General features: G+C 41.1%; 1 protein-coding gene across 1 annotated transcript; it reads right to left on the bottom strand.

Annotated features, from left to right (window-relative positions):
• Positions 1 to 24,676: 24,676 nt before the first annotated feature.
• On the bottom strand, positions 24,677 to 50,515 carry LOC311048903 (uncharacterized protein). Its single transcript, XM_084062250.1, has 8 exons — positions 50,274 to 50,515; positions 36,351 to 36,470; positions 35,430 to 35,692; positions 34,886 to 34,978; positions 30,829 to 30,949; positions 30,583 to 30,635; positions 28,974 to 29,123; positions 24,677 to 26,949 (listed from the first exon to the last, which is right to left on the bottom strand). The coding sequence occupies exons 1-8, from the start codon at positions 50,356 to 50,358 to the stop codon at positions 26,758 to 26,760; spliced, it is 1,077 nt and encodes a 358-aa protein (XP_083918376.1). The 5' UTR covers positions 50,359 to 50,515; the 3' UTR covers positions 24,677 to 26,757.
• Between the last annotated feature and the right edge of the window lie 21,574 nt (positions 50,516 to 72,089).

Here is a 72,089-nt window from a genome sequence, read left to right as displayed (position 1 = left end):
TGAAAATGTCAAATGGTGTAACCACATAAAAATTGAAATATTGAATATTATATCCATTGAAGTGAATGGAACTGGAATGTACTTGTTTAAAATATCAAATGAAAATGATTGTATTAGCATTATGTCTAGCTATATTGATTTTGGCAGTTTTTGTTACAACAAATTGTGTAATCATTGTTGACAGATATGCTCTAAAAGTGTGAAAAACACATTTTTCATTTCACCACGTCTTTAAAGTCTTGGTGAAATGGCTTTTTTTGGGGTCATTTTATGTTGAAGTAGTCTGAAACGGTAGCCTGTATGTTTCTGAACCAATCAGAAGGTCCGACCCCCCTTGGGCTAAAGGAAGGCATTAGCCGGAGAATGCTATGTTTGTAGGCTGCATCTCACGCAGCCCAGGAGAAAGAGGGGCAGTGTGAAGCATGTTTGTTTCTAGTTGCTTATTTCTAACCTAAAATGTTTTCAGATATCTCTGAAGTACTTTTGACATAATACACAAAAAAAGTATTTTAAAAAAAATCTTTATTGGCATCTAATGATAGATATGTCCTCATTATGACCGTGGTTATGCTCTAAATGTGTGAAAATCATTTTTTATTCAACCATGTCTTAAAAAACACATGAGACTTCTATCAAACATTCTACAAGAGCAACATATTGGCTGGCAGTCTTGCTGGAAGTGGAGAGAAGAGAGCCTAGCTGAGCTGGAGAAAACCGGCCTTTTAAAAATTCCCCTCCAAAGTCTGGAACCAATAAGCTCCCTGCAACAACCTGCAAAATTACTCACTCACACACTCTTTCAGACCCACACACCAACCACAGACTACACAGAAGATTAAAACACATGGCATAAAATGAACTTACGACCTCTGGGTCGTAAGTTACCATGATACTGACCATGATACTGACATTAGTAGTAGTAGTAGTAGTAGATTTTATTTGGTCTGTAAGGCAGTTATGTACATACACTGTTCTTTTTCACACTCTTTTTTTTTTCCCATCAATAATAATTGTAATAATAGTAGTACTAAATAATAAATAAAACATGATACTGACCATGATGCTGACATGATACTGACCATGATGCTGACATGATACTGACCATGATGCTGACATGATACTGACCATGATGCTGACATGATACTGACCATTATACAGACATGATACTGACCATTATACAGACATGATACTGACCATGATGCTGACATGATACTGACCATTATACAGACATGATACTGACATGTACTGACCATTATACAGACATGATACTGACATGTACTGACCATTATACAGACATGATACTAACCATGTTACTGACCATGATGCTGACATGATAATAATGATGTCAGCATCAGTATCATGGTCAGTATCATGTCACAGGGCTGTGACAAGACCTGACAGTCCCAGGGGCATGGCTCGACATCCCTGTCACAGGGATATCAGACCCACCGGTCACATCAGGCCCCTCTCACAGCACTGTGTGACTGGGATGGTTACCATGGTAACATGGTACCATGCCCAGTTTAATGTTAAACAAAATACAGTTTAATGTCAAATCTGATCGATGTTTTCTAAATTATATAAACAACACAAAATACACAATAAAGTTTTAATCTTACATTTTAATTGGGGTGTGGGGTCTGGTAATGGACGTGGATATTGGATAGGGGGAACTGGCCCAAAAAAAGGTTGAGAAACACTGAAGATATAATAATGATCACAATACATTCGCACACCACCAAAAAAATGTTGTAATTACTATATAGTGCACTCCCTACTAGGGAATGATTTTCGACATAGCCTAAACTTACTTTGTTTGTATGATCCTTCTGTCTTTTACTTGACCATCAACAACACCGCAGTAGTTTGAAAGCAGCAAGCCACTGCCATCTAGTGGTGTTATCAAGTAGCACAGTAGGCAGCTGGATGCTAGGGGGAAAAACATAACCTTCATGTTTTCCATCCTCTGAGTCCGTGATGATAGTCCCTCTACATTGTAACCGATTTCAAATGGTGCTAGACATGGTGGAAACTCTGAACACCAGAGGAAAACGGTCAGCCTTGGTGAGAGGGCAGTTTGTAGATACTCAACAATGGGTGATGCTCGTAGGACACCCATCTGACAATATTTTTTTGCCAGGGGGACCCCATACAAGATGTGCGTTGTTAAAATGTTCTCCCTTTGGAAATAGCAGATCTACAAGCTCACAATGCGTCAGGACCCCTGGGGGTCCCTGGACCCCACTTTGAGGACCAATGTCGTAGGTGATCTGAGAAGATTCAGAAAATGTCTACTCAAAAATAGCTCTATCTTATAATTGCATATAATTTCTTTAAAAAAAAAACATTTTAAAGGAGTCTAAATATGATATCAGATGTACACCACTTCATGTCAACGTTAATCAAACTGAGGTGCTCACGGTTGGTAACAATCTGCTGTTTTTTCTGATTACTGGATGACAGGTCCTCTGAAGCGTTGATGCACATTTACTGTAGGTGGCATGGTTTAAAGCAGTGATATGTTTGATTACATTGTGAATGTGTGTCTCTGCCGTGACTGATAATAACTGATCAAAATGTTTGATTTAAGATCATGCACTGCATACATTGCATGTCATTCAATCATGTTATATTTCCATCACTGGGGGCTGAAATTATATTGGTCTCACATCATTTATTATGACAAAATATATTATTACGAATAATGTCTACATTTGTCAGACTACGTTGTCAAGGTACCACCACTGTAAAATGCAACCTCAGCCTGTTCAATTTGAATGCCTTCATCCATGAAGTCTGTTCCAGCTCAAGAACACTGATTTCAAATGGTGCTAGATGCCTTGATCATACTCTAAAACACCATCTAAAACCAGTTCCCTGGGGAGGAGACCAAAGGCGTCTAAGTGATCAAAATCATCATTCGAAAACCATATCCAAGTAGATAAAAAACTAAACAAGAAATAAATAAAGCAATTACTGTCAAAAGCTTGGAAACAATATCATGGCCATTAATTTGTGTTACTTTGTGTCAGTAATTTGCTATGTGGATTATATCCAATTTTGTGACACGCTGGTGAGGAAGCGCTATACTGTAGTACAGAAATCTCAGGAAACGGCTATAATCACTGTTTCTTCAGCATGTAATTAGGATAATGATATAGCCTACTGTAGTGTCTACACAGTAAAAGCCTGTTAATGCAAATTGAGCTGTACGTTTGGACCCTCACGGCTCCATTTGTGTCCAGTTTTAGGCCTATACTCTGTTCATTTAAGTCTGTCAAAACAAACAAAATCAGTTTTACACTCAAAGAGTTAAATGAGTTAAGACGAAAAACTTAAGACGATACTGTGTACACCAACAGAAATGTCTGTCAACACGTTTAAGAGTCATATATACCAACTAATTTATCTGCCTAGACCATAATATGTCTATGTTTATTCTTTACCAGTATAAATGTTCTCCCCTGATGATCCAATGGGAATAACTGTATTTGAATTAAAGTGTTTGTGTTTTGTAGATATGGCTCTTGAAAAACAAGCTTTGTTGTATTGGCTTTGTAGTCTTTAAAAGTCTGCCATCAGTTACAGGCTTTGTGTTGTACTTGTGTGTGAGGACATTTGAATGTCTTTTGTTATTACCGCTATTATCTCTGTTTATTAGAGAGGTCCCAAGTGTTTTTTTTCCAAACATACAGTCTCAGGGGATGTGTTGTTCTCTGCAAAGAGATAAGTTGAGGAACAATTTGAGATAACGTACGTTTAGGAAACAGTTACATTTGTAAATAAAAGATAAATCAAGAAGAGTTGACATTACCAAGGCCCTTATTTAGGATTACACAGCTGTACTGAAGAAGTGTTAAGTGGTGAGATGGGTGGGCCGCGTGCATGTTTATCAATCGGTTGTGTTCCGGCTCGGACACATAGTATATTTTTTGTTCCTATTTATTTATAGTACTGTTATATACTATATATAATCATTAGAATCTTACTGATTATTTGGGGGCCCACTTGCAATATCCTCACGGACCACCAGTGGGCCCCGGCCCACAGGTTGGGAATCGCTGCTGTACTCAGTGAGATAATTGCAAAGGAACTGGTGAAAGAGGGACAGAGGGGAGAGAAAAGAGAGAAGGGCGTTAGTGATAAAAAACAGACAGAAGAGAGTCTCAGCCGCAGACATTCAGAAACATTTGCAGACACCTGGAGAATGATGAGAGAAATGAAAAGGTCCACTGCGTCATCATGGCCCATGTCTCCCTGGGTGACACAGCAACTCATTCCCTGGCATCAGAAGTGCACCGCTCAACCAAGAATCACTGCAGCAGAGAGAGAGAGAGAGAGAGAGAGAGAGAGAGAGAGAGAGAGAGAGAGAGAGAGAGAGAGAGAGAGAGAGAGAGAGAGAGAGAGAGAGAGAGAGAGAGAGAGAGAGAGAGAGAGAGAGAGAGAGAGAGAGAGGGGCACAGCTGGCCCACACTCCAAATGAACCCATTAAAAAAAACTATACTTACTTCAGAGAAATTACAGCCATTACAGCCTTACACGCTCATCTTCTGTGTTAATTAAACTCTGAAGGACTTTACACACAGCCTGAAAAAACAATACGAAATTATTTCACATCAAAGTATTCATAACACTGTTAATGCCACATTCATACAGGTTGATGCATGATGAATGATTAATTTGTGGTGATTTTTTCTTTTGTCGCTTTAGTCACGTTTTGTGTGGATTTACTCGTGACACAAACAACATTTAAAAATATATGTATTTAAAATAAAACTAGAAAAATGTGCTCTTCAGAGCACATTTGCTGGAGATTAGCTGTACACGGACGGACGGACGGACGGACGGACAGGGGGCAAAACATAATCTCGGCCACACCTTCAGCCTGGCGGAGACAATAAAAAATGTGGATTAAATTTGTACACTCTCTGAGTTACAAATAGATAAATTAACACTTTTCACACTGTACAGACTTCCTGGTGATATGTATGTACTGTACCACAGGGTTGCTGGTGTCCTCTCCTGGACCAACAATGGAAATTCAGTTCCTCCGAAATCGCAGGTCACTTTACTGTATGTTTGAAAGGGGAAGAAGAATCATGAGTACATTAGAGTACAGTAGTTGTGCAATAATGCATCTTGATCTTTGCTAAGATTAATAGCATTAGACTTTACTATGCAGTATGCATGCACTGACATTGGTTAAAAGAAAAAGAAAAATAAATAGTACCATGCATTCATACTTTCATTTAGTAATGTTGTGCATCAAGACTCTGGGGTTGAAATAGGTGAGAAGAAGTAATTAGTGTTCTATCGCTGTTGTGTTGTCCCTCTCTCTGTGTAGCACTTTCAGGTCTACAGGGAGAGCACTCCTCATTAAAGTGTGAAGACACTATTTCTGTCAATACCTTGAACATACGCCCCTCTTAATGAGCCCAAGCATCCCACAATGCACCATCACCATTCCCTCTATCCATTCAGCATTCCCTGCTCAAACGCCATACTAGAGGGAAGCCCATCAAAACTAATTGGAAAGTAAATGACATTTACACATTCTGGTTTGTACACAGAAAAATCATCCGTGTTAATTTCACAAATTAGAGTGTACAAATGTACACCCTCTGAGTGAAACGAACACTGATTATGTTTTCTATTGAAAAGATGGTAGTACCCTGCCTTGTCAATCCTGTCCAGTCGATGCAATCAAAAAATCTCACTGATTTATGGGGACAATTTCCCTGTCTCTCACTCACTCACTCATCCTCACCATTCTCGTGCCTTGACTGCTGTCATACTAGCAGTTCATTTAGCAGCTGTATTTCTACTATTTATGCCACCATTGCTGGACAAGTTTCGTCAGACAAACATGCCCACGCATTTACAAACAATGAACCATCATCCTTGTTTGCACTATCGTCATCTCATACCTACCCTCTCCTTTAAACATTGCTATTCATAAACTCTCTACCCCCTTTTCTCTCTCGTTATTTGTCCTGTTTGCTCTCGCTCTCTCCTTCCTGCTACCGCTTGCTGTTGCTGTTTTGCTGCTTCAGAGCGGAGTTTGTTGCTGCTCACAGCGTCACCTGACCATTAGTGCGTTTTAAAGGCACATCGGTTCCTTTAAAGCCAAAACAAAAGCTCTGCAGTGTGCTGTGTAGCTCTTGTCAGTTTGAAACCACTTACATGACTATAAATAAATGCTTCTTTCCCTTTAGCAGCAAATTCCACTGGCACAAAAGCAATTGGATTGGTGAAGATTATAACAATCAATTCCAACACCGGACAAGTTGTTCTGATTGTAGAAGGTTAGGGATTGTAAAGGGTGACATAAGGGTGACATAATCTATCCAATGATTCATAAGGACAAGAGATCAACCTATTACCATTGTGCACTAGGAAGCAACACAGCATGTTAGCAGCCAAGATATGTTACACTGGACTGAGACTAGGTCATTTGCATTGGCTCATGACGTAAAATGCACGTGTGTGTGTGTGTGTGTGTGTGTGTGTGTGTGTGTGTGTGTGTGTGTGTGTGTGTGTGTGTGTGTGTGTGTGTGTGTGTGTGTGTGTGTGTGTGTGTGTGTGTGTAAAGGTCAGGGGTGTGTAAAAGAGGTAGGTGGCTAATCCTCTTACAGATTAGAGCTCCTAATTTATCAGGAGTGAGAGGAGTATGCTCATTGATATAATGTGTTTTTACCTCCCACTTGTGCAACCAACAAACTTTATTTAGATATTAGCAATAATCATTGCACAGCATACATTTTATTCATTAACCGCATGAATGCTAGTGTCCCTATTCTGGGGTGAACGTGTGCAACAATAGCCAATCTACAAGCTCACAATGTCTCGATAGGTTGTGAGCTTGTTAGATCACATAATTTCAGCGGATGCAGATTTGGTGTTGACTAGGGAAAAAAGGAGCCGACCAAGTATAGAGCCCTGGGGGATGCCGGCCAACTATCTACATAGGGGGTCTAGCATACATAAAATTGTAATATTTTGTTGATAAAAATGAAAACGTTTTTTTTTTTATGTTTTACAGTCAAAACATTGAAATTCAAAGGTTGCTATGACTCAATCTACAACAATGCAAGGCTGAAGGTGGCACAGCAGAGCGCTCCTTAATCTCTTCCCCGTTTACTCAATAGCTCAAAGTAAAAAAGTTTTCAGGCAAAAAATTGCCTGAAAACCGGTAAGACAACACAGAGAGATGATACTGTAGCCTTGACAAGCTCATTTGTTTTGTCTGAAGGATGTGCAGTAATGGAGCTCACCGATCTTCTCATAAATGTATTTTATGTTATCTTCATTTATCCATTTGTAACTCTGAGACTGAGAGTAATTGAGAATAAACACTCAGGATTTTACTGGTTACGTGCTCCGATATTTCCTGTCTCCTCCTGCCATGGACCTTTTCTTGAAGAAGTGTTGTTTGGTCTATGTGCCAGAGGGCTGGGTTGGTATGGAGGAGGAGGCTGGGTGGGGATGAACGAGGAAGCTACAGACAGAGGGTTATGTAGGGATGGATGAGGAGGCTACAGAGTTGCTCTCTTACATTCTCACCACCCTGTTCTGTCTCGTCACGCTTGGCCGTTGGCAATTATCCACACTCTGAGCGATCAAAACAGCAGATTTATGTGTGAGAGAGGGTTGGATGATAATTATGCTAATAGATGAAAAGCTATGCTATACTTTAGGAATAGAGGGAAAGATCCCTCAATTCCCCCATTTTCAAAATGCACTCTGTACAACAAAAAACTTCTGGATAGCTTTAAATGGTTTTGGGGTTATGACATTTACTCACACAAAAGAACCACATAAACTTTATGTTCCAGTAAAAGCAAAGAACACTAACAGTTCTTAAGAGGTTTCAAGTTTTCATCCAACAGCAGTTTAAAGCTGAAGCTCTTTTCCCCTTTCTCTCATGCACTCTCCCTCTCCATGAATCACTATGTAAAATAGACACTTACACAGTAAGGAACTGAATTCTACGCACGGAAAAACTAAAAGTATTAAAAAGGGCTTATAAAAAGTGGTACATTTACAGCGGTGGTAAATCATATTAGTACCGGATTTAGTTTTGTGTACTCTCTGCTGTCCGTTACACATCCTGCCAGGCAGTACCTGTAAATGAGTGCTGCTTCCCACTTGTCGATTAATACATAATCATCCTCATCATGAGACAGAGCCCTGGGTTTAATTTTAGCACCGTCATGTCTCGGCACCATGTCTCGGCACCATGCCACCGCCTCCTCTGTGATCTCCATGTGGTCTGTTTTTTTGTTGTTAGAAAGAGCAGTGGGTCTAACTAGGCTACAGTACCAGTGATGCTGGCTCCCTGTCACATCCATCGATATAGTCACTTCTGGCTTCTGATCCTTGGGAGCCTTCTTTTTGGGGGGCATGGCATATCCCCCCCCCCCCCCCCCCACACACACACACACACACACACACACACACACACACACACACACACACACACACACACACACACACACACACACACACACACACACACCCTGTTTGCTGCACCAAGGTTTGGGCTTGAAAGCATCTACTGAATTGAATTATTAGAGTGCAGCTGAAAGAGCAACTTTTTTTTAACCTCCTCAATAGCTGCGTCATTGAAACATTCCCCCAGCAAGTCTAACTAAAAAACACGCTCAGCTCATTCAGCCTGCTTGTATTTTGTTTGTTTGACTAGAGAGGCAACATCCCTCACAGAAGAATGGCAAACCATAAATTTAGAAGAGAAGAGAAGAGAAGAAACAAGCTATTGAGGTCATGTTTCCTTGTCTGTGAAAGTGGGTCAGTTGTTTCACTTGGTCAGCTGAGAGGAGAAGTGCTAAGTATTAGGACCTCTGAGGATATGATACCTTCTCTCAAGGTCCATTACGCTGTCAAATATAAATGATCTGATGCAGACTAACTGCTCTGATTGTTTATTATTTCCTTATTGCATATAATGGCATAATAGAGCCTGGGGTTATTATATCTTAAGAAGACTTGGAAAAAGTAGGTAACAGGTGCTTAGTCTCAAAGCCAATCCTAACAAGGCTTTCCCATAATTGACCAGTCCAGCACACATCCATCCGTGACCTTTACCTGATTGTTTCAAAACTATCATTATCACATTCCCTCAAGTATCAAGTTTCTATTTAGAACACATAATTGAAGGTCTAAAAAGCCTTGCCCCTCTCTCTCTCTCTCTCTCTCCCTCCCTCCCTCCCTCCCTCCCTCCTTCCTTCCTTCACTCTCTCTCTCCGTCTCCCTCTCTCCAGTTCCTTGCCAGTGGGTTATCTACTCACGATGCCCCTCTGCTGATTCACCCATGGACAGAACAAATTCACTTGGCAGGACGGAAAGACAATCCTGCTGCGTGCGCCTTTTTTCACCCCACAAGCTTTCAGGGTTTCATCTCCCATCTCCCTCAGAGGTAAACATCAAGGCTCACACCTTCCTCTGCCCTGCTGGCACTTAGGGAAGGTATACTGGCGGATGGCCGACAGCCCTCTGTGTCAACAACAACAACGCTGACATCACAACAGGCGTGTCAGGCTGCCATTGTGCACTGACAGGTGTAGATTACATGCTCCACCAAAGAGTAAAGAGGGACAAGCCTCCTAAATGACTCTTTCACAGGCATGACAGCTTTGAGGAAGGACTTTGTTAGTGGTACTGCGGCTCAGCGGTTTAATGTGACAGCATGGTGCCATTTAGTCTTAACTTATTTAATTGTCATTGTGTGTTGTCTGCGGTGTTTATTTTTAAGTTTAAAACGTTGGGAGAGATAAATAGTGCCTCTAGTATGTAAACACTGCACTGGATATTGCTCAAGTAATGTACAAGGCTTACCAGGCTACGCAACAGCACCACCTAGGTCTGGAAAGTAGGGTTTGTTTACATCATATCAAGTGCGCACTAAAATCTCGATTTACAAACTAGAGCTCCGTTGGCTTTATGGCTCTGCTGCAGAGGGTATTTGATACTTAAATGTGATATAACCGAAGCATCATGTTAATAAACACCCATCCACACAGATTTGTCAGAGAATAAAATAACAAAAACAACTTGGTTGTAGCCTACATGTTAGGGTTAGGGTCAGTTTGTAAATAAATGTGTCAATTTATCTATTCGTAACTCCAAGAATGCACAGAATAGGATGTAACCAATTGGACCCTTGTTGTGGGCCAATTTGGTTTTCTCATTTGTACATTCCCAGGAATAAATATAGGCTACAAATAACATTCAGACGTGACAAGAAGAAAGGGAACCGTGCTGTTCTATGTATAACGTGTTAACTGTGTTTGATAACCCGGTTAAAAAGACGGGCCACGAGGTATTAAGTGTTCGTGCCAACAATATGAAGTGCGTAACAGCAGGATTACGCAGCAGCGTTCATCTCTCTCTTGCGCAGCATCCTATTCAGTGTTGCCATGTCCGCTTATTACAAGCGACTTTGGGCTTGTTTTTCTGATAAGTCGCTTGTACATGTTGGTGGTTGCGTTTTTTTGGGCTTGTTTCTAAACTAAAGTGTAGTTGCTTATTTTGGGCTTGTTTCCTAATGTTGTTTAAACCAGTGGTTCTTAAACATATTCATGTCAAGGACCCCCAAATGAATATGTATTTGAAAATAATATGTTGTGCCAGAGGTGCCCCCCATACAAGATTTGTGTTGTTAAAATGTTTTAAAAATATATTCCACATTTTTCAACAAAAATAAATAATAATACAAAATAATAATTAAATAGCAGATCAGTGAGCTTGTAGATCGGCTATTTTCAAAAAGTCAATGTACTATGATTAAAGGGAAAAAGGCTCGCTTCTTTTAGACCTGGTTGCTTGTTTCTCTCGCGAAACCTGGCAACACTGGTCCTATACCAACCTCTCCCTTCACACGCCATCTCCGCCTTTACACTCCCTCCGTCCACGCGTTGTTTATTTACATAGGCTTTTCCTCTCGACTGTCAAATCAAAATCAAAGTTTTGCAAATAATGCTTTATTTTATAGTAGCGTGTTTAATAGCCTACCTAAAGGCAGTGGAAATTCCCACGGGGTTTCTTTCCTTCGTGCGTGTTGCGCGTCTTTCTTTGGCCGCTTCTTCTCTCTGACGCAGTTTACTTTACCTGTTGTCATGTCGGTGATGAAATAGTCGCGCTGTAATAAAGTTGTTTTATATATATCAAATATTTAAGTTTGTCTTTCTCTTTTGACGCTGTAAACAACCCATTTTCTGGGGACAAAAATAATTGAAAAAAAGAAAGGAATAAAGTTGTTTTCTTTTGCTTTTTTTAAACCACAACAAGCCCTCCGTTTGAGTCCAAATAAATAACAAACACAAACCGAACGCAGGGACTTTCCCCACTTCTATGACACACCTCGATCTCCAGCCTTTATTCTATCCTTATTATGAATTACATTATAGTGGTATTCCCTACGCAAACTACGTAGGCCAGTGTTGCCATGTTTTGTGAGAGAAACAAGCAACCAGGTCTATGAAAACAAGACCAAAAGAAGCAACTAGGCCACATTAACACTCTAAACCTATATATGCATCGGCTATTTGAAAATAGCCGATCAACAAGCTCACAACGCGACGCGCTGTGAGCTTGTAGATCTGCTATTTTCAAAACCTCTCCCAATAAAATGTGGAATATTTGGTACATGTTTTTGAAACATTCTAACAAGACAAATGCTCCCTGGGCACAAAACATTTTCGTGAAAATATTTGAGAATCACTGGTTTAAATAATAATTTTAAAAACAAATGTGAAACAAGCCTAAATAAGCAAAGTTACACTTTAGAAACAAGCCCCAAAAAACGGCAACCCGCATCTAACCAATATTCACAAGCAACTTTACAGAAAAAGAAGCCCAAAGTCGCTTATAATAAGGCGACATGGCAACAATGTACGTAGGTAAGGTAGCCCTTATAATAAAAGATAAATGACTTACGTGTTTATCTCCCAGAGCTGTTTTCCTCTCATTTCCCAGGCATCCAACCCATCCATGTTGTGAGCCAGATGGGGGTCTTCGGTCTACGATCAGTGGTCAGTCACCTGTTCCCTTTTGAAAGCTATTGCAATAATTTCTCAACGTTGAAGAAGCGCCCAGCAGCACATTATTATTATTACAGTACAAGACCATCGATTTTTCCATAGCGCAACACGCGAGAGCCCCGCCCCTGACACTCCCCCGCGCGCTGATTGGCTGTCCCCCGCGCGCTGATTGGCTGCACGGCTTGTAAATTCTTTCCCCTCGTCACGATCACATGTGGACTGACGCATGTTTACAAACATCGCCGAAATCACATGGTAATGATCGGTAGCCTTTTTACCGTAAGTGGTTCTCGAACTTTGTTGTTTTTATTCCAAGGGACAGACTCCCACAACTCTGACGGGTCCATTTGGTTCTAGCCTTGGATCAAGACTATCGTAGATGTATTTTATCGAGTCTTGACTTTTACTTTCGTATCTACGTTAGTCTTGGCTAGCACCCCCACTGCGTCCTGCTTTTTCACCAGTAAAGCCCGTACTTCTCCGTTCATGAAAAAAATAAAATAATAAGGTGCTTACCCGGTTGTTCCAAATGTTAACTCACCCTTCGGAGTCTTTGTGCAATGTATTAATCCGTATTTCCCAATAAAGAAGTGTTTTAATCCCGTCTGTGTTGGATTCTGTTGGAAGTTCCCCGTATTCCTCAATGGGCGATAGTGATTGGGCACATCCGGTGAAAACCGGAATTACACTCAATGTAAACAGGAAGTAAACAGAGAGAAAAACTGGCGTTCGGCCACAGACGGGAAACATTTTTCTAATACATTGCACAAAAACTCCGAAGGGTGAGTTAACATTTGGGGCAACCGGATAAGCACCTTATATTTTGCATTTGTACATGTTCGGAGAAATACGGGCTTTACTGGTGAAAGTGCACGACGCACTGGGGGTGCAAGCCAAGACTAACACTAACATCTATTATAGTCTTGATCGGATCCAAGGCTAATTTGGTTCCATTTGTAGGCTCTCATAGTTACAGACCTGCAAGAGTCCATTTGGAATGCCTCAATGGATCCTTGAGGGTCCCCGTGGACCCCACTTTTGAGAACCACTGCCGTAAACTGTCCCTTTGACGCAGCTTGCAGCTGTCCCAACTGCACTGGTACTTGAGGCTGTGTGCATACCGACAAAATATCCCAGATTAAACATGTCGCTATAATAATAGCGATCTATCTATTTGTTGTTGTGGATTATAGGTAAATGACCAGATCTCGCCAAATAGACCCACCAAAAATGGTACAAAATGTGTCTTCGTTCTTTCTTCTCTGATCATGAGGAACAGAATGTTGTGTGCGGTATGAAGGCAAATAAACCCTTTAAACTGCACTGACCCAGTGCTAACAGCAGATGGCGATGTAACACCAATGAGGACAGTGTCTACTCAACAATATGTGTCGTTTATACTTATAGTTTGGGCCAGTGGTCCCCAACCATGCGCCATCAAGGCCCGGAAGAAGATGGTCACAATCAAACGGACAGAACACAGGAGAAAAGCTAGAACACTGGTTCACAACACAGCTTGAAATGTGTATTTTCTTTAGTTATGATACGTCATTTCACTACTTGATGAATTTTTGAACTGTGTGCAACACTGTGTGCATCACTGACGCAAAGTAGGCCTAAGTCACCTGAATTTGTGTCATTTCTGTTTTGCTTAATGTAAATGCATACCAATGATCAGCTTGGTTGGGTTTGATTTCCTCTAACATAAAAACCATGTGTTATACTTCACTATGCTATTTCATTGTAGCTTGGTGCTGATACAGAATATGGTGACATTATGTTTCCTTATGTTGTATTTGATAGTGATGCATTTCCTAATGCATATCAAATGGTGGCGATATCCTCTTACTTAGACCAATAACATTTACAAAAGTGATGGGTCACACTCAGAATGACAAGAGTGAGTTAACTTTTTATTTCTTCTCCATGTCTTTACAATGAAGGACACTTTCGGCTATCCAGCCTTCATCAGTGTGCAGCATTAGGGGTATCTGCTTCCTTTTGAGGAGGAGGTGACAAACATCAATTACTGATCACTTCACGTGAAGATGACACCCCACACCTGGAAGATGTTTGCAGGTAATGAAGGCTAATATACATAAACATACACAATAGACATAATCCATTCCATTTGACTATATATATATATATATATATACATCATCTAACGACTAACAATTGTCGCTGGGGACATCAGGCATAAATGACGTTCATAAGTCAACTTGGACTGTTAGTAATAAAGCATCTTAATTTATACTGAATGATATATCCTATAGTTGGATGGCATGAGGAAATGGTTGAGAATCACTGAGCTAGAAACCTCAACTACTTGACAAAATGCTTGCTTTGCTCTTTCTGCTGCCACTAGGGGACAGACAAGTACTTAAAAGAGCAGTCACATTGAAGTCCACCTTGACCAAGTGACATGATCTCCTTCCATGTCTGAAGAAGAACCACACAGTTAAAAACATCACATCTAGGTGAATAATCAATCGCACCGAAGGGAGTTTGTCATTGTGCAGACATGTATATTTTCCAATGATTATTAGTTTGAAAACAGAGCCTGGTTTGATGAGCCTGACTTCTCTTTTGTATTTGACATGATCTCCATTGGAAATGATTAACTTGCTTGCTTTGACAAAGGCAATGTTCTGGACATGCTGAACATGTAGGAAACATATTAAGCAAATACATGTATTTGCTTAATATGTATTTGCTTAATTCAAATCAGATTATCTGCAAGTGACTGTGTGTCTAGGCTGCTTTTACTAACAAATGAATAATTTATTTACATCTTTAATCTAGAGACTACTGTACCAGTGGTGGAAAGTAACTAAGGCTGCCTTGAAAAGACACTTATTCTCTCAGGCTTATGGCAAATAGTTGTTGTTTTGTTTGGTTGTTTGTCTGTTGGTGGTTCATTGGTTTTGATGTAGCGTCCTTGGGTTCATGAAAGGCGCTATATACATTCAAGCTATTATTATTATTATTAAGTAAATACACTCAAGTACTGTAGCTGTTTTATACATTGGCTATTTGAAAATAGCTGATCTACAAGCTCACGATGCGTCATTATGCAATGCATTGTGAGCTTATAGATTGGCTAGATTAGAGCGATTATGCAAATTTTGAAAATAGTACTTTTACTTTAGTATTTGAAGTATATTTTGATGGCAATACTTTTGTACTTTTACTCAAGTAACCTTTTTTAATACAGGCCTTTTACTTGTAACAGAGTATTTTTATATTGTGATAATGCTAATTTTACTTGAGTAAAAAATCCCTGTACTTCTTCTACCAGTGGAGACTACCCTTGTTGACCTTTCCATCCACTCAGTTTTCTGGCCACTGTTTAGACACTGTTTAGACATGGAGCAGTAGGAGCGGTATAGACCATATTCAAACAGCGGCCATTTTGGAATTTAACATTGAAAGTGCCACCCCGTTGCCTTGGCAACCGGGGTGGCACTTCATTGACTTAATAGCAACATGGCCGCCGTGTGAATATGGTCTATTGCAGTCGCTGTACCACACTTTTGTGATGAAGAGAGCTGAGCCAAATAGGCAAAGCTCTCGATATACCGAAAATCTTCATTCCTACTCTCACTTATGGTCATGAAGTGTGGGCGAAACTGTTGCCCCTGCGACCCGATTCCGGTAATTTCCGGATAATCGGTTGAAGATGAATGGATGGATGGATGTTTAGACACCGACTGCATGAAATCAAACACATAGGTTTTTAAATGTTTATGAGGATGCCAGCCAGTCTAAAGTTCACATCGCAAGGAGTTGTGAGCTTGTAGATCTGCTATTTTAGACGTAGGACACTGTTGTATAACGGAGTATCAATTAGGCATAAAACAGTCTCTATGGGTGGAGGAGAACAAGACTCACAGCTGGCAGATGTGTATTTGTTTGTCAACTGAGCCTGAATGGATGTGCGGGACTTTTCTTTAATATTTGACATGATCTCCATTGGAAATGATTTAACTTGCTTGCTTCAGCCTAGGCAATGATCTTGACATGCTGAGGGTATAGGAAACACATTAAGCAAATACATACATTTCAGACATTTGTCTTGGACAATTCAGTTTCAGCTTCACCCAGCTGGTGGCTGCTCAGGTGGTCATATTGAGTGCTGGGGGGCAGTTAGGGGTTAAGTGTCTTGCTCATGAACACCTCGACACATAGCCAGGACTGGTAATCAAACCTGGGACACTCTGTTTCCCAGGTGGCCTCTCTATCCACTCAGCTACGGCCGCTCTATAGACGGGTTTCCGAGCGACGTCATCACAGAGCAGAATGCGCAATCTGCGCATGCCTGGGGGAAAGGCGCGTTCGAAAATACAGCCCTGAGCGGCAGTGAGCGCACTGGCCAATACAAACTAATAGGCGAGTGTGCTCCGGTGCGTAATTTCCAAACGCACCCATAGGCTTACCCCCTCCTCTGCGCGGTCATATCCTCTCAATGTTTACAAACATGAAACCCGTCTATAGCCCCATTCGTCAGTTTGTCTGTTTCTCTGATATTCTCACTGTTAGCAAAAATAAGTAGAGAACCGATGGCCAGATTTTCATGAAACTTGGAGGAGGTCTATGAACAAAATTAACTCAAGAACAAATGGATGTACTTTCATGAAACTTGAGTAATCAGTAAGCGCTGTCTTGAAGAAGTTTTGGATAGAAAAAGTCACTTCCCCACCACATGGATGTCCAGATTTCCATGTGGTGGGGAAGTAAACTGCCCTGAAGAGATTCATTTCTTATCACTGTGTTAGTGTGTATGTTATTGTAATGTACCACGGTTTTAATTAGGACAGGTATAATTGGTATACTCTATTTGGATATGCCAAGGACAACTGCAAATGTATTATTATAATTGTATTATAATTAATTGGAAGGAAGGAAACAACTAGGAAAATATGGCACAGGTTAAAACAAATAATTGACTACTATTGACACTGAACTAGTGGTAAACTGACACTATGGGAGCCAAGCCAACCCAGGGCAAAGCCAGGAAAGGCAAGAAGTGCACCACCTATGTAGATGCACTGCGGCGCGACATCTTAGCTAACAGCACTTTAGAGCTCAAGACCCTGTTGTTAGATCGGAGAGTGTGGAAAGCAGCGATTCAGAGTCCTGAGTTGGTGTTGGCTAGACCGCACTCTTGCATTGCATCGCATATAAGCTTCCACTGTGAGCTTAGTAGAGAGACTTCTTCACATATATCACACATGTTTTATGTGCAGTTAAGTTGGAGAAAGATCCTCCTTGTGCTATATACTATCATGATGCAATAAATGTGATACAATATAGTAAAAATACATATTCTAATCATTAATGTTTCGTCCAAGTCCACATCCATTTCCACTTTTTCGTGTGTAAATTGATATGTGAAAGAAATGACAGTATATCAGCATGTACTGTAACCACCCCCCACACCATCATAACTTTAAAGAGACAACAAAAACACCCAGATGTAGCCAAGTCCAATCCTTTTTCCAAGTGTCTCTGCTCATGTATTATCACTGCCTTGCCCTAGAGGGCAGTGTTGATTCCAACAGAAGTTAAATGAAGGAACCTCTGGTCATTCTGTTTGATATTTCAGCTGTTTATTTGTGTTTTATTTGTCATGGAATCTTTCACTCTGGCAATATGATATAGGCAGTAGCTTACATAAAAAAATATTAAAATATGACAGAATATAACTTTAACAGATTAATTGAAAAATTAAACCGCCTTCATGATGTGGCTGCATTGTATAGTAGTGTCTTCATTTACACAAGACAATGGCAGACCTTCTGTTTGTGCGTGTGTGTGTGTGTGTGTGTGTGTGTGTGTGTGTGTGTGTGTGTGTGTGTGTGTGTGTGTGTGTGTGTGTGTGTGTGTGTGTGTGTGTGTGTGTGTGTGTGTGTGTGTGTGTGTGTGTGTGTGTGTGTGTGTGTGTGTGTGTGCGTGCGTGCGTGCGGTATGAAACATACAGTATTATGACGGACATTAATAGCAACATTAATACTGAGAGAGCAGGCTGACCAGGTCAGTGTGTTTCTACCGACAGTGCTCCAGTGCCTCCCCCCAGGTCTTTCTCTCCTTCACCAGAACCAATCTGCTCTCGAAACCGTAGAATGTTTTTTTAATAAGAGCAAGGTGTTTTGCACCAGTTCTGCGTTTCGCTGCACAGATATTTTCAAATGCCATCCATATTTCCGTACAGACCAATCCAAGCAATAGTGTTTGTAGGATGCTGGAGGAGTTCTTCGTCTTGGTCCCTGTGTACTGAAGACAGGTCCGTGTACGTCGATCTACAGTAATCTCTAGCTGCATTCCAAGACATTTTTTGGGGAACATAAATGTGCCTCCCAGAAACACAGAACACCACGTCACATAGACCTGTAAGAAGCAGGAGCTTGAGAACAGTTTTCGCCATGTTACTTTGCGTTTGTGGCTCACTAATGTTGTCCTTTAAGACGTATGAGAACGACTGACCAATATGAGTGTATGCTGTGGCATCAGGGAAACTGGAAATCGTTATTCAAATAAATGTCTTTAATGGTATATTCAAATACTTTAGGTGCATGTGTGCTATACAGGTTACAAATTATATTAGTTTTTATTATTAAAGAAGGGATAAGATATCCCTAATTATACGAGTGCAATAGTTGGCTTCTGCACTGTATTTTGACTAGGCTATTCTAATTAAAGCTGCTGGCAATCATTTATTTATTGATATAGATTTAACTGCCAGCTCTGCAGTTTTGCTCTTGCTGCACATTGAGGAAATTATATTTGTACCAGTTTCTCTACAATAGAGAAAGAAAGTAATTTATCATTGCAGCATCTCCAGTTAAACGCAATTGTCCTAATTTATTAAACTAATATACAACAAAACACTGGGCGTACTGTCACTTACAGTGGGCCTACCCAAGTTTTTCGAGTCAGCTTGTTGCTGCATAGTGAATCTGAGTCTGAGAGTTGTTATGGCACTATATATGATCTTGCCACTGATCTTAACAACCCTGTCGAGAGGTTTCCGGTTGATGACACGCATCACACCAAACCATGATGTGATGTTGAAGGTCATGATGGATTCCACAAAGGAAGTCCTTTGTGGAATAGCCTGCAGGATTGATGGTCGGACCTGAAGCTTCCTCATCTTCCTCAGGAAGAACAGTCGTTGTTGGCACTTAGAGTAGATATTCTCTGCGTTGGTGTTAAAAGCGAGCGTGTGGTCGATGGTGGTACCAAGATATTTATACTCCTCAACGCGCTCTATTGTCTGTCCATTTATCAGGGCCGGGGGGGCGGGTCACGCCTGAAGTCCACCAGCTATTCCTTTGATTTGCTGGGGTTTAGGTCCAGGAAATTGTTCTCACACCACTCTGCAAGCCTGCTCCCTAATGTTATAGCCTAATGAGCTCATCGTTGTTATGTTCTATGTGCCGTCTTGAAATAGATAACTGATTCCCAACCAATCGCAGGTGCCACTGAGTTGACAGTGAGGACATCCCACCACTCTCTGCAGGCACGATGAGCTATAGCAGTGGTTTTCAACCCTTTTCATATCAAGGTCCATTATTTATTTGCCATTTGAGCCACAGACCCCAAGACTTAGAATATTTTGTTATCTTTGGATACGATTTTGTCCACAATTCCATCCTGTATTGATGTGGTACCATAGGAGAGATAACAGGCAAACGTTGATCAAAAATAACGATTAATTTAGTAATGCAGATGTTTAACAATAATTTAACTCTTGAGAGCGTAAAATGCAACCAAATGGACCCGTTAGGGTCCATTTGGTTTCATTTTACGCTCTCAAGAGTTAAAGATCTATAAAGGTCCATTTGGTTACCAACTCTTCATCATTTAGCTGGGGACCACCTGGAACCCCCTCAAGGACCACTGGTGGTCCCCTGGACCACTGGTTGAGAACCAGTGAGCTATAGCACCTGGCTTGGGCCTCACAGGGCTAAAGCCCACGTCTGTGCACATGTACACTTAACTGATTAATGAACACATGCTATGGAGTGATGACACTTAACTTAAGGCAGCAATGGTTATGGGATTAAAATCTCCCTTAAAGGGTAAGACCACTTTGGTAGAGGTTTGGGTTGTGTAGTTACCTTGCCATGATGTAACTCCAAAGGTGGACAAGAAATCAAAAATAATTGCTCCATTGATTAGAAATTGATCATTCAAAATATGCTCCTCATTGACTTACATTGTGCGGTAAAACAGCTCCCAAAGTCACTCTTTTAGCACAGAAATGAACCCAAACATAGCTGATTCAGACAATATAGAGCATCACCAAACCCAGTACTGTTTTTTTTTTTTTTTAATAAAAATGTCAACTTCCTGTTGATTTTACTATTTGAAGATCTGGATCCGGATCCGCCGATCCAGTCCGGGTTTTCTACTTATTAAAAATGGTAAAATCAACAGGAAGTTGACATTTTTATTTAAAAAAAAAACAGTACTGGGTTTGGTGATGTTCTATATTGTCGGAATCAACTTTGTTTGCGCTCATTTCTGTGCTAAAAGAGTGACTTTGAGAGCTGTTTTACCGCACAATGTAAGTCAATGAGGAGCATATTTTGAATTATCAATTTCTAATCAATGGCGCAATTATTTTTTATTTCTTGCCCACCTTTGGAGTTACATCATGGCAAGGTAACTACACAACCCAAATCTCTACCAAAGTGGTCTTGCCCTTTAAATGGATGTTTTGGAATTAGATCCTTAACAAAATGTACAGAATGTGACAGGAGGACATCCACATCATCAGGCTAAGGGATTGCTAGATATAACGCATCAATCAATCAATCAATCAATCAATCAATCAATCAGTCAGTAGGTCAGTCATTCACCACACAAAAAGATTTGACAGTTAAATATTATCACTTTGGTCATCATATCTATATCAAAATACAGAGAGTTTTCACTGAATTGCCCTAATCTATGGTCTGTTCTCAAAATGACTAAAATCAAGCCATTTGAATCACATAATCAGCCAGTCAGCAGCAAAAGATGATGATGAAGAAGAAGGTTTTATTTGTCACTCACTGCTACAGGTACAAGTAGTAAAATGTTGGTGCGGCATGAACACAAGACTTTGCATCACTGGATTTCAAAAGAAAAAAGAACAAGAAAAACAAGCCAAGATAAAACATGTAATAAGGCTAAAGTTCAGGGGGGAGTGATTTAGCATAAAATATAACTCGAATGTCTTTATTTATATATATCTTTACACTTCAATAGAAAGCATGGAAATCATGTAAGGGTACTAGACAAACAACATTGGCAGGTTGTTGTCCTAAATGCTATGATGGCATGCACCACTTCACTATATATCATATATATCTTATAGGCAGTAGCTTACAATTACAATATTATGGAATACCAACAGACTAACAGACTAATTCAAACAATTGAATGGTAAAAATGTCAAACAATATCTTACAGATTTCTAACACACATTATATACTGTATATGAAACAAAGACAGTACTGTAGTTAGCTTGATATACAGTATTATGACCCGAATCACATACAGTATATATAGAGGTTATAAAGTTTATGACCCACACTTTCTCATCAAATCAAAGGTCACACCGCTACATTAATAGCAAATAAAGTTAAGCTTCATGGAGCAGTTCCATTCCTCCCAGTACTGGCCCTTCAGTGAGAGGGCGCCACATTTCAAGGCAGGGCACTGTGGCATCGTCCCCCTGCTCCATGCCTGGTACACCAGAGCGTCCCCGTTCACCCACAGCCAGGTGATGCCCAGGTAGCCTAGGCCGGTCCACACATGCTGGGTGTCTGCCTCCCTGCTGGTCTGCTGGGCGTGAACCAGAGCAGACTCAGAGAGCAGGCTGACCAGGTCAGTGTGTTTCTCCCGACAGTGCTCCAGTGCCTCCTCCCAGGTCTTTCTCTCCTTCACCAGAACCAGGCTGCTCTCGAAACAGTAGAAATGTTTACGATAGCTACAAGACATTTTGCGCCAGCCAGGTCTGCCGTTCCTGGCACTTGCACAGATATCTTCAAAGTCCTTATCATCGATGTTCGCCTGTCGTACCCAATTCACATACGATGCGTTGCCTGCTCCTGACCACTTCCAAATGCCATCAGTGTCTCTGTACAGACCAATCCAAAAAGAAACGTCCGTAGGAGGCTGGGGGAACTCTTCCTCTTCCTCCAAACTGTGGACTGAGGACAGGTCTGTGTACTTCAATCTACAGTGATCTCTGGCCATTTCCCAAGTCATTCTTATAGGAACATAAATGTGCCTCCCAGAAACGCAGAAGACCACGTCACATAGACCTGTGAGAAGCAGGAACCTGATAACCGTTTTCGCCATGTTACTTTGGGTTTGTTTCATGTAATGAAACAGAAAGGCTGCGGCTAGCGAGGCTTCTTTGGGTTTGAGGCTCACTAATGTAATGATGTACCCTTTTCTCTTATAGTCCTCCAAGACACTTGAAAGCAGAACGACTGACCAATCTGAGTGCATGCTGTGGCATCAGGGTAATTGGAAATCTAGTCAAATACATTTCTTTATTCAAATACTCTGAGGCAGCCAAAAGCAGGTACCACATACAGTGTATATATAGAGGTTATAAAGGTTATGACCCACACTTTCTCATCAAATCAAAGGTCACACTGCTACATTAATAACAAATAAAGTTAAGCTTCATGGAGCAGTTCCATTCCTCCCAGTACTGGCCCTTCAGTGAGAGGGCCCCACATTTCAAGGCAGGGCACTGTGGCATCGTCCCCCTGCTCCATGCTTGGTACACCAGAGCATCCCCGTTCACCCACAGCCAGGTGATGCCCAGGTAGCCTAGGCCGGTCCACCAATAGTCAAATACATTTCTTTATTCAAATACTTTGAGGCAGCCAAAAGCAGCTCTGCCCGTGGACCTCAGCCTGTGTCAGCTCAAAAGAAGTGCTGTATTTGTCATCTTTGTCATCAACTTCATCAAGCATCTGTGATATTTATTCACCTGCACTACATTCCCCAGATAATGAACATATTTAAAAAAAAAACGCTGCAATCATACCAACATATATATTTTTTAATATAGTCTAGCCACCTGTACCCTGTCAATACCATTTATCAGCTTCAATTCTATAGTCTCCCAGATCCAATTTTGTCTGCTCACTTATTTGTGTCAACACTTCCAATTTCACTTGTTCATCCTATCCTGAATGACTTCTCTCTCCTGATTGGATAAAATTGGTATCCCGAAATGCATTTCGTGAAGAGGCGGGGCTGACCCCTGTTACTGAAAAACACTCTATTGCAATGATTGCCATCAGAATATAGAGCCATTTAACACAAACAAAACAGTTATTTTAGCAAAATACAATCTCTTACTGCACCTTTAATTTGAGATTAAACAATAACAACCTTGTTTTGGTTAATTCGATTTGCTTTTTCATTGCAAAGTTTCCAGAATAAGTTCAGTTAAGTGTAGGCCTACACGTAGTGCAGTGATAGCCTTGGAACCCCCAGTCTCCACAATCTTTGGCAAATTGTTACATACTGTAGCAAGCAATGGCATATAGTAGACATAGCCTGCCTTATTTCCTTGTTGCATGTGTGCTTGAGCCAATGAATACTGTAGCCTATACTACGTAATAGCAGGGGGTTGCCCTGTTACTGTATATGATGATATGTGATGGTTTGGAGAGAGTCTATAGGCTACAGTACGAGGGTCATGCTGCTATTTTTGGTGGAAATTTAACAAGGAATGGTTTTAACATTACAATATTTCTGCTGTCACTTTTCCAATATCGCAGTGCCACTGGTAACCATTGGTAACCAACGGCAACGGTGCAAACACAACATCACGGGCCTCCATTAAAAAGCAGTTGGTTTTACTTTATGAGACCTGGAATCCTTGCATGAACTTTAATCTGCATCATTCAGCATGTCTCACAGCAGCCCCCTTTTTTCTTTTTTTTTACTGAACCAAACTATCCCATCTAATACACATATCGTTGCTGTCGGGCAGAAACCTCAGAACTCCATATTTCAACATTTATGTATTTGTTCATAAATTAATGCCTTACTTTGTGGTATGACAGTGTCACGCAACATAAACTAAAATTGCAAATCTAAAAGCTCAGCCTTGTGAGCTTGTAGATGGGCTATTGTTGCTATGTTGGAAACATTTTGAAAGTTAAAGTTTTTAAGTGTGTCTGTGGGTTTTATAAATATTGAACCAATGAAAAGTATTAACAAGAGCTTGTGACTAAATAATAACTACATTGGATCCATTGGAACACAGGTTCTTGTTTCCATTTCCTGAAAAGTAATCTCTCAAGACAGATTCAGAGTTCAGAAAAAAAGCCTGAAAAGAAAGTTTTTTAGTTGTTTTCATTTTTAACAAGGTTTCCATCCGACAGTGACAATATGAAAGTATATACAGCTATTATCTTTCTTGATAATTGTTATATAATAAGTGTACAGGTGTGAATTATAGCTAGGCTATAGCTATTCTATTCAAATAATTACATTTGGGTAAAGAAATGTGTAATGACTTGAAAGCCTTCATGTTTGCAAGTGCAAATCTACAACTAAACTAAAAGTGACAGAGAAGAGAGCCAAACACATTTGGTCAACAATCACAGTTTATGAGGCACACACGGGTATGACTTACAGAGAAAGCAGGCTATTTACACATGCAGTACTTATGAAAACAACCAGTCAAGAGGAGCTAAAATACATGATACCCATCCATGTAAAAGCAAAAATAAACAACAAAACAAAACATAATAAACAGATTTATAGAAGAGCTCAAAGTTGCCTGGAGAATGTTGGAATCTTTTTATGTACCGTAGCTATTTCACGGCAATGCACCTCAAGAGAAATGTTATTTATCAACCTGGACTTAAAACCTCTCAGCATGTTTTTGTGATTTGCCTAATAAAATTATGAAAATACTGCGGTTTAACATTCCCAAAGACACAGTGGTAACAGTCAGTAAGAAAAAAAAACAGCATTTGTAAGAAACTGTACAATAAAAATGTCATGACAGAAATCACAACACGACCACAAAAGTACATTAAGCATTTGGTTGCCTGTCCTAAAGGCCTTGACACACCAAGCCCGACATCAGCCAAAAAGCCACACTTTGAGCGCCTGTGGCCGTCTGGCCGACCATCATCCGTATAGTTTTTGCAGTGTTTCCCATGCCGTTGGCAGTAGTTGGTCATTAGCAGTGGCCATTCAACTGACTGAGCATGTTGAATCGGCAGCGGAGGTTGTTGGTGAGGAGAGAGTGCTCTTGTCTGTTCATGAAAGTGGGCTCGGTGTGTCAGGACCTTCATGGATAAGCATTGACAACAGGTAACATGGTTAAAATTCAGATGTCAGCACCAGTCATTCATGAAATAATTCTACTCGTTGAAGCTACCTACTCGCAACTCCTCAATGTTTATGGCACAAACGTTTTTTTAACCCAATCTAAATCAGTCTTTTAAAACGATAGCGTGACATTGTTCTCGGCACTTAGATAGCATTGTTGGCATCCTTGAGTAAAACTGAGACACAGCTAGCCTCAAGCTAATTAGCTTGTGCGAAGCCATGCCTCCCAATTGAGCAACATGGTGCTAATGTTTCTAAGGCATTTGTAAGGATGTGAAGGACAAAAACAGAAGATTTCCCATGATATGGTCGGTTGAAGAACAAATATCACCTTAATTTAAAACGCTACTGTGTCCCTTTAAGACTTCATTTATTGCCACACTTTGTGTCTTATCAAAAGGTCAAGCAACTGTCGGGCAACAAACGCAAACCATTACTAAAACATGTCGGTCCTTTTAACACTACAAAAGCGATTTTCTTTTTAACAGGCTGGTGTGTCATTGGTTTCATTGCATCACATGTAACACCCGGGATTTGAACCCCAGTCTCATGTGCAGGAAGGGACACTAAAGCCAAATGTCTTATCCACTAGCCTGAAGGGGGATCCCCCTTGGCCAGGGAAGATATTAGGATTTTGGTCTTTAGGCAGATGCTCTGAGTCACTCTGCTACACACGCATAATGGATCAACAGCACAAAGTTGAAATTAGGCTACTTTGGTGAATTGTTCTTGTCTTTTTTTTTTCCTTTTCTTTTTTTCCAAAATCATTTTACTAGGCTGCATTTTTGTGGCCGCAAATCACTAGCGATCAAAGCCAGCCACCCTGCTGTCCAGTCTCTACCCCAAACACAGCACCGGGACTCATGGCTTTACGGCCAGAGCACCAGCAAAGGCGTCTTCACATTACAGGCATTATTGACATTGTCATCATTGTACATCAGCTTCATCGTCGTCATCATTAACCAAGGGGCGGAGGCAGGGACAGGGAAGGAAGAAGAGTACGTGGTGTGGATTTGTGAAGAACAGAGGTTCTCAAAGTGGGGTCCAGGGGCCCTCAGGGTTCCTTGAAGGGGTTCCAAATGGACCCTTTACATGTCTGTAACTCCGAGAGCGTACAGACGGAACCGTTTCCATTTGTACGCTCTCAGTGTTATGGGGGGGTCCTTGAAATCAAAATGTTTGAGAACCACCGGTGTTAGAATGTGCGACAGTGTCTGGACAATCTCTGAGGCAGTGGAAGGGAGGTATGGGGTGGTTGAGGTTGATTGATGAGGGGAAGGGCATGGGAGGGGACTGGAGGAATGGATTTGAGGTGTCAAGGTTTCTTTCACATCTCAGTGTCGGCCACGGGGGTCTGGGTGGCGGAGTGCCCGTTGGTGGCGGGCGCGGGGTTGGTCCCGTTCTCTGGTGGAGACTCGCCGTTAAGCCCGGTGGGCTTGTCGAGGGGCTCCTGGGGTAGTGGGGCCACGGACACCAGGGTGTTGGCCTGGTTCTCTTCGTCCACCTGGAAAGACTCCGCCTGGGGGAAAAAAGATGCAGTCTTTGAGGTTAAAGCTTCTAGAGCGGCGTATATCTGGGGTACAGGATCGCTGCTCGGATATTATGTTACTGCTCAAATGCAGGATCAAGCTAAGAAGCTGTAAGAAAGTACCCGGTGCGTTCAATTAACCCATTAAGACCTGGAACGCATCTGTGTCACTTTAGATTTCTTTGGCTATTCAAAAATAGCTGAATATACAAGCTCATAGCGCGGCACTCGGTGCCGCGCTATGAGCTTGTAGATCTGCTAATTTTGAAAAATCGTGAAAAACATTTTTTTCATTTTTTTCTAAAAAACTGTTAGGATTTAGAAAACATTTTTAAGAATCGCCTCAGGTCTTTTAAGTATGTGTAAAAAAAAAAGGACATTCCTGATTAGCATTTTATGGTTTTCCAGCTGTGTGTGCTCAGAAGGGTGTCGGCAAATAATTGTTTTGCTACGGGTATGGGGTTACAGCAAAATGGAAGATAATTATTTTGTTTGCTTCTAGTGTTGCTGAGAAAACCTATCTATTTTGACAAAGGATCCAATAAAAGGTGGCCTTGTCTAAGAGCACGGTGGACCTGTGCTGAAACTGCAAGTGACTGATTTTGGAAAAACAAATTGCCAAGTGAAGGCAGATCCACATGCATTTCTCCTAACCAGCACATGGGTGTGGCCCATATGAAAGTTCTTTAAAAAATGAAGTCATGAGCTTTGTCAGTGGAGCTAAAAAGAAGCAAGAAACCAAAACCATGTGTGTCTCCTGAACTGTAGTAGAAACAGCAGAGAAGACTTAGTTAGTATGACCGCTTGGCATTGAGCGCACATGTGAGTCAAGCACAGGACTCAACCAAAGGATAATCACCAAGCTTTACCGTAAATCCAGTCATAACATGTTACATAGGCATAGATGTGTCCGTCTACAAGATGTATGTCAATCTACGATCCTCTGTATTATGATGAGCCATATAACATTTATTTAGCTCAACAGTGTTTTACTGCTTGTTTGCTCTCTAAGCTGTTCTTTTCTAGCATTATAGGGTGAATGTGTATGGTGAATACAGTAAGGAAATAGACAGTGATGGAAGAAGTACTCACATGTTCTACTCAAGTAAAAGTAAGTAAAAGTACAAGTTCGGTATTGTACTTGAGTTTTACTTGAGTAAAAGTATCGGCATCAAAATATACTTAAAGTACCAAAAGTAAAAGTACTCATGCAGAAGGTCCCATTTCACAAGTTTTCAAATGTATAAAATGTATAAGGATCCTTTGAGCAGAACAGCAGAACTACAAGCTCACAATACGCTGTAAAGCGACGCGTTGTGAGCTTGTAGATCGGCTATTTTCAAATTGCCAAAGTGTATAGGTCTGAAGTGGTTTTGTAATAATAGTAAAAAATCTACAAAGTATAAAGTTTTCAAATAATTGTAGTGGAGTAAAAGTACCATATTTGCATCTGAGATGTAGTGGAGTAGAAGTAAAAGGACTGAACATTGGAAATACTCCAGTAAAGTAAAAAAATATACCACAACATTTTACTTATGTAGGCCTACAGTACTTGAGTACTGGAAATAGATGTGTCACCGAGCTGAGGCACACAGAATTAGTTTGATCAAGATTGATGACCACAAGCTTGTTGTTCAAGTGAGTTTTAACTGCATGCACCAAATCAAGTGTGCACCATCTGTTTTTTCTCTTGTCTTGTAAGAAAGAAAAGCCACGAGGCTCTCATGTGCGACAGTTAAAAAGCTTTTATGGCTATAGCTCCCCTACATATTTTGGCAAAGCTGATTTTGCAGGTATTCCCCAGAAAGACATATTTTTAAGACATACTATACTGCAGATTTCTGTAAATGATAAAGGACGGATGGATAGTAAGGATGTATTCTTTAACATTCATAACATTATCTCTCATCTTTACTTGCTCTTCACAATTATTGATTAGCATAGTCAAAGGTATTTCCTTTCTTCCCCTTTTCTTGTAAAATATTGGCTCATCGGTAATCCACGAATCCACTCACCAGTCTGACACCCTTGGCATTCTTGCGGTGGGTCTTCAGGTAGTATCCAGCCACCAGTAGTGCAGCCAGTAACAGGCCAGTAAGTAGCAACGACACCAGAACCAACTTTGAGTTCTTCCCCCAGCGAGGAACGGCCTCTTCCACATCAATCTGACAAGAAAACAAATACATGAACATTACCACAGACGTTCAAAAAAGCATTATTTTACACTTTGGCTATTCAAAAATAGAAGATATACAAGCTCATAGCGCGGCACCGAGTGCCGCGCTACGAGCTTGTAGATCTGCTATTTTTGAAAAATTGTGAAAATGTGTGCAAATCTTTGAATATATATTGTTTAAAGCGCACATTTTGTACTCTATTCTTTGCGTCTGCGGGTCCCTGGTACAAAATATTTTGAGATTGGGTTCTGCGGTCAAATACATATCATTTTGAGGGTCCTTGACATGAAAAAGTTTGAGAACCACTGATATAGAAACATACGTTTTTCATAATACTGTTAGGATTTAGAGGACATTTCTAGCATCGGCCTCAGGTCTTAATGGGTTAACACAATATTTCATTGCATGACCATATCGACGGAACTAGCTGATGTTCAAAAAACTGCTGGCTGGCTGAAGAACCAATGTGTCAAAATAAGAGCTGTGTTTTGGATGTCAAATAATAGATGTCAGGGTGGGAGACAGGGAGGAAGCAGGCTATACCCCCGCCCATTGACTCTTCCCCCCTGGGAAGAAACAATGGATTCCAGCTGAGAAGGGAATAGTTTGTGGGATGTTTGCTTGTCACACAGAGCGTCATTTGAGCAGCTTGGGAGCCTGTGGGGGAGACCGTGATCGTCTTTGAACAGATGGAGCATTTCACACTTCAGACCCCTACGATATGTTTTGCAAACCAGTAGTGTACTACACATGCTTATGAAAAATAATCCTCCAAAATAAGGAATAAATGTCTGTGTGCATGACAGATGTACACGTTCAAATTCAGCACTTGTGTGGGGGCCCCGGTTTGAATCTTCTTGGGTAGGATATGGAAGCTACAGAGTGCAACTTAAACCTCTATACTATATATATATATATATATATATATATATATATATATATATATTAAACTGGACATGAGTTGCCTCTGTACTTGGTTTGCTCTTTTTTGCCTCGACACCAAATCTCTTTGGTGTCGATTTGCCGATCTACAAGCTCACAATGCGTCGTGTTTTTAGACGGCTATTTTTGACTAACGCTTCCCCCCAGAATAGGGATGTTAGGGCTCCAGTGGTTGTACGGTGTGTGACTGTGAACTGATCTGTGTTGCATGTGGACAAGCAACCAAGTAGTCACACATCTAATCATGCACAAACACGATAGTTCATTGGCTGGCAAATATAAAGGGGACATGTAAAAAATACCATAATTACATAGCAGACATATAAGCATGCCCATGATGAGTTCCGAGTTCATTAGGCGTACTTTCCTTTTATTCACTTTTCTTTTAAGTGGAACATCATTGCATTTTTTTCCTTCAAGGAGAGCTTTCATCATTTCAGTCATTTCAGCTCTTAGAGCATACGTTTGTACTTGAAGTTCACCTAGCTTTAAAGTGCTACTTTACCATATCTTTGATGTTGTCATTGTTGAACCTATCAGCCATTGCAGCAGCATCATCTGCAATTAAGGAAAAGACAAATCATTTTGTCGCTCACTGTTCATTCAGTGCAACCCAATACAGCAGAAAATTATCATAGAACAGGCTGAAATGTCATTGCGTTTTTCATGCAAAAAAAGGAAAAGCATACTACAAAGGGTTATTATATTATTAGTGATTTATCTCTTTAATGAGTACGTTGATTGGACTAACCTTCGACATATTGTCCAGAGACAATTAATTCATTAGTGTTGTCCTCCTGGTAGATATCCAATTTGCAATCCTCACCGCACAGATCTTGAAGAACACTAACAATCTTAGCCCTGCTTGCTTCCTGCAAGTGGAACAAAACAGTGCATTGTGAGAATCAGTGTATTTGTTGTGCTGACAGTTAAGATGTGTTTGGTCATTTTCATGTCCTTAGCCAACATACAATTCCCTTGTCAGGGGGTGACAATGGGACCACAGTGGAAATCTGCTCTTTTGATGTTTTCCTGTGTACATGTCTTTTTTCCGTACATAGTGTCAATCAATCAATCAATCAATCAACCAAGACCCGATAGTTGAGTGGCCAGGGCACATACATTGAAGCCACATAGGCTTCAATGCCTGACAGCTAGTCCCCAGTTCAATTCCCGGACCGGCTGGACCATTTGTCACTCCCATACTCTTTCCCCCACCTTTCCTGTCTCTCTACACTGAACCATTGAAATAAGGCAATATCTTGTCAAAGTCTTGTAGTGTAGGCAGGCCCCATATAATGTCTTGTGTCAACTTTATCATACAGTAGATGCCTGAAGAGAAACGTGAGGATCAAACATGGTTTGAAGGTAGATGGCGACCCACATATACAGTACTGTACAACCAGGTTCTGCTCGAGAGATTTATTATTTGCCACCGTCACCAAGTGCTTTTTCATGGGGGAATTGTTGGACCCCTGTAAGACAGGGGTCTTCAATGTTTTTCAGGCCAAGGACGCGAGGCGTTGTGAGCTTGTAGATCTGCTATTTTCGGCTAAAGTTCTCCTCAGAAAAGGGATGCTAGGGTTCAAGAGGTAAAAAAAAAAAAAGGTTCCTATCACACAAACATTTGGCTGCCCCCCTATAGTAACTCTGAGGACCCCCTATGGGTCACAGACCCCCTGTTGAAGACCCCTGCTGTAAAAGTATGGTATTGACCTGCATGCTCTACATGAAAATTGTCATGAGACAATTTGTTTTGATTTGGTGGTATATCAGTGGTTATCAAACCTTTTAATCTTAGATAAGGCTCCGAGTTACAGACTGTAAGGGGTCCATTTGGAGCCCCCTCAAGGAACCCTGAGGGGTCCCTGGACCCACTTTGATAATCCCTGCGCTATACTCGTATGAATATAATTGACTTGACTTGCCTTGACTTGACTCGGATATCATTTGCATAAGACTATGTCAATTCCAAACAATCATGCTTTTGGCTGAACTAACGATTCCACCCTCGCTGTCTCTACAAATCTTCGTCTAACCCTTTGCCCACAAGCCGAAAACGATAAACTTTGTGTAACTCGCCTCCCTATGTAAGCTGATCCAAATAGAGCCACAAGCCTGAACTGACAACTGCAAGAGCCTTTGATATTAGGCCTTAGAGTTGGACAGCTGGCTGAAGTTCAAGAATGTAGATGTCCCAAATGGCAAATTTGATTGCAGTAAAGCATAAAATACAATGCATGCATGCACGCAGACTAAACGGCAGTGGTGGAAAAAGTACTAAATCTTTTTGACTTAAAGTTTTCAAATGTATAAAAATCTTTTGAAAATAGCAGATCTACAAGCTCACAATGCGTTGCATTGTGAGCTTGTAGATCGGCCATTTTCAAATGGCCGAAATGTAAATAGGGCTGAAGTGGTTAATGTATGTTTTTTAATTATAATCTAAATCTACAAAGTAACTAGTAACTAAAGTTTTCAAATAATTGCAGTTGAGTAAAAGTACAATATTTGGAGCCGAGATGTAGCTGAGTAGAAGTAAAAGTTCTGAAAATTGGAAGTACCCTTAGTAAAGTTAAAATACCCCAAAATTGTACTTAAGTACAGTACTTGAGTAAATGTACTTAGTACTTTACACCACTGCTAAACAGACACATTCAAAGAGCACATATGGTGTAGATCAAGTGAACAATAGTAACAGGCGTGGACATGGGGTCAATAAGGGCTGCATGGTTTCGCTTGTGGTTGTCTAACCCTGTGTCAGACATGTGTCGTGTACTTTAAAAATATAATTTAGAAATTCATATTTTGCTGTACTGTGCCTGCCACGGTAGGCGAGCAGAATGCTAGGCAGACAATGTGTGCAAGTGAAGAAAACAGTAGACCCTGTTGACAAATTCCGTGTCAGTGAACCGAATCTTTTCATTAATTTTGTCATCATTAATCTGTCACTGCTGTCAACAGGCAGTAAAATGGTCAAGTTATATTACTTTCTTGTACCATCACTAGCACGTTATCTGTACTCCACCAGCAATTAGGAGCTGTATGGTTTACTGCTCCCAAGCACTAACCCAAATGGCCCTTGTTAATCTACCATGAGAAAGTAGATGTGTCTCACCACGCCGCTAAATGGCTGGATGTGAGATATCATCAGGACTTTACCTCTCAATTACTCTTGCATGCCGTATCAGCCCAGATCAGAGGAAATCCAGGCTGCTGGCTGACAGCCATAGCCTAAGAAGGCAACCCCCTGCTCTTCCCTGACCTGCCCTAACTGCCACAAGCCACTCCTCAAAAAAAATCAACAGCCCCTGGGCCCTGCCGAATCCTATATCCCCTCCGTCTTTCAGCCCTCCAGACCTCCTCCACATAGCCATGATTCTTGTTAAACGCAGAGTCACTGCCCTGAGATGCTAAGGAATCCTTTTGATATTGTACGCACACACTCACGCACACATGAACAAGTACGTACTCAAGCGCACCCACATGTCTCCTCCATAGACTGTGTTTATACTGTAGCCTTTAGCAGACAGATCACCCTTGAAAGCTTTCAACACATTCTGCCCTCTCCCGCCCTCAACGCAGCACTCATGCACTGAGGTCCAACAGAAAGCCTCTTGACTTCGTCCTTCATGGCAGCCGAACGGATGTTATTGGCTGTCCTCCTTGATGGCCATCAGAGATGTAATACCTCTTAATGAGCAGCAGTTACATGCCTGAATTAATGTGCCACACACTGATAAGAGCAGTGATGTAAAGTAACTAAGTACATTTACTCAAGTACTGTACTTAAGTACAATGTTGAGGTATTTGCCCTTTACTTGAGTATTTCCCATTTCCAATACGTTTACTTCTACCCCACTGCATCTCAGAGGCAAATATTGTACTTTTACTTGTACCACTACAATTATTTGAAAACTTTAGTTAATAATTACTTTTCAGATACATTATTATATTATGAAACATACATTAACCACTTTAGCCCTATTTTATACATAGGCTATTTGAAAATAGCCGATCTACAAGCTCACAACGCATTGCATAGCGACACGTTGTGAGCTTGTAGATCTGCTATTTTCAAATATTTTAGTACTTTTTAGTCCATATTTTGTAGGATTTTTTTTGTAGGATTTTTAAGTAAAATTAATTTAATTCTGGACTTTTACAGAGTATTTCTATATTGCAGTATTGATACTTTTACTTAAGTAAAAAATGTGAATACTTTTTCCACCACTGGATAAGAGTCATGCTAGATTGAGAACGGTATTCACAGTAAACATACTCGTTTACTTCCAGCTGTAATTGAGGCCTTTGCCTTGGGAACTGGCTCCACACTGTACGTTCAATCTTTTACACCATCTAGCTCAGACTCCCATAGCTCACATTTTCACACGTGAGGCTCTCCTCTTGATCTGGTTTGAATTTAGCTCAAAACTGCTTAGAGGGTTTTCCTTTGGGGCACTTCAGGAATGTTCAAGGGAAGTGTTTGCCAGAGCTGAGTTGAAGCTGTGTGTGACGAGGGTGTGCCATGTTTTTGTTTTCATGTGCGTGTGGTTTATGTCCTGTGCGTGCGTGTGAGACAGAGAGACATAGAGAGAGAAATATGCATCCATCGTTTACACTTCTTCAGGTTCACTTGGCCCCTATTTTTTGTACTTCCCCTGACATACTATAAACACCTCTTGATTTCATTTTTCTGCCGCCTTTTCATTGACACAGAATCACAGATTAGTTTTCCCTCTTTTATGCCATATCTTAACATGACAAAACAAAAAACACGTGGAGTGTCAATGTTCTCTAAAACTTACACAGTCGGACGAGGTCTTGAGTTTGAGACTGACTGCATCCTTGTCCTGGATAGCTTCTTTGGTGACACACATGACATCAGATGATGGAACAGGCTGTGGAGAGAGAGGAGCCACTTCAGTTAATGCTCAGCTAGAATGATGCCAGGTTACTTTTCATGGGAAAAAGAGCCTGTGTTCCAATGGATCCAAAGTGGTTATTATTTAGTCACAAGTTCTTGTTAATACTTTAGGGATGCACCGATATGGAAATTCTTGGCCGAAATTCTTTTTTCGCTACTTTTGTACAACACTCTTGTACAATGAAGACGAAGTAGATTAATTAATTTACAAAGAAAACGTACAAAGTTAAAACATGGAGACACCGAGTGCCGCGCTATGAGCTTGTAGATCTGCTATTTTTGGAAAATCCCTGGCACGAAATATTTTTGAGATGGGGCTTTTGTATTTGGCTGCGGGTCCGCAGCCAAATACATATCATTTTGGGGGTCCTTGACATGAAAAGGTTAGAGAACCACTGATACAACACATAAGTGTAAGATCTCACCTTAGTCGTTGGCACTACGTTGGCAGGACCGTCACCCCTGGCAGGCTGAGGTGGCGCCTGAGACTCTAGCATGATGGGGCTGTTAGTCACGGCCTCGTCCCCGGCCACATCGGCGGCCTCGTCCCCGGCCTCGTCGGCGGCCTCATCGGGTCCCGCAGGTCCCTCCTCCTCAGCCTCACCGGCCTTTTCTGTGGGCAAACCTGCTGTGGCAAGAAAGTCCACAGAAGGGAAGTCCCAAACTTGGCCCTGCCCCTGTGGTGTCACTGAAAAGGTTTTCACAGAATGTCAAATTTAATTGAATAAGTGCGTTAAAGATGTATTTCACCCTCCCGCTCACTTTTATATTAGGGATGTTAACAATTAATCGATTTTCGATTAACTACCGTTAAGAAATTATCCGATTAAATCAAACAATTAACAATTAATTGAAAAAATGTAAAAAAAATAAAAATAATAATAATATATATATATATATATATATTTTTTTTTTTTAATTTTCAGAACCCAAGATATGATGATTTGACGATTTTCTGCTCCATTCACTTCTTGTTTAACTTACTGAAAAAGGCTGTATCTCGGCTCCTAAGCACTTTTTTTTTAGGATTTTTTTTTTTAAATCTGAAATTAAGATTCTCAGATTTAAAACAAAAAGCTGCTTATCAGTTAACCGGTTAATCGGTCGATAAGGTTATCAATTATCAATTAATGAATTGATCGATAATTTGCATCCCTATTTTATATACATTTCACATTCATACTTTAAAGTGGAAAAATCTAAGCAATCATATGATTTACCAAGTGAGTCCATGTTATGGACAAGCTTTTATCATGTATATGTGTGCAGAACTGCAATTCAGAATATAGGTAGACTATAGGCCTATCTAGAGTAAGTCTATATGACCCATAGCCCAGGTTAATGACTCATACCAGGTGCTTCACTTGTCATTGGAACCATGTCTCCTCGTACGACCTCAGCTGTGTCCACAGGTGGCATAGTACCGGTGATAACTTCCAGTTCCTCCTCCTGTGCCATGACACCAGCTGTAAAATGATAACAATCCAAATTACAGTTGACAGACATTAAGGCATGTTGAATGTACATCATCCACAATTATTAGACGGTGTTGACAGGACTTTTGTACAACAAAGCTTGGTGGGAACGCAACGTGACCCATTGGACGGAGAGAGGATTCGATCCCCACATCTGCAAATACATCTCCATCGGTGGCCATTTGTCTCATTTAAGTTTCGGTCATAATTATAGTGAACTAATGCCCGTTCAATTACTTTAAAGTTGCTCTGGATAATGCTCAGCCTATACAACGTAGTATCTAATATTTGTTTTTATTTCACTCATTTGAGAAACTCATTCCAGATTTTTTCACCTTTCACCCTGAAATCTGTGCTACACACTGTCCAACACACTTGCACCTATAACTCATAATGATAGAAATCAAACCACACCCCTTTTTATCAGCCCTTTTCTAATCCCTGGGGGTTGTAATGCCATGGATGGGATCCAGCACAAGATGTTTTGCACTGGGGTGGTGCAGCAGCACTGCAGTCTCTCTCACTAATAGGCTACTCCCGGCCTGGCCTTAAATCAATTAGGTCCAGGCACTGAAGACCTGTGTGTAATTAATAACTCAGTAAAGGAATAAACAGCAAATAAACCCTCTCTGCAGTACAAGTCCTGGTCTCTCACGTGCCAAAATATTTGACCTCAGCCACTGTCCCGGTGGGACTGGTGCTACAGTATGAGCTCTTAAAGGAACACATACTGTGAGGTATGCAACAATTTTACAGTTATGTCATTTTTGCTATTAGTTCTTAGAGTTTGTTTTCATGATCTATGTGGAATGCCACTATGTCTTAAGCTCAATAAGAAATATATATTTGCAATTCCTTGTATGCATTCATTGTTATTATATTTCAAAATGTAAGGTGTATAGTATAATAATTATAATGTTGCTTTGATGTGAGAAACTAGTCCCCCATGGCCCAGGGAGCGACAGGGGGTTTGGTAATGGATCTCTATGTAGTAGATGACAGATATTCTTACACCTGCGGCTGACCATGCCATGCAGTTCTGAGCTTTGATATGCAATCTATCTGGCTCTCAGCTTATACAAAAGATGCTGCGGTTTCAGTGGCGTGATGGCGTCATTGTAGGTTAGGCACTGGGGGACACACAAAGTTAAGCAATGTGGGTGAATAGTCTGACTGTGATACAGTATATGGAGTAGGGGAGTATGTGAGTGTGATGGTTTTCCACATAGCTTGTTAAACGGTTGAATGCTGTAATTAAATCCAATGCTACAAAGTGTCAGATAATGACGTTATTGAATACATCACTTTTTCTAAAGCAGCCAGTGGAATTACAGTCATTATATTCCATTAGAGTTCCATTGCATCATATGGAGGACCCCTCGACCTCGTGGCCCACTTAATCTCTAACCTCTGACAGTATATTTTGCATCATATGAGCATACATATAATAGGTCTAGACGGCTGCTGAGTTCGTTTTGTCAGCTGGAAAGTACTACTAACCCAAATAATTTGCAGGGCGCTTTTAATCTCCTGGTCTGATTTAAAAGATAACACCAGGCCTTGAAGTCCAGGCTACCTCCAACTAATAAACACGGGCCTGAGCCTGGCCTTGTTGTTCCTGAGATTTGCGCAGAAAAAAAGACAAAGGACTAATCCTGACATCAACTCAGAATGCATAGCAAGCACTACTTTCACACAGGAGCTCAATTTCTCTTTCACACTCTCCCCCTTTTTGTCTGTTTCTGACACACACACACACACACACACACACACACACACACACACACACACACACACACACACACACACACACACACACACACACACACACACACACACACACACACACACACACACACACACACACACACACACACACACACACACACACACACACATAGCATTACCTCATTCTCTAAACGCTCCCATAATGCTGCAAATCTCATTACTTCACTCTCCCTCGTGTCATTCTCTACTGGATGCCAGATTTGGTTTATTATTGTTCAGTTAAAGCCTAAGGTCTAACTGTGATTGCAGTATGTTGCCCAAACCTTGTAGTTGGTAATAGGTAAACATAAATAATTCACATACCAACATTATTAACACAAAGGAAAACAAACGTATATAAGAGGTATATGTGACAACAACGTTTGATGACACGTTTGGGTTGTACCTGTCTGTCTGTATTGTGCAAATACAGAGAGAGACGGGTAGCCTAATATATTGTGCTAAAATAGCTTCAGTTTTTCCTTTGATGAAGAACAATATTTAGGTCTGTTTGTATCCACAAACATTACAAAGTAGTGATTTATTAGATTGCTTGGTTGATTCTTACTTTTATTGATTAAGCTTTTAAACTTGAAATATATGACTATAAGGCAGTCAAATATTTATAAAGTTTAAAGGAGTAGTTCACCCAAAAAATGTTCTATTAATTACACTCACAACCCATGAAGCATTGAATTCATGGAGATTTTTTTGTTTTTGTCGCATTCCTAAGCCATTCATTTGATGACCGGTAGTTTTGTTTTTTTCTTTGACTCCCCTACCGGATACATTAGCATCTTTCCGCCGGTAATCAAATCATAGGCTTAGGAATTCGACAAAAAAAAAACTCCATGAATTCAATGCTTCATGGGGGTGTAATTTATAGAAAACAAGTCATATTTTGGGTGAACTACTCCTTTAAGCATAATTAACCAGACCTGAGTTATTACTGTTTATGTCAAACACATAAAGTATCAACCCTGATGTTGGATTTTAGGCTGTACCCTGAATGTGGCAAACAGTGATGTAAATGTGGTGCAACTGGCTGGGTAAGGCGGATCACTTTCAAAACGTTCCTTTTCTGTCGTTTCAGTGTATCAATGTTTTTCTCTCCTGTAAATTATTGTAACAGTTCAGTTTATAGCCTTATAATGGCAAATTGCTGTTTTAAAAGCCTCTACTTACATCTTATTGAGTACTTTCAATTAATTGAATTTAGATTTCTTTGGCTATTCAAAAATAGCAGATATACAAGCTCACAGCGCGGCTCCGAGTGCCGCACTATGAGCTTGTAGATCTGCTATTTTGAAAAAAATCATGAAAATGTGTGCAAATATTAGATTTCTTCTTTTTTTTGTGGACATTTGTAACTCAAATGTTTGCTTCTGGGGGGTCCCTGGAGCTAGATATTTTACAAATGTTTGCTTGAAAAAATAATATACATTCCAATATGCACACATTTTCAAGATTTTTCAAAAATAGCAGATCTACAAGCTCATTTTTTTTAGATGAAAAACGAGTGAGCTTAATGGGTTGTTGCATACAAAAACCTAATAATCCCTCTGAATTGTGCATTTTATAGAAAAAACATTTACGTTTTTTCTTTCTTTTTTTGGCGAGTGATACTGTTTTATGACGAAGATATGGATTTGAGCCATGGTCTACTCCCAGCCCACTGGTCTTGGCTTAGTGGTCTTCTTCACATGCCAGACACAGATGTTCACACAGTAGCGACATTGTCCAATATGGCTGCCCGTTTCCTTTGTTAAATCAGTATGTCAAACAGGTGTCACAAGTGTAGTGCAAACGTCCAGAGTGCTGAAACTAGCAGGTGGGGTCAATAGCCTCGAGGGAGGGGGGCTCTCATGAGCACGCTAAGGGTTAGCAACTGTCCATCGCAGCTGTCCGTTATGTTTGTGTCACCGGGGAAATAGTGTGAATGCGTTATCCAATTACTGACTTATCTGGAAAAGTATATACACAGCTGAAATGTCTCTGGTGTCTTGTCATTTGTTCCAGAAAATCGTAGTTAAGTCTTTCATCATCTGCAGTTATTTATTATTATTACTTATGGGGTTGTCTGCAACAGTGGGACATGAATAATGTCCTATTTTTATCATTACAGTAGACAGACAGACATACAGTCAGTGGTGTAAAGTAACTAAGTACTGTACATTTACTCAAGTACTGTACTTAAGTGCAATTTTGAGGTACTTTTACTTTACTGGAGTATTTCCAATGTTCAATACTTTTACTTCTACTCCACTACATCTCAGAGGCAAATAATAATAATAACCTTTAGTTACTAGTTACTTTGCAGATATAAATTATTCAATTATAAAACATACAGTAACCACTTTAGCCCTGTTTTATATATAGGAAAATATTTGAAAATAGCCGATCTACAAGCTCACAACGCGTCGCATCGCGACGCGTTGTGAGCTTGTAGATCTGCTATTTTCAAACATTTTAGTACTTTTACTTTTGGTACTTTTAGTATATTTGATTAGTCTTGTATTGTGATCAAATCAATCACAGTTACGTATCTTGGGTGGGGTCAGTATTTCCAGTTAGTGTCAGATTTAACAATTGGGAGAGGGCTGGGAAGGTTGTCACCTTGTCTTTATCAAGGACATTCTTCACTGCATGAAGACAGAACACTCCAGCGACGTTATTGTGGTATTCAGGGTTTTACTTATTTAGCGTGGGAGTAGACCGGTGACAGTTCTAGGACTCCCTAACCTTTCCTGTATCTGTCTTGAGACCCCCGTGCCCTCCAGACCCCTGGTCTAGACTTACAGCTGCACTCCCTCATCCATCTCTGGGTGGTCTCTTTGTAAACACTACAGCACGGGATGACGGGCAAAAAGGGAGAGATTGCCCACCATAAATCATTTTAATACAAATATGGCATACAGTTTGAAGAGTGCAGAGTCGGAGGTGTGCTGATGTTACCATGCTACCAGTGGTTGAAGAAGTACTCCTATTTGACTCAAAAGTAGCAATACCACTGCATGTATAATGCTCTGTTACAAGTAAACGTCCTGTATTCAAAAATACAAAAGTATTGGCATTAAATAGACTTACAGTACCAAAGTAAAAGTACTCACTTTTTTCTAAATTAGTCAAACGTTTTTGACTAATCTACAACTTATATCTACAACTTGTAGACCTGCTATTTTCAAATTTCAAATTGTTTGACTAATTTGACTAAGAGCTTGTAGACTACAAGCTCTCAACGCATTTTCGAACAGACTAAGTATCTACAAAGTATCTAGAAACTAAAGTTTTCAAATATCTGTACAATATTTGCTGTGCAGTGGAGTAAAAGTATAAATAATTAAAAAAGGTAATACTGTACTCAAGTAAAGTAAAATTACCTTAAGTACAGTGCTTGAGTAAATATGCTTAGTTACTTTCCACCACTGCCCGCTTTAAATATTATTCAGCCATGGAGTGAGGAGTGTGTGAGCAGCATGTGTTGTAAACATAAAGGGCAGAGACTATTACTGTAACTGCAAAGCATTTCAAGTTTTCAGGAGTAGTTGGGAGGCAGCCAAGTCTTTGTGATGAGAGATATGAGATGAGTTTATGAGTACTTTTAATACACAAGGGAATCAGGACCGATTATGTTCCACAATTACCGGTTATACTCTAAAGGTTTTGCATTTAATCTGGATGTTGTGGTGAAATTATAACTCACCACTGTAAAAAGAGCGTAGAATTTAACAGGCATCAGGCTAATGATGTCATGGCACCAGTAGTGTACTTGTAAAAGAGTTCTGCCAGATTTACCCCCCCCCCCCCCCCCCCCCAGCCAGGAACTCTCCTTGAGCTTAAAACATGACCATACACAGGCTGTTGTTTATCCACAGCGCCAACATAGCCAGTAAACGCTTGTAAGTGCTTTATTTAATGTCTGACCAGCAATCAGTCATGTGCTGCACACACAAACAAACTGTTCCGACAGGCCCAGAGCCATTTTCACAGGAATCACTTACATGTAATACAACTGACTCATTATGACCAAGGAAGCATTATGATTGTTTAGTCTTGGAAGTTGCGTTAGTTTCTATTTTATAATGTTGCTGCAAATATGAATTCCCAACAAACAATTAAGGAGGATTGGTCACAGTGATTTGGTTACGCAGCTATGTATCAACGTGTTGGTTTCACTTTTGTTATCTGTTTGAATGGGGGCAGGAAGATAGTACAAGTGTATGTCCTGTACATATCGTCGCTGTCAGGCGGAAACCTTATGTTCAAAATCTTTTAAATCTTTAGAAATGGAAAAAAAGAACATGTGTTCCAATAAACCTAAAGACTTAACCACTTTAGCTTTCAAAATCTTTCAAAACAAGCGAAAATAGAAGCTCTACAAAGTCGTAGGTCAGCAATGTTTTACTACTTTTCACTCTTAGGGCCTTGATTTATGGAAAAACATTAAAAGTTGAAATATGGAAATATGAGGTCTCTGCAAACGTGCATTTGTACACAGTATGAACTTGCAGGATTTTACTGTGTATAGCGCTTAACACAGTGGTTAACCCTTTAAGACCGGGAAAGCATCATTTGTGTCATTTTAAGATTTATTTGGCTATTCAATAATAGCAGATATACAAGCTCATAGCGTGGCAAAACATGAAAATTTGTGCAAATCTTGGAATATATATATTTTTAAAGCGAACATTTGTAACTCAAATCTTTGCTTCTGGGGGTCCCTGGAACAAAATATATTGAGATGGGGGTCCGTGGCCAAATACATATCATTTTTGGGGTCCTTGACATGAAAAAGTTTGGGAACCACTGATATAGCAACATAGGTTTTTTCAAAAAACTGTTAGGAATTAGAGGACATTTTGTAGAATCGGCCTCAGGTCTTAATGGGTTAAATGAACTTGCAGGATTTTACTGTGTATAGCGCTTAACACAGTGGTTAACGTCCACGGCATAAATCCGGAGGAGAAAGTGTGAATAACTTGTCTACGCGTTGGGGCCCTGGGTGGGAGTGGTGGTGGTGAAGCCACGATCCGTTCCTCCGTGCTGTAATTGATACAGCAGGGTCCTGTGGGGTTAGCCGCCCTGGTGCTCCCTGCGTGAGGCAGAGTCACATCAACACACTTCCTGACACGGTGACCTCTCAACTCGTCACCGCCCCGGCCCTTCCACTCAGCGTCTCCGCAGGGGCCACAGACACAGCTAATTCCTCACTGCTTTTTACGGCACCCCTTCCCCTAATACATACATCATACAGCCTCTGCTTCAACACATACCTACAATAAACACACACTACGGTCAGTCATCGAGGTGGTCCCAGTGCGAGTCGCCCAATTCTTTTTTTTCCTGCTATCACTACATATACAGTACCGCATGAAGCTCTTGAGCATCCTAAGCCACCCTGACTCCAGATGTTATACAGATCGGGGCCTTGACTTCGCGGCATTCGCTGAGATTTTCCCACCAGATTGCTTTGGAGTGACGGCTCTGGTCTGGATATGCTCCGACCCCCCAACCCTTCCCCCCCTCCCTCATCTCTTGGGACTTCCGGATGGAGGAATGTGGCGGGCTTTGGGAGAGGACTACAAGCCCAAAGTTCCATGCACCCCCCACCCCACCCCCAAAAAAACCTCTCTCTACTCCCTGACTTCCAGTCACGCACAACTAATCCTGGCCATCTATCGCTGTTAAATTTGGCATTTGGCCCTCACACCTTTCCCACAATGTCATGTAGTATAACCACATAGCAAGGGCCAGACCAGAATGCAGGTTACCTTCTCTCCTCCCTAGAAAGCTATGCTCACCCCTGATGTATTTGAGACCTGTTAAATGGAACGGTACAACTATGGACTTGGCCCCCTGTCAATGGAACCTTTTGGGCTGTGCTATTTGTTCTGTTTAATGACCTCAGTCCTGAGGCTGTGGCCTTACGAGCCCTGTGGACTCCTGTCCTTCTCTGCCTCTGAATTAGATCTGCACGATTACAGTGCATTTGTATAACTTTATTTCATTTATATGAGTTTCCTCAATTAACATAATGCCATGGAAAGGTACACTATGACACCAAAGCCTCTCTTTCAACCACTTAAACCCACTAGTTGACCCCTAAGGGCCCTATACTAGGCCCCCTCCTGTTTTCGCTCTACAAAAAGCTTTACAAAACAAATCTAGCTTTCAGATCTAGTATTTCCGATGAGCGTTAGCTTGGGTTCAAGTGTCCCCGTGGATGAAAAGAGTCAAAATATCTCTCCCAACCAACCATCATGGCTCATAGTCACGATCACATTATCTAGCGTTTTAGCCATAATCCTGCAGAGTTACTTTGAAAGGGAGATCCCTGTGCTTGCAACAGGGGTCGGAACACAGTGAAGTGTAAATGGACCACCATGGCAAAACCCCAAACCCCTTAAACATCGGAGCGGCCTCCCTGCTCCACACGATGCGATGGTTACCACATGATGCAGTGTTTGCACAGCGAAGCGAGGCACGCAATCTCCAAATCGAGCTGTCTCATTAATCTTAGAATTTCAAATGAAATTGGCAGCGTTGACTGAACCATTCCCCCCCCCCCCCCCCCCCCCCACTGACGGTAAAGCTAAATGCATACAGCCATACACATCCCAAATGTTGGTGTGCGTGAGGGACTCCAAGCCAACTAAGACAGTTTCTATAAACTCTCCCAAGATATATATCACTTTTTTTGTGTGTGGGGGGGGGGGTATGAGGAATACATATGTCGGGAATGTTCCTCCAACAGGATATGTGTGAATTCCTCCGTGAGGAATGGGCAGGGGAGGGCGGGACTGCTACGCAGGGTGGTCCGGCATGTGAGCCCCTGATTACTCACCCCGAACCACGACGTCTCACCGCCATCTTGTCTCCCACGTCTGACATGACATCCTTCTGATGACCAGGGTTGCCAGATCTGCTTATTATAATTTCCCCACAAGATTTTATTTGAAAATAGCCGATCTACAAGCTCACAACGCGTCGCGATGCGACGCGTTGTGAGCTTGTAGATCTGCTATTTTCAAATAGCTGATGTATATGTTGGCCCATAGTCGCTTTCGGGCTGGTTTTCCTAGAGCTGGTTGCTTGTTTCTCTCACAGAATCTGGCAACACTGCTGACGACCTCGGCTGAGGTATCAGCAGTGACGTCATTACACTGGCAGACTAATTATACAGTAGGCCAAACCACTTAAAATAAATAAATTAATGACGATAATAATAATAGTGTGTACCTATATCACAAGGGAAACACTGTAGGCTAATGTCAGTTTTGTTCTTTACTCCATTCCTACTGATAAACCATGATCATCTTGCTACAAAGGAACTTCTTATTGTTGTTTACAACATGATACTGCACATTTACCTTCGGTTGACACTGAACAAAGGTTGAGGTTGAGTTCACACTGTTATACACAGAGTATTGCAGCACTATTGTTATGCATTTTAAGTGCTGTGCTATCCAAAATACCACTTTGAACACAATGAAGTCTGAAGGTGTTGTGCCTCTGCAGTGATTGTTTTCATGACTGCCGCCAAGCTCAAAAGAATTTGAATGTGAGAGTTCATGGCGGGTTGCTAAGGAATGTGACATCGGAGCCCAGTCCCTAAGGTTAAACATGCCCTGCAACCCAAGCTGCTTTGAAACAGCAGACTGCTGACCCCACTATCATGACCCCCTACCTCTGTCACAGCGATTAATAGCAGAATCCAGCCCATTCTCTTCTCTCACATGGAAGGGGCACTTCACCCATCATTGCCCAGTAGCAGCATCCAAGCCCTTCCTTGGGTCTGCTGTGGCTACCTACATCATAGTACATTGAGTGTGACCAGTACAAGGACCATCACCAGTGCTTTGTAGAGTTTTTTTTGGTTGATTTCTCTCAGGGAACTATTCATTCTTTGCACTTCTGTAGCTGTTGGCCACAACAAGACATTCTAACTTCACCCAACACTGTCCAACAGCACAGCTGCATTCACCCAACCAACCCCAGCCCTCAAGGCTGCTATATGCCTGCTGGCCTGCCTTAATACCTAGTGCCTGGTTCTGGGGACCTCAGCCAGGAAACATGACATCTGCTTTCAATTGTGAGTATTATATCATCTGCCCCTCCGATTGTCCACTACAGTTTCACTATTACTTTGACTGTCTGGGTTGAGTATACCCAATTAGGCTGTAGTAGTATCTTGTTGCAGATTGAGGTCATTTTCAGTAACTTAAAAGATCGGATGTTGATTGAGTCCAGAGCGAATCTATCTTTCTAACCTCGCCGGACTAAATACTTGCCCATGTCCCTCTACGGGTGGTATTGAAAAAGAGCCATAGGTCTGCACTTTAACAGACCATTTAAACAATGGAATGGAGTGCACTTAGTCAAAAGCCAAAGGGTTGTTAAGTGAAGCATTAGCTAAAAGTGCTGCAGGTACTTTATCAAATCTCTCTTTTACAGAAACAACACTAAACTTTTGCAAGTACATTTTAACATTGGCTAGATATTCAATTTGTCAATTAACCATGCACTTAAACCCATATACTTATAGTAGACTGGTGTCGACCAGGCGCCTGTGTACTGCAGGCTCCCTCCTTTCTTCCCTATACACCAATCTCAAATAGCTGATCTACAAGCTCACAGTGCGTCACAACTCGACACATTGTGAAATTGTAGATCTGCTATTTTTGACGAATGTTCACCCTAGAATAGCGACACCAGGCTTCAAGTGGTTAACGACATAGTAGGGTTCATTTTTAATGCACTTTCAGATTTAAATGAACAACTCCAGTACCGTCTTTGTCAGCTATTTTCTGCTGACGGACAAAAACACCCATTTAACATATCAGTGCGGAGAATTTACTCTTTTTTGTTTTTTTATTTCCCCACTAAGCAATTTGTTGACCTTCAAAGCCCGAAAGTGTTGGAAAATGCAAGGAGTATTAACTGCAGTACATCAGTGTTTAGGTGGCAAACAGTTCAAAGATAGAACTTTGTGGAAAAGCAGCAGCCTGCCTCTCATTAGAAGAAAGCTAAAAGTATTATCCCAAGTGAATGAGCGGCCTTTGAGATGGAGGTTCAACGTAATTGTGTTATGTATAGTCTACACACGTGTGTGTGTGTGTGTGTGTGTGTGTGTGGGTGGTGTGTGTGTGTGTGTGTGTGTGTGTGTGTGTGTGTGTGTGTGTGTGTGTGTGTGTGTGTGTGTGTGTGTGTGTGTGTGTGTGTGTGTGTGTGTGTGTGTGTGTGTGTGTGTGTGTGTGTGTGTGTGTGTGTGTGTGTGTGTGTGTGTGTGTGTGTGTGTGTGTGTGTGGCCAAGCTCTAGCACACTAGACTCTGGTGCTTGGCCTTATTTTTCTCTAGCCTTCTTCTGAACTATATTCTTCTCAGACAGAGCAAGTGTTCTGTTGTTAAGTGTTTTTCTGTGAGGTTTTCATACATCTGTTACTCCAATGGATGTTACTAAAACAATGATTCACATAATTACAGACTTCGGGCCTGGCACTGAGGTTTTTTTCCCCATCAACTAGAGAGCCTCCTAAAACCACTGCAAAGCAAAATACGGACGAGTGTCTATGCTTGAAAATGCCTGTACATTTCTTTCTCAAAATTCTATACGTGCAATTTGAAAGAATGAAAGAAAGAAACGTTTACCGCTTGAGCTCAAGTTTTTAACAATTTTTAAACTCTTTGATTCCTTGCCCAAAATAGAGATGCCATATTGAAAGTGTTAACTGTGGTATGTCCTTCTCCATCACACATCATGGTCTGTTGAAAGTGCCATATAATCATTTTGCCATCCATTGTTTCATACTTTATTTCACTTTTGTGACCTCAGGGTAGATGCATTTTGTCACTTTGAAACAAAGACAAGATAGTCTAGTCTTGTTGCTGCTAAATCTCCCTCTTACAAGTACTAATGACACTGAAAAGAAATGCTATTAAAGGGTTTAATGCCATTACTCAATCATCCCTTCAGGTCCATTTTCTTACCGGAACTCTACATAAAGTTTTGGCAACGCAACACTCCTAATGCCTCATGCCACATAACGGTTGCCTAAGTAACCTCTAAGCTGCACTAGCTGGCTAACATCTGTGAAACCTCTCTGACTTACTTCATCACAGGGCAGTCCTACCCGTGTTGTTGTGCTTACATAATGCCTGACTCATGCTCCGCCGTAGAACGGTGTAGCATGCCAACAAATAGTAGATCTACAAGCTCACAAGGCGTCGCAGACTTGTGAGCGTCGCAGATCTGGTATTTCCGCCCGGTGTGCGAGGATGTGTAAATCAGACTTAACAGTGCCCCTGCTCCCGTGCTTTGACAGGACTTACCCAACAATAAAACAAACAGACTGAATGTGACGTTTGTTGGACTTTAGAGATGAATGCCTGGACCCGGCAGTGGAAATACGTTTTGAACTTGAAAGGTCTTATTCGTTTCCCTCAAAATTTTCTTCTGTTATTGATCTTTTGTCTCTTGCTTTCCCTTGAACTCTCTCTCTCTTTCTCTCCAATTCTCTCTCTCTCTCTTTCTGCTTTCAGAGAGTCTGGTAAAACAATGCAATAATATACCTCAAGAAATGATGAAATTCTCTGTGGACAAAAATGTGGATCAAAGTTCTGTTGCAACTCTATGGAATACATTAGCGGCCATACGGCTCCAAAGCAGATCCAGCTGTCCTTCTGCAGATCCATGATGTCATGAGCTATATCCCATGAACAAGACATGAGGTTTGAATTAAGCGATGCAGCATTGTCGATATTCAATTTCCCACCACAATAAGATTACTCTGTATCTATTGCAAATGTATCTGCCTGGGATCTGGTCCAGGTCCACAGACGAAACTTTGAATAAAGCCCTTATTAGACGAATAAAAACATAATTGAATTTCATTACAATGAAAAACAATGGCTGAGTTCATTGCATGCTCATATTGAACTGCAATAACTTAAAAGTTGCACTTGTGTAAAAGTTGTTTTCCTAACATGATGAACTTACGTAGTGGGATTGTGAGCCCCAAAGTGACAATAACTCACACTATCAACATCCAGACAAAGGCGTTTAGCTTGGCGTTGATTAAAAACTGAGCAAAGTAAGCTCATATCTTTAACTTACTTTTTGGCTCAAACTTTAAAATTAAGATGACTCATAATTTACACATTGTTTACACATAGTTTCATTCGTGGTAAGTAGCCCCCACCCCTTCCTATCAACAACACCACATTTCTTACAATCCAATCCACATAAACAACCTCTGCCCACAGTCTCACACCACACGCAAGATCCACACCCATGTCTCACACACGCACACACACACATTCACAGGCTGACTGGGCTCACGCTAGTACCTTCTAAATATAAATACACACATATCTCCCGGCCATGGAACATCACGAGAATCAGGTCAATGAAATTGCAGACATAGCTGGAGAAGGTGGTCCCCTAACCCCTAACCCAATGCAGAGGGAGAGTAAGTTTGTTGAGGGGGTGGGGGTCCCCGTTCCAACAGAACTTTAGGAGACAAAGAAAAGGGGCAGCATTGAACCCTTTTGACGTGAAACAAGTTTAGTAAACAAAAGGGTGGACCGTTTGAGCATCATGCATGAGTTCATAAATTCAAAATAGGCATCATAAGTTAAAACAATAGAGTTTCAAAACATGCCTGTGTCCACACAAAATTGCAAAGCCTCTCCCTAAAATGATCCCTTTGTTTGCCAAGGTATGCACCAAAGTAATGGTTCCCTTTCAGCAATAAAAAAAAAGAAGAAAAAAAATGTTTTCTATACCATTATCCACAACATATGCAAGCTCATAGAGTACTGTTGTGTTTTTAGTTCTGAGAGAGTTCATCATCTAGGCAGTAGAGAGGTTTAAAACCTCTTCATTTAGCCCTAAAAACCATTGAGACAAACGCCCATCCACCCGTACCCTCCTCCAGACCCTCCCTCTCTTTCTCTTTCTCTCTCACTGTAGATTTCTTACAAGTTTTAAACCACTGAACCAAAAAACAGCTTTTTTTTCCACCTTACCGTTTAAGAGTGAAACGATGAGAAGCGCCGCAAGAGCCATCATCTTCCAGGATCCACTGATTTTCCTTGTGAGTGATGCTGCCATTCTCCTTCTGTGCGTGCACACGTCCAGCAAGCTGTGAGTGAATGAGTGGGAGTGGGTGGGTGTGTGACTGAAAGAAGAAGAGGGAGAGAGAGAGAGACGAGGGCTAGAGGGCCACAGCAGTTTAGGGTTTCCTCCTCTCTTTTTACCCTGTGAGCGCGGGACAGGGGTCTGAATATAAAGCACCACTTGTGTTCTGACAGTTTTTATACACCCCCCCTCCCCTCCCTCCCCTCCCTGACTAAAGCCCAACCCCACACCCCTTCTTTCACTGGTTTACAACAACCCTGCCTCCGTGACCCCCCCGACCCGCCCGCGTCCCCCCCCTCCTCTGTTGAAGAAGCAAAGGCAAAAGGAGGGAAAAGCACAAGAAGAGAGAAGAGTAGAATAAGGTCTGGTTGGCATGATTTTTTTGGGAGAGAGGGAAAAAAAAAAGTTTTATGTGCAGCGTTCTTCAAATGCCTCACAGCGCTGATGCTTATAAATAGTGTGTTCTGACATGGCCACAAGCATTTACTGTCACTGGGCTTTACAGAGATCCTGGATGTTTAATTGTGACGTTACATGAATGTTTGGGTGATCAATGGTCATTACTTAATTTATCTATCTGAAGAGTGTAGCAGGGGTGCAACAGTTAATCAAACAAATTGATTCAATCGATTATAAAAAAAATATTTGATAATCGATCGTTTTATAAAATAATCGAATAATAATCAATCCCTATTTTGGGCATGTCATTATCAGTGAAAGGTTAAACAGAAGGTTTAAAAAAAAGTTTAATAGTGAAAATAGCGGATCTACAAGCTCACAACGTGTCGCGATGAGTATAGTCTTGACCTGCTCTATATGTATGGTGTCATGAGAAAAGTTATGTTGTGATTTGGCACTCTAAATAAAAATGGATTGAATGATGAATCTATTGTTCATGTTCAGTCGCAAACGTCATGCTTGAGCATTGAACCAGTTTGTGCTCGCTAGAGACGAGCTGTAATCCATTGCACAAAGAAAGGTATTATATACCTATTGTGCCCCCATATTATGGGGGACAATAGACCGTGACACTTTGACACTTTAGGCTTACGGAGATATTGCCTGTGGAAAGGAATATCTCTCTCTATCCGAAACAAAAGTGTCATTCACTGTTATGCTAATAGTATTAATCCATTTCACTGCGGCCTCAGCAAGCCCCCACCACTCTGCCAGTAATGCCATCAATCAACAGCAGCCGATCCAATACCCTCAGTGGCAAAGGCAGCTTTCACATCTCCACAGGGTACACTTGTAGCACCCCTGTGTCAAGACCCTATAGGAGCAGTGTCTCTCAAAGGTTTTCACGTCAAGGACCCCCAAAATGATATATATGTTGTTCCAGGGACCCCCAGAAGCAAAGACTTGAGTTACAAATGTTCTCTTTAACAATGTATGTATTCCAAGATTTGCACACATTTTCACGATTTTTCTAAAATAGCAGATCTACAAGCTCATAGCGCGGCACTCGGTGCCGCGCTATGAGCTTGTATATCTGCTATTTTTGAATAGTCAAAGTGTAAAATATGGTTAAAGCGGTTAAAATGATTGTGACGCTATATTAACTCATTTTGCTTTGCTGGGGACCCCCTGGTACCCCCCCAAGGACCCCTGGGGGTCCCCGGACCCCACTTTGAGAACCAATGCCCTGTGGAGCAGTGGTTCTCAAAGGTTTTCACGTCAAGGACCCCCAAATGAATATGTATTTGGCCATGGACCCCTATCTAATATGATTAGGGGCTCCCATTCAAGGTTTGCGTTGTTAAAATGTTTCAAAGATATTCAAAACATTTCACATTTCTTTCAAGATTTGTTTTCAAAGTGAGCTTGTAGATTGCTTTGCTGGGGACCCCCTGTGAACCCTGTCAAGAAACCCTGTGGGTCCACGGACCCCTCTTTGAGAACCACTACTATGGAGGATCCATATGCTTTAGCTTTGTTGAGTTCTTCCGCTCAGCTCTCATGCTCACTGTACATCTGACATCTGGAACCACTGGCGGAGGTATGCTAAATGACTTGTGAAAAAAATAAAAAAGCCCCCACCTCTTTACACAAAGAAAAAAAGAAGCAACAACAAAAAGTGGAGGCCAGGGCAGTTGTAGCAGAGCAGAGTGGCTTGTGTGGAACCCCTTCTTACGAGCTCCAGGAATGGTCTTGTAACCTGATACCAGCACTGCTGCCCATGGTCGGTCCCCTGTCCCCCTGCCTTGCTGCCTGCCCCCCCACCACCCCCTCACACACACACACAATTCCCCCCCCATCCATTTCCTCTCTATTCCCCGTCGCCCCCAAAACCCAGACCCCTATCAGTAACATTAAGTTAAAAACGGTGGGGCGCTGGGGTGGGGTTCATTTAGCCCTCACTGTTTTCCCAAGAAGAGTAAGAGAAAGAGTGAGAGTGAAAGTGAGAGAGAGACACAGCAAATTAAACAAAGTAAAAGCAGCAATCCCGCAATGTCAAAACTGTTACAAGTAAAAGTCCTGCACTCTGATTTTTTAGTAAAAGTACAAAAGTAATGGCATCAATGTATACTTGCAGTACCAAAGTAATAGTACAAAAATATTTCTACATTTTGTCAAACTTTGAAGTTCACAACATGAACTTGTGAAGCATATAGATGGGCTGGGGCAGGCCGTAGTGGGCTGCCTGGGAAGCAGAAGCTCCCCAGGTCCTACATGTCGAAGTGTCCCTGAGCAAGACACTTAACACATCGGGTGCCGATCACGGTCTGGACCGTGTTTTCACATAGTAGCGCTCTGGTGCCGAACACGGTCCGAACCGTGTTTGGTGTCCTTTTGTTTTTTTCGTTTTATACGGGAGGGGCTGGAGCAGCTTTGGGATCACCCACGGTGAATCTGACAATTTCGGCCAGATGCATCATCGTGTCAAAAAACATGGCGCACATCCGCTTCCGCTCTATTTCCATCTCTAAAACCCCTATAACTCCGAAACCTTTTACGCTGGGGAAAACGACTCATTTTGTGTGCACGATCGCTCCGCCATTGTTACTCGCGTGAGCGATGTTATCGTTCCAGGCGTAAGCCTGCACCATCGGCTAAAATGGAGACATGCTTTTTTTTCTCATGGAATGCACGTCGTGGGGTCTACAGTTTAAACAGCGCTGCGCAGCTCAGCGGTGAGATTTCGGCACCGAGCGTAATCTGTTATTATAAAATGCTGGCACCCGATGTGTTAAAGGGGAAGACCACTCATTTTCAACATTGAACTATGCAGCACAGAAGGGGGGGTCTTTTTTCTTATTTCCACACAACAGCTCTAAGGTGTATTAAAGACATAGTTCAATGTCGAAAATGAGTGGTCTCTACCTTTAACCCAGTGGTGTGTTCTACAGTGTTACAGTTTAGGCATTTAGAAGACGCTCTTAATCCAGAGCGACTTACAGTCAGCAAGGACACAAGATAATACATCATAATACATCAAATGCATAAAAATAGTAATCTTAATAATAAAGTAATACATAAGTTAACCAATAATCTAATAATAACTACTACATACGTAAACCAAGAACCTATCATCAGCCTGTACATTGAAACTATACACACTATAGGATGCCAGGTCAACAATGACCTGGCACCTGTCTACATAACATGCTATCTAAGTTACATTTTAGCCTTTGCATAATCTTGCAAGGTCGTCAAGGCTAGGGCAAGTGCTCTACTACTAACCATGTCATCCATTGACCACACGCGAGCGTAACCACGACCACACGCATGTCGAGCATATCGTATGCCCTCCGAAAAAAACCTAGAACACACCAATGACTTAACCCCTAACTGCTCCCCAAGGTGCGGCCCAGTGGCCCCATGTTGCGCCCAGCCGCCCACCGCTCCTGATACTTAGGGCTAGGTTAAATGCAAATACCTCATTTCAATGTATATGGGAATAATATACAGTAACATATACAGTAGTACCACAAAGGAGTGCAGACCAAATTATTAGTATACTTATTATTATAGTACTTACTTGAGTAAATGCACTTACTTTCCACCACTGCGTAGCAGTAATGTCACCCCAGTTAAACATTCACTGGACTTTTTAGCTAGTTATGTTTTTTCTTTTTCTTTTTTTATACGCTTGAATCACAACTTCCTTTAAGATGGCAATAAAGGTGCAGAATTGACAATTTGACAAACAAGAGGGCAACGGGAAGAGCCCTGTCCTCCCTTCCTTTCTCTTCCTCTCCTCTCTCACAGTCATTCCCTTAATTTCCCCCTCTTTCCCTCCGATTCTTCTGCTTTCATCTTCATTCTAATTCAATACACTTTTCGCACCAGTGCTGTTTTCAGAAAGGGACTGATCTGCCTTATTTTCTCAAGTCAATAATAATCAAGCTGTGTTGTTTAGATGTAATGTTTATATGGTCAGTGGTTCATGGGTGCTATGATAACAAACAATGCTATGACAGTAACTACTAAACTAAACAAATGGTGGCGTTACAACCACACTCCCCTGTAAACAGAACTAACCCCCGGTGAGCTCAGGGGAAGAGGTGTGATTACTGAGGAGCATGTAGTCTCTGGGTTGCAATGGATCTGCTCTGAGATGGCATTTTAGTGAAGAGGTGGTTGGCAGGGTGGATAGAGTCTGTTTTTCGATCTTGCCAGCTCTCTTCCTTGCCCTGGCGGTGGTGTACAGGTATAGGCTAATTGATTGTCAGTAGCTGATAAGCCACAAACAGAGTATAACCACAAAGCCGCGGTCTTCATCACACAGTGATGGAGGTGCTGGCCCGTTGGCAGAGGCTCCTGAGGAAAAGCAGTTGTCGGCTGTCCCTGTGTTTTTGAGCAAAAGACACTGAACCCCTAAACTGCTCCCTACGAGCAGGTCGGTGCTTCTGCCATCAGTGTGGGCGTGTGTGTGGGTGAACACTTGCAAACCATTAAACTTGTGTGCCCCAGACAGCATGCACACATACTTCTCATGGCCTCTCTGCAAAGGCCCAGTACTACTCACGTCATACGGTTTTATTTGTTTACATTGTATTGACAGTTCAGCACATCTGTTACAGCTTGGGGCAGCTTGGAAACACGGGCTTCTTTCCTTCGGTAGACTCATACTCTAACAGTGTTTTACCGGTCTCCCTAAAAAAACAGCTGCAGTTGATTCAGAATGCTGCTGCTCGAGTCCCTAGTCCCTAATATACCAAGAGTGGATATCATCTCAACCCCGGTTCTCAGGTCTTCACTCTATAGCTCTCTGTCTGGTAAATAGTGAATAACATAATTTCAAAAATAATCCTTTTCCCCATAAAGCATTGAATGTCTTCATTTAACCAGTGGTGGAAAGTAACTAAGTACATTTACTTAAGTAGTGTACTTAAGTATAATTTTGAGGTATTTGTACTTGTACACAATGCTCTTGTGTACAAGTACACAAAGCTCTCAATGCGTCGCGATGCGACACATTGAGAGCTTGTAGATCTGCTATTTTCAAAAGATTTTTATACATGTGAAAACTTGAAATGGGACATTCTGCCTAACTGAGTACTTTTGCTTTTGATACTTTAAGTAGATTTTGATGCCAATACTTTTGTACTTTTACCCAAGTACATTTTGAATTCCAGACTTTTACTTGTAACAGAGTATTTTTACATTGCAGTATTGATACTTTTATTTAAGTAAAAACATTTAGTACTTTTTCCACCTCTGCATTTAACCTATCCTAACTATTAGGAGCAATGGGCAACGAACAGTGTCTTTTTGTCATTTTGACACTGTAAGCCAGGAACCAGTAAGTTGGGGGGAAAATGAACCAAGAACCCTCCAGTTCCCAAATGGCCACTCTACCTCCTGAGCCACGGCCGCTGACTGGTGCAAGGTTTATGATGGTGTATATTTTAGGGTTCCGCCTAATATAAGCTAAACAAAACAAACAAGACATTTAAAGGGGGTTGTGCTTTGTGGTTTCATACATTTATGTACATTATACCTTGGAGCATTGTGCTGTTTAATGCTGGATGAAACGGATGAGGCAGTGACTAAGGGATATAGGCATTGGTCGAGGCAGCATCTGGGTTCAATTTCAAATGAGTACGTTTGTGCTTTTCTCACGAGAACTCCCCTTTAGATTCACCCAACCAGACCACAAAAGTCTTGAGCGATTGCCAGATATTTTGCAAACATACTTCACACATGCATGCGTAATATACATAGACATATGCACGCACGCACGCACGCACGCACGCACGCACGCACGCACGCACGCACACGCACACACACACACACACACACACACACACACACACACACACACACACACACACACACACACACACACACACACACACACACACACACACATTTATGTACATACCAGGAAAAATAGCCTGCATGTGCATATGGTTCTAATCTCAGACATGCAGTGAAAACAAAGCATCTTGTTCTCTGAGATGAACTGAAGAAAGAAACACTATACCGCAATGCCAATGAGTCAATGATGAAAACCCATACTGCCTTCATGGCAATCATTTAGTTTAATCATGTATTTATCAACCTTTATGAGTTACGGCACCAGCTTGTAGATCTGCTATTTTAAAAAAATCTTGAAAATGTGTGCATATCTTTGAATATATATATATTTTTAAGCTAACATTTTTAACTCAAATCTTTGCTTCTGGGGTCCCTGGCACAAAACATTTTCAGATGGGGGTCCGCGGCAAAATGTATATCAATTTAGGGGTCCTTGGCATGAAAAAGGTTGAAAACCACTGAAAATATTCATTTCATTATTTCATTATTATATTCCTCATCATTGAGTTTGACTGTAGTGTCCACTGCTTAAAAGCAGGTTTTAGGTAAAGGGTCAATGGTGACTCACTCCGGTCAGTCCGGTCTGTAATTTTGTGGCAGAAATGTTAAAACTTCTAAATGACCGCCGGGGATCATGGTTTGGCTGACAGCTCAGATCTTCAAATGGCAGATCAACACCCCACCAATGCTCGGAAGAGGGCTTATTAAAAAAATAAACCCTGGCATCCCTATTTTGGACACATTTTCAAAAATGAATAAAAGCTTTGATATGAATGTTTTCCAAAATGTTTTCCAAATTACGAAAATAGTTCATAGATCTACAAGCTCACAATGCATCACATCTCAATATTCACTGATTCCCGGTGAGTTTGAGCCTCTATAATGCCAGTTTCCATGGGATAATATCAAAGGGTCTTGTTTGTGTATTTTTGTTATTGTTCTTAAAAGATAAGTTCATGAAGCAGTGCCAGTAATGATTTTTGGTATCTTTCTGATTTCACACTCTGGATAAGAGCATCGGCTAAATGGCTAAAATGTTCATTGTAAATGATCAGTCAGCTACTGTTTACTTTAATCAAAATGAGCTTATGAGGGCATCTGTTGCATTTTGCGGCACAGAAATGTTTGAATTCAGATATTTTGAAAGACTTGTGATGCAATTCCAACAGCAAATATAGCTATGAAAGTCAACAAAATGTAGATCATTGAACCTATTTTGATACAGTTCCAGCAGTGATTGGGATCTTATAAAAGTTGACTACACAGTCGACCACTGTGAACTTCAATGCTGTAAGCCTCTGTTGTATTACTCTCTTGTTCAAAAGTATAATGATCTTTTTTTCTGGTACTTTGTGATACAGTGCCAGCATAATACTGTAGAACACTGTGTTTTTCTATCTCAGAGTCTCTGCTAACTAATGATTTGTATGTGGAATAGCCTCAGGCGCAGTCCTGAACAGGAAGTCATAAAACGGCGACTCTCTTAATGTGACGTCCCTTTGTGAGGAGAGGAATTCTCAGCAGCCCGTTCATAAATAGGCCATGGTCAGCATACGTTTTTGTTTTGTAGGACCGAAGTCTACATAAGTAAAAGTAGCAATACCACAATGTGAAAGGCTCAAAACTTTTCTCGAGTAAAAGTACAAAAGTATTGCCCATGTAAAGTATAAAGTATCTAAAACTGAAATACTCGGTAAAGTAAATATACTTACTTTCCATCACTGCCGAAGTCAGTAGCATAGCAGAACACATGATTTGACCACTTAGTAGTGTGTAAGTGTGTTCTTTATTATTATTATTTTGTTCTTCAAGAAAACCATGCATTGTGTAATCAAAAAGAACAAATAATGCTTGATTATACAATGCATGGTTTTATATGGGTATTCTTTGCACACATATTCTAGTACATACGTTTTGCTCTTTCTAAGTATATCTGACATGATCCATGATCCAGAATGCACACTCCTGCTCACACATGCACACATACTCCAAAATGGACCTTAATACGTGTACACATACTGTATACATCCACCACCACATGTTATGATGCACAATTCATAGAGCTTTGCAAGCGGGATCCATGAGTCCCATAAAGCATTCTGATTGGCTACATGAGATGAGACAGTCTTGAAGTGATTTCAAGAGTGCAGGCAAGAGAGGGAGCAGAGAGAGAGAGAGAGAGAGAGAGAGAGAGGGGGAGAGAGAGAGGCAGAGGGGGAGAGAGAGAGAGAGAGATGGAGAGAGAGAGGCAGAGGGAGAGAGAGGGAGGGAGGAGATGGTAGAGTGGGAGGGGATTCATTTTAAATATAGCCATACGCTGACCGTTAGAAATCTTAGTCAATGGGTAAAGTCCCAGTCCCCGAATCGAATGACCAAAGATTGAGCAATAAGGGGAAAGAAAGACAGTAAAAAGGAAAGTGGAAATGGAGTGGAAAAAGACAAAGAGAAAGTGAGAGTGGTGAAATGCTCCAGAGATGATGTAACCCCCCCCCCCCCCCCCCCACACACACACACACACACGCACACGCACACACACACACACACACACACACACACAGCATCGATCCAGGACGCTCCTGTTCTGGCTTTACAATCTGGGTGCTGACCGCTGAGTGTCAGCGACCTTCCAGGACCTCAGTGTGACTCAGTGACCATGAACAACATTGCAGATGTCCTCCGCACCCCCACCTATCCATCATGCACAGCACACACACCCTCAGGCTACAGCACTGAAACAGACACTTGTTTTGTGCAGAGAAAACTCTAATCTTATTCCCTCTATTTGGACTTCTTTGTGGAATTCTAATCCCCCCCCCCCCCCCCACACACACACACGCACACGCACACACACCCTATCCACACATGTGCTCAAGCCAATCCAGAACAGTGAATTTTAAGCAATTTTCATGCCATCTTTGTCAGTCAATCTTCAAAGTCATAGCTTGTGATAGTAACTTCGACCAGAAGATGGCACCATTACACTTGCCACTTGTCTTATGCCAAGATCTCGGGACATGTCTGTACAGTACATCATCATACAATAAACATCATGAGTTCTCAGTGTGATCTCATCAAACACTGCAATGCTCCATCTGTTTCTGGGGTCTGAAAGGTTTTTTTATGCTGATAGACTCAGAATCAATATTTGGACCATCGCATGTCCTCGAATGATAACGTCATTTAGTGGATCTGATGAAAAAAAGATATACTATAAACACACATAATGGGGGATTTGGGAAATAGAATGCCATCATCACATATTTTATCCGACGAATCCATAAATACAGCTACATGCAGGACCACTGAGCATGTATACATGCATACTGTATGCCTGTATTACATTATACATCATGTTTATGATTTCCTGTTATGTGAATAGACAGGCAGTTGTGTGGAGTGTGTATATTCGATGTACGTGTAGGCTGGTTCTGGCTGTAACACCAGCATATTATGCGTGTGTGTGTTAGGAGGGGTGGTTGGAGCAGTCTCAGGCCCAGGGGCCCATGCATGGACCAGCACTGCATAAGCATACAATAATCAGTTAAGTAGTCATTTGCATGCACTCCTAACAATCATCTAAATCAATTAGTCGGTTTAACCATTTAACCCATACAAATAAGATTCTCACACATTTTCACATTTTTTTCAAAAATAACAGATCTACAAGCTCATAGCGCGGCACTCGGTGCCGCGCTATGAGCTTGTACTGTATATCTGCTATTTTTGAATAGCCAAAGTGTAAAATAATGCTTTTTTAGTTCAAATCAAAAAGTGACACAGATGCGTTCCAGGTCTTAATGGGTTAACATCCAGAACCTGTGTTATAGTCCATTCTACAATGGTGCCCTACAAAAATAGTGAAAACAGACAAACTACAAGCTCATAAGCTCATTGTGAGCTTGCAAATAGGCTGAATTAAATGTTACAAGGATCTTCCAGGCTAAACAATGTTCCAGAAGAAATTGCTCGATACATTCAAAGCGTTATATAATGACATAATACTTGGTAATTATGGATCAATGATACAGTACTCTCTCTGATAATGCTCCAGGTATTTCATTAAAGTAATACGTGATTGATTGATGAACTCCATAGTGGAGAGCTCTCATCCCATTCATCAGTTAACTCAGTGCTGCAGTCTAGTGGACCCAAGAGGAAGCTCATACTTGAATCCCATCAGCGTTTGTGTATTTATGCTAAACAAAAGGTATAACAAATTAAATGTATATAATGTATATTTATTTTCAAGAAATATGAAATCATAGATAGTTTAAGTCATGTTATATACCCTTTGAGCTCCAGTACACTGAACAAAATGTACACTTCGTAATTGTGAACCCATACTCAATGTGTTGAGGGCGCCTCATGGTAGTTTACGCATATTTGTTCCTTTGCTAAAAAAAAGCTCTATTGTGCACAAGAATGTTGTTGTATAGACAATCAGTCTACAGCTATTGTCATGAACTGGCTTCAAAATCATGGCAAAAGAAGATGGGAGACCACACACAAGATTAACTAAAAGTAGCATGTAATGCATGCATGATGTGAGAGTGTAGTGCATGTGCAAGCACAGAAAATAAATCAAAAGACAAACAAAAGCAAACAAATAAACAAACAGACAGTGTTGCCTCTTGCCTGTGTGTAGAGAGAAGAAAGAATAGGAGAGAAAGAATAGCCTTGGCCAGCCTGCCTAAATACCCAAGGGAATGATTGGGTTCAGGTGTGCCTCATCCCCAAGACACACTCCATCCAGCAGGCTGGCTGCATGGGCCCCCTCCTCCTACACAGGAACAGAAAACAAAATTAGAATAAACACAAACCAACTGGGAGGACAGACATATACAGAGATGACCACAACCTAGATGTCATCACACATAGCCCCTCTCTGCAGGGTACTGTATACCCAGGAGCACTTTAAGGAGGGAGCAAGACAAGAACAGGGAGAGACAGATACAGGCACATTATATCAGATAAATCACACAAACAAAAATGAATACAATAGAAATGTAATACGTTTTTTGTTATAGTTCATATAAATACTGAAACCAAGTTTAAGGAATGTAACATTCATTTTAAATGACTAGGCCTACTGTCTGGATTTAATAGCCTGATAGTGGAAGCAATGAAGGACTTAATGCAGCGATTTGTTCTCCTAAGAGACACTTAATAATGCCAGCCTACAGGCATTACAGTGAATTCACTGGACAGAACATGGTCGGGTTGGCTAATAATTCCTTTGCTTTTCTGGGCCACCTGATTCTCCCGGAGGGAGCACAAGTCTCTTTGCTGGGCTTATAGAGCAGACTCTCACAATACAATTTAGGCTATTCTTGTCCTTCACAGACAGCACATTAAGCCAGCAAAATAAATGAGAAAGTTAGAAGTTAGACACGTTAGACAAATTAGACCATGTATGGGTGTAGCCGCAAACTCCTTATATGGTTATGGCTGAGTCAGAGTGACGTCAGAGGTCCGTCCGCCCCCCCACTCCCATTAGCCAATTATAATATAGGATAACTGACCTTTTGAGAAGACGTCCTGCAGCTAGTGTATACATAATATAAAGAGCAGAGGGACAAAACCCTGGGGTTAGCCTGTATTTGAGGCGCTTAGTGTTTGATTTCCTTTTTTTGATCGATATTTCTATTATAGTGTCCTGCACCACAAGATGCTCAGCCCACACAGGCTAACAAGACACGCACAGAATTCACATATATACAAGACGTCCACATATAAAATAGCTGTTGGACATTATTGTATGTCCATTCACCAAAACCTGCTGAATTCCATCAGTCAGGAAGTCTAAAAGCAACATTGAAAGCTGATCAGGTAGTTTGAATTATGAAGCAAGCATAATCGCAAGCAATCCCAGAAGAATTATTGCCATCATCTGTTTGGATAATTGTAATTGGAAACAGTATAGTACTGATGCTTTGGTGCATGTAATTTGGCCAGCCGTTATGTGCGAGAAACAAATTGGATTATTAACTTTCATTGGGAGTTGGATTATTAATTTCCCTTGGAAGGATTATGCAGTTGCTGTGGAAGGACCTTTGTGGATTGATTTCAGATTGCTTGTTTTCCGGAACTCTGTGACTACAGCACAACGAAATTATAGGCTATATATGAAAGGGTTATTGAAGGAAACTGCCTGGCATTGTACTGTTCCTACAGTAAGTATATGGTGCCAAGATGTTGAGTGGGCACTGGCACCAAGCAAGCTATTCTTATTTTTATTTTATTTATTTATTGGATATATTTGAGAATAGAGGATGGGAGAAGGTGCCACCACCACAACTTTTAAAGGACATTAATAAAAAAAGAATAGAAAAAAAGGGGGGGGGGTCAAGGGAAGCTGGCTTATGTATCCAAAGAACTGTATTGCTTTTGCTGCAAGCTGTTCTCCCAGTAATCAGTGTAGTAATTAGTGCAGAACTGAATGCCACCAATTACTCAAAATGCACAACAGCAGTCCAGAACATTCTACAGAACATGTCACCATGAAAGGAATTCTAGTTTCGCAGTATGCCACTTACAGTATAATACGAGTTATGTTTTTAATTTATTTTTTACAGTTGCTTAATTTTTCTTTTCTTTTTTGTTATGACATTATTTGAGAGAGTTGTTGGTTAGCTGTCTAAGAAATAAAATATGTTGTAAAGCAAGTGTGGTTTAACCCATTAAGACCTGGAACGCATCTGTGTCATTTTAGATTTATTTGGCTAAATAGTCACTTGGTGATATTCCCAATAGCTTTATTGAATTCCTTGACCCCAAAAACATATATTTTGACACCAAGATTGACCTTCTAAGTGGCTTGGAAATCGAGATATTGGCACTTAGAGATATTACATGGTGGCCATCTTTGAAATCCAAAATGGCCGCCTTCTGCCATCTTGATGACGTGGCTCCCCGTCCAAAATGAAACCTATGTTGATGGAGAGCATGAATGTAGAAAAAAATTGGCGCTTTTGTCAGCCGTGTCCACATTTTCCTAAAATCTGGTCTTAAGCAAACAGACTAATATTACAGTCCAGGGCTATAGGAATAATTTTGTGTGAATCAGTCTAGAGGCACCTAAATTGATGTAACCCAGGGCATGCTCCAATGATTGAGCAAGGGTACCTGAGCCAGCAATGCTCTGGGTCATCATTGTGGCCAAATCGAAAATGGCCACCACCTGAAAAAGGTTTTGGCTAAAGCTTTGGAACCAGATGAGCTATAAATGAGAAAACTTGGTGTCTAAATCATGTTTTTTGACAATTAGAAACATGTTGGAATGCTTATCTTTATGACTGGGTGTGGCTGGACCTCTATTTTGCATGTTTCAAAGAAATATTAGTTTTGCAAATGTGTTTCACTTACCTCAGTGACATTTTTGGCAAACTTGGTGTCTACTTTATGCTTTTTGAGCATTAGAAACACATATTTGCTCATATTTATGATTGAATCTATCTAGAGCACTATGACTTGCTACAAATATGGCCACTATACCAAACATGTTATGTAACATAAAGTTTCATCCAGATTGAGTGTATACAGTAGTTGTAGGAATGAGTTAAGATCAAACCGGAGAAAACAATGTAATTTTTATCAAAACAACATAATATGACTATAGAATCCAAAGGATACAGCAACAACCAGTACAGTATGCACATCAATGCTCAGCATAAAGTGAATACTATCATAATAGTCAAAGGTGTATGGAATTTGAACAATATGTTCAGATTAGAATCTGAAAAGTGAATTGCTAAACAACAAATCGTTGCTAGGAATGTGTCTTGGTGTTACTACAACAACAGAACAGCTCTGCGATAACTGATACATACTGCACCACACACACACACACACACACACACACACACACACACACACACACACACACACACACACACACACACACACACAGTCACACACAGTCACACACACACACACACACACACACACACACACACACACACACACACACACACACACACACACACACACACACACACACACACACACACACACACACACACACACACACACAGTTGCATGTGCTCAGTCCTTCTGATTCCTCGGGTGATGACTGTTTTTAATGTCCTAATCACACAACATCTATATATCGAGATGCAGCAGACTCCAGTTTTGCAGCATTTGCTGTGTCCACTACATGACTTTTGCAGCCACAGTGGAGGAGGATGGCGCAAGCTTTACTGGCATCTGCAAGATGGGTCCAGTAAGGTTCCCAGGTTCTGACATGCTGAATCAGTGCAGCTTGGGTGGGAGGAAGGTTCTCAAGGGACCTGGTACCATTTGACCAACATCAGCCTTCCCTGACTATGGGAAAAGGAGTGTACAGTATCTCAAAGAAACTCTGGCCACCCTTACTTTGGAGCCTGAAAAGATTGACTTTCCATGTCCAAAGATTGGAGTATATGGTCATCATCATATACTGTACGCCGGCAAGAGCTGTGGTGCCACAGCAGAGTAGATGAATCCTGACAGTGGCTAGTGACTAGTACTGTATGATATCATCCTAGTCAATGGTGTATAGAATAGTAATACTATATAGTATTACACTGTATGCTGAGCATTGTTGAACATACTGTATTAGCTGTAGCTGTGGGCCTATCATAGGAATTAGTTCTACTGTTAAATCATTCTTGTTTCAATAAAATTACATCGTAAGATACATTGGTTGTTTCATAACATAGTAGCCATATTTGTGATAATCAAATTAGTGTCCTCTAGATAGATTAAATCATAAAGATAAGCATTCAAACATGTTTCTAATTGTCAAAAAACATGATTTAGACACCAAGTTTGCATTCATAGCTCAAAATGTGGTTCAAACGTTATAGCCCAAAACTTTGTCAGGTGGCGGCCATATTGGATTTGGCCACTATGATGACCCTGAAGGTCGCTGGCTCGGGCGCCCTTGCTAAATCATTAGAGCATGCCCTGGGTTACATCTGGGACAAATGTGGTGCTCTTAGATTGATTTGCGCATAAATATCCCTATGGCCCTGGACTGTAATACGTTTCTTTTAGCTGTTCTGTCAAATATCGAATTAGAAATTTTACACTTTACTATGTTTCCCTAATCATAAGTATTCTGAACATTTTGAGCACCTCAGTAAATCTGTAGCTCCAACGGTTTAGCAGATAGAGCCATGTTGGAAGTAATGCACCGGTCCGGTTATGGTCATTTAAAAAAAGGGCGTGGTCATTTTGGGTATTTCATCCCGGATAGAGAATTAGTCACAGTTCCTAAGTTGTTCCCAGGGGTCATATTAGCCAAGAACAGTTGAGATATTCTCTCCTAAATTAAGTGCATACAATAAAGAATACATCACATGGATGCACCTGGGATGTATCATCAGTGTTGTAGCCTCGGAAACCCAGCCATTTTTTTTGTTACAAAAGAAAAAAGTCTGGGGGAACGATGCAGGAACGATGGTCTTTGAAGCTTGTTATCTCCTAACCATTCAGAGTGCAGAGGGGCGTCGCTCTAAATTTGGTGACGTCAGCCTGCTCCGTGCACAGACCGGGGGGGGGGAGGGGGGAGGGGGGGGGGAGGCGGGGACATAGATTGGTGAAGCAATCGGAGGACGCGCCTGCTCCGGGCGCCTGGGTTTGGATCCGCCCTTCGAGACCATGGATTGCTCTCGTTCTCTCAGTCTATCAGTGTTGTAGCCTGGGGTCATAGGGTGTTTCGGGTCTCGCAACATACACCCTCGTCCAGGTACATATCTTAGCCAGGTCCTAGACTATTCCCTTTGTGCCTCTCAACCTCACAGCACCTCAGTAGTTTTACTGGTGCTGTGAAGTTTGTTTCTTGTTTGTCTCATGTTACCTAAAATAATATCTGTGAAACAATCAAATTCAATATTCCTTTCCTAATATAATTCCCCCACTTTTTTCATTTTTTTTTTCTTTTCAGGTAGTCCTGAAACATTAAAAGCCAGTCGTAATGACTCGGCATCAGTGTTCCTGTGTCGCTGGAACTGCACATTGCAACCACATAGTTTCACTACTCTTGCAGTCAGCTCACTACTCGGAGACAGTTGCCAAAGTTGTCCGCCGTACACAGCTGCACTGAAACTGAGCAACAGTGGCACAAGCCAAGAACCATGGTGATTTCATAATGGTATATCTTATTTTTTGTTATCATGTCATATTTCTTTGCATAGACCTAAGCAGTCATGAATTAAGTCATAGGGGTGAAACCTGGTCCAGTCGGGCAAATGACCATCACCAAGTCATCGAAGACAAGAACTTTAGAAGGATGAATTAGGTATGTAAATATGTACTACTGTTTTAGTACTACTGTACTCTAATAGGATAAACACTAACAAATATTATTATTGTGATAATGAAATAGTGACGAAAAAAGTGACATTCCCAATGTTATTACATGTTGAGTTCTTAAGTATAGAACATGTGGAGTATACCAACTAGTGTCACTCATCTGTGTTACAGAAGCACACTCTACTGTACAAGGCTCTTGCTGGACCTCTCCATGACCTTCCGGTGCTCAAGGTTGAAGAGGCATACAAGAACTTTGACCCCCCTGTCCAGGCCATTAGTCTGCACCATGGGAATGTCTGCATAAACCCTTGGTTGACTCCCGCTTTGGACCTGTCCAGGCTGGAAGTGTTCTGTCCTACCAACAGCCCCCAGTGAAAGCACTGCACATACAGTACTGCATCACAAAGATGCTCCACCGTTCCCTCCACTCCCCCTGGATGATTACAGACTTGCCTAGACCAGACCATACTTTGCCCTAAGTGAATAGGGCAAACTTCACATTAAGTTTCTTCATGTCACATTTTCTACAGCTCAGAACATTTAAGAAGATACAACAGAGTGTCAGTTCTGAGTTGAAATCGAATGTTTATTCAACATCTAGCCCTTTCTATTTAATTTCAAGGTCCAGGGTTCAACATGGATTCAATTGTTCTGCCTAACCATATTTCAACATTGATTCACTTGTTTTTTGCTCAGTCTCAGGGGCCCTAAATGTGAGTGTTTTAACTGCATACATTTTTGGGGTGGGGAAATTGACATAAGGCTCATTGCCCAGGGGCCCTGGTTGTCAAGGCCCCTTGGGCACAGTTCCAGTCCATAATGTGTCCATGGGTCAACAAAAAGTGAGTGACAAGATGACTTGCAGGGGAATGAAGAGACCAGGAGCTGCCAGCCAGCAAACATGCTGTGGGAGCCATCACATAATTGTTGATACAACCAATGTAATCATTAAGACAAATATAATAAGTGTGCTCATGTGCCCCATTGTTTGAAGAGAAATGCTGAGTCAGGTGGCGAAGGGCAGACGAAGGTGGTGTCTCTACCAACCTGAAGACCACCCCACATTTCAGTATATAGAGGCTCTAGGGACAGATAGGAGGGCTCAGACTTTGTGAAGTGACCTCGATGCAATTTGTTGCTGATAAGGAAAAATAGTGTGAGCCCAGAGATCTCTGTTAAGTACATTTCTATAACTTTTAACGTACTGCTTGATTAATAAATACACTTAATTTTAAACCAGTGGTGTGTTGTAGTGCTGTTGTATTGGGTCACATTAAGAACCTTTCACTCCCATAGAGGTATAATATAATGCTCACTCTGCTATACAGCTCCGAGATGAGGTCCCATGCCGAGGTCTCCCAGAATCGGTTGAGAGGCCGCAAAGGGTCCGCTGTTTACCCTTTTCGCCACATCGTATCCAATAACGAATGGTAGATTTCATTTATTTGATTGTACTGTAAGTTATATGAAATATAAAAATCTTGCTACAACCACTTACAAGGGTTGAAAGGCTGGACTTTTTACCGTCTCTCTCTGTGTGTATGTATGCGTGCGTGTGCGTGTGTGTGTGTGTGCGTGTGTGTGTACGCGTGTGCAAGTGCGTGAGTGTGTATGTTGATGCTAAATTGTCTAAATCATGGTTCTCAAAGTGGTGTCCGGGGACCCCCAGGGGTCCTTGAGGGGGTTCCAGGGGGTCCCCATCTAAATGAGTTATTTCAGCATCAAGATCAACTTGACTACTTTTATCCTAAATATGTTGTGGCAGGGATTTGAACCTCGGTCCCCCACGTGGGAAGCCAACATCTTAACCGCTAGACTAAAGAGTATTTTCTATACTCTGGGGGGAATCGGCTCTATGGACAGCAGCCATATTGTGAATACATTCACAGGTGTTACCAAAGATACTAAGGCTCTGTTCCATTTAGTGTAGCACAGTGGTTCTCAGATTTTTACATTTCCACAACCCCCATAACTCTGAGAGTGTACAGAGAGTGTACCTTACGGGTCCATTTGGTTCCATTTGTACACTCTCAGAGTTACACACTCGTAAGGGGCCATTTGGAAACCCCTTAAGGAACCATGAGGGTCCCTGGACCCACATCTTAGAGCCACTTGGTGCAGCAGGCCATATATGTTAGTGCACGGTGGATTTGTAGTGTACCCTTATTTTTAACTCTATGAGTGTACCAGAGTGTTTCCAGTGAGCCAACATGCACAATATCAACCCTGACCTCTGTTTGAGCAGAATGGAACAGAGCCTTCATTAGTATTACCTGTGAATGTCTTCACAATATGGCTGCTGTGCATAGAGCCTATATCAGAGTTTTATAGAAACAATAAAACTGGCATATCCACTGGACGGCAGGTGCAGGACCAACAGTGTATATATATAAGAAATAATAAAGTCTGCACACTGAAAAATGTAAAAGAAGCTCCCAGTCAAGGCTTTAAAAAGCCTTGACTGGGAGCTTCTTTTTTTTTAATGTGCAGACTTTATTATTTCTTATAGATATCAGACTTTTATCTCATCAGGCTGTGAGCCACTCTGCTACATATACATGATGCAACATGTTGTGAGCTTGTAGATCTGCTATTTACAAAAAGAATCTCGGAAGAAATTGGAAAGAAATTGCAATATATATATATTCTTTAACATTTTAACAACACAAATCCTTGTATTGGTCCGTGGCCAAATACATTTTATTGTGGGGGTCCTTGACATGAATTTATTTTGAGAGCCACTGGTCTAAATGTCCAAGATATCATCATCATCATCATCATCATCATCATCATCATCGGCATAGTCAGATAGTAGTTTGGGCAGTGGTGTAAAGTAACTAAGTACATTTACTCAAGTACTGTACTTAAGTACACTTTTGAGGATTTTTTACTTTGCTGGAGTATTTCCCATTTTCAGTACTTACTTCTACTCCACTACATCTCATACCTAGGCTATTTTCAAACCTTTTAGTACTTTTACTTTTGGTACTTTATGTACATTTTGATGCCAACACTTTTGTACTTTTACTCAAGTAACATTTTGAACACAGGCCTTTTACTTGTAACAGAGTATTTTTATATTGCGGTATTGCTACTTTTAAGAACAATATCTGAGTACTTCTTCCACCACTGTCAGAGAATAGTTTGGGAAATATTTCATACATGTAAATCTAAATGTACTTTTTCTTCCTACCTTGACCATCTTAATGGAGATAAGATGCTGGTTTCCTTTTCCAGCAGCACTTGGCAAAACTGCTGTTCATCATCAGACACTACATGTGTCTGACTATGGCTGCTGTAAACCAGTGGTTCTCACACTTTTTCATGTCAAGGACCCCAAATTAATGTATGCATTTGGACCCCACGGACCCCCATCTAAAATGATGTTGTGTCAGGGACCCCCAGACAAGAAGATTTATGTTAAGAAGTTAAACATTATTAAACGTTTTTTCAAAACATTTCTAAAATATCAGTGGTGCTGTGAGCTTGTATATCTGATATTTAATATGGATAAAGTGGTTAAAATGATTGTGATGCTGATGCTGTATTAAATAATTTTGCTGGGGACCCCGTGAGGCCTCCCCAAGGACCCCTGGGGGTCCTCGGACCCCACTTTGAAAAACAAAAGCTATAGATAAAACAAGTTCATATTGATGTGTGGTTTTAAATAGACAATGTATTCAAATATATCAATTGTCTCATTAAATATGCACAATTTAAACTACAAGAAGAATCACATATCAGCGTATTAAAATATACTTAAGTACTGAAAGTAATTAAGTACTCATTTTGCAGAGTTTCACAAGTTTCCAAAATGTATAAAAATGCTTTGAAAATAGCAGATCTACAAGCTCACAACACAACGCTTTGCTACTCGTTGTGAGCTTGTAGATCAGCTATTTTCATAGGGCTGAAGTGCTTAATGTATGTTTTGTAATAATAATAAAAATGTACAAAGTAACTAGTAACTAATGTTTTCAAATAATTGTAGTGGAGTAAAAGTACAATATTTGCCTCTGAGATGTAGTGGAGTAGACGTAAAAGTATTGGAAATTGGAAATACTCAAGTAAAGCACAAACACCTCAAAATTGTACTTAAGTACGTACAGTACTTGAGTAAATGTACTTAGTTACTTTACACCACTGCATCCTCCACACAGCAGTAGATGATTTAGTGCTGATGATTTGAAAGCAGTCTGGGGATCAATTCACTCTGCAGGGTAAAGATCCGGTTGGAAAACAGAAACGGAAATCATACGTCCACGTACGCTCATGTGTGGATGTACCCATTCAACACACCAGATCCAGTAGGCGGGGCTCTAGACCGGATGTGAATACCGGTTTAAATTGGACGCAGGCGCGCCGCGGCTGGTTCCAACAGTTTGTTTGCAACAACGTGCCATATGCTGCTCTATAGAAGGTAAAACTGATGTTTGATTTATATCAACATGACACGTTTTTATCCACCGATATTTAACACCATTATTATTTAAGCATTCGAGGTGTTCTAGGACTGAAGTATTATGACACCAAAATGGACATAAATATTGTGTTTTACAACCGAGGGAGAAAAATACATCAAACTAGTAATTTCATCGAGTCTGACTTTTACCTCATAGATATGCAAATAAGTCAAAAGTGATAAAATACTTCTATAATAGTCTTGATCCAAGGCTATTGCATCAAACAAACATTTGTTCCAAATGATCACAACTAAATTGTCACCCAAAGTTTAAACATGGCTTAAACCACACTCACTGTGTGGGGGTTTGTAGATCTAACCCTGCCATACATAACATTCATGTAGATTTATAATCTATTTAGGATCTTGGGTCAATTTTGGTCAGGGATTTGATTTATGGTGATCGAGTCTTGTTGGTAGTTTTAAACGGCTCGTAAATCCCCATAAATGAACCCAATCCAACACATAAAGCGTTTAAACCCAAAGCCACATATGTTACCCGTCCATATGGTCACGTTTGTTCCGTAATATTACTTAACGTTGAATAAATACGTGTTTTAATCACGCGTGTTTGAACGCCGTTCTATTTCCACATTCACTTGGAGTGTAATACCTGCGGTCACACACAGCGCCACTATCACAAATAGTGTGGTGTTCTGTGTTTTAAGGCTCGTGCGTC

The sequence above is a fragment of the Gymnoscopelus microlampas genome (genome assembly GCF_963454915.1).
Source record: "Gymnoscopelus microlampas genome assembly, chromosome: 7".
In the NCBI taxonomy this organism is placed as follows: Eukaryota; Metazoa; Chordata; class Actinopteri; order Myctophiformes; family Myctophidae; genus Gymnoscopelus; species Gymnoscopelus microlampas.
The sequence above is the reverse complement of the archived record's forward strand: the minus strand, read 5'-3'. Positions and strand labels throughout refer to the sequence as shown.

Coding starts and splice junctions, on each gene's coding strand:
- LOC311048903 (XM_084062250.1), bottom strand. CDS start 50,358: ATGGCAGCATCACTCACAAGGAAAATCAGTGGATCCTGGAAGATGATG. Junction 30,636..30,828: donor CTCTGGACAATATGTCGAAG/GTTAGTCCAATC, acceptor CCTTAATTGCAG/ATGATGCTGCTGCAATGGCT. Junction 26,950..28,973: donor ATGCCAAGGGTGTCAGACTG/GTGAGTGGATTC, acceptor TTTTTCCCCCAG/GCGGAGTCTTTCCAGGTGGA.